Consider the following 72089-nt stretch of genomic DNA (forward strand, 5'->3'; position numbering starts at 1 on the left):
GAAAAAATAGTAAGTATTAACATTGATTACTTATTAAAATAATAAGCAATCCTATAACTTCACAGAAACTGAGTTAATTTAGCTTCAGTTGAAAGAATAACTTTGTCACACAAGAAAATGATTCTGCAGATAAATGGTTTTCAAAACATGAAAATAAAGCAATTTGCAATATAGACTAAAATGTTTGACGGTTCTCTATACCTACTGCTCAATATTGCTGTCAACCTAAAACTGCTATAAAAAATTATCTATTAAGAAAAGTTTGACAATAATTTTAGGTGAATTTCTAAAATGAATTGATCATTAGTACCTAGGATGACTTTTCTAGAACAAATTATACCAAACTAACTTCATTTCTCTTTTCAGTTGTACTTACTGAGTTTAATATTGGTCTCAAGATACTATTCTAAGGTCTTATTCTAATTATTTTCATTTTCAATATTTAGTATAGTATCTGAGGTGGAATGAGCATTCAATAGCTATTAAACTGCTGAATTTATGAATCGTAGTTTAATTGAACTACATTTACTACCTCTTAAGTAACTAATGACAAATCTAAACATCATTATGTTAACTAATTAGAATTCAAGAAAATCAGCAATTTTTTCACAATAGCTATAACTTCCAGTACCATGTTATTTCTGGTATAAGTATGTAAATATTAACCATAAGTAAGATTATATTTAATGTCCTATCACAAAAGATGTTTCTTATTAAGCTGTGAGTTCTGTGTGCATATGTTATGTGCCTCAATGTTTGTTATTCCAATTACATGGTACTTGTATTGTTTCCTTTCAATTGACATCTGTTTGAAGGCAGTGGAAATCACTTTCCCAAACTCTTATTAATCTCTTCTTCATCTAATTCAAAGCTATAACTTCAATCAAAATGTTTTAAATGACTCTGATTTTAGTAGTGGATGGTAATAGTGAAAGTCATGCATAAACAAATATTTAGCAACTAGATAATTGGTTCACTAAGTTAAAATAGGTTTATTAAAGTATTTTATGTTGTTCTAAGTTGTACTGTTGAATCTTAAAAATGTTTAATGTTTCATTTTTACTTATATTTATGAGACTCCAAAGAAGAACAAAGTGAATTTTCTTCAAATAGGAGTCAGTAATCAAGAGCTATTTTAATTGTGCTGCCCTGGTGGCCCAGCAGTTTAGCGCCACCTTCAGCCTGAGGTGTGATCCTGGAGACTCTGGATCGAGTCCCACGTCAGGCTTCCTGCATGGAGCCTGCTTCTCCCTCTGCCTGTGTCTCTGCCTCTCTCTCTCTCTCTGTCTGTCATGAATAAAATAAATAAAATCTTTAAAAAAGATCTATTTAAATAAAAGGCAAATATGCAAGCATATCTTGTCATTGATGTGCTTGCATCCAGAACTATACGATTTAGGATAAATTGTGATTATTCTAATGAAATCAGAATAGTAAAAATTTTAAATATGATCCCACATTCAGCCACTTGCCAACCACTATATGAATTTTACAAGCAGTAATATAGTTTCTCCTGAAGCCCAGAAGAAACAAATATGAACCATAGGAAAAGGAAATTAACTCTGTAGATTGCTATAAAGAGTCATTATTTCAATTTATCTTCTGTTATAACATTACATAATTTCACTTTATATTGTCCTTGCTGTTCACTTTAAACAGAAAGTAGAAGCAGTTTGTTCTAGTGGAAATAATACAGGTTTGACAAATAATTATTTGGTTTTAATAAGATTTGGTTTTATAGGTTTTGATTTAAGTTATGGTAAGAACAGATAACATGAAATCTACCCTCTTAAATTTTTAAAGTGCAAGTTTAAGCACAATGTTGTATAGTAGATCTCTAGAACTTATTCATCTCGCATAATTAAAATTTTATAGGTTTTAATTTTTTAATATGCCTTTGGTGTGTCACAATCACTATGAATTTTAGTTTTTTCATCTGTTACATGAGGCTAATATATTCATTCTTATTTCATAGAATTAATCCAAGGATTAGATAAAAGAATGTTAAAATGATAAAAACATATTTTGTAAATAGTAAAATACAGGTAGAAATTATTGTGGCATATAATTATATATAAAGCTATAACTTGTTGCATATAATTATCTTTTAGTGAATACTTACTATGTGCAAATATAATTTTCATAACCCTTTGAAGTATTATTACTCCCATTTTATAGGTGAGAATACTGAAGCAGATCTTAGCTAAATTGTCCAATGTTATATAGCTTGTGAATAGTAAAACTGGGAGGTAAATGTAGAAAGTTTTGATTCTAGAGACTCTGCTTTCACCACTATGTTATGCTGCCTCGAAGCTACTCACATGTTCGGTTAAAATAGATGTTACCTCGTACATAAAAATTACCAATTTTCTCTCCTTATATGTAGATACACCTTTCCTTTGTAGTAGTTCAGAATTGTTCAGGCTGTCACACTAAAAATCAAATGTTGAGGTCCTTTGATATAAAGTACAGAATTCTCAGCATAAAAGAACTGTGTTTCATTTTTAAAATTTCCACTGAAACTATAAATCTAACATTGCTAAACTATGACAGATGCAAATCAATTAATCAAAAAATGTCTTTTTACCCATAAATAGTTTTGTTCAGTATATTCTTTGTTTTGATACATTAAGATTTCTTTCTGGGTCCCAGCAATGGAACATAATACTTCATATTCCTCTAATAGATTAATTTAAGAAGACTTATATTTGTTTAAGGAAAAGCCATTTACTAGCTTCAACAAGCAGATTTATAAATACACTGTCGATACTACGTGAGGTAATCTACAAATTGAAGGTAATCTTTATCAAAATTCCAACAGCCTTGTTTACAGAAATGGAAAAGATGATCCTCAAATTCATATGGAATTATCAGTGGCCCCTAGTAGGCAAAATAATCTTGAAAAAAAAAGTTGGAAGACTCACACTTTCAAAACTTACTACAAAGCTATAGTAATCAATACAAGATGGTACTGGCATAAGGATCAATGTATAAACCAATGAAACAGAATTAGGAATCCAGAAATAAACTATACATCTATAGGCAGTTGATTTATGAGAGGGATGCCAAGTTCATTCAACAGGGAAATAAGTTTTTTCAACAAATGGTGCTGGCTGGGATGGACAACTAGATTTCCACATACTATATGAGGTTGGACCTCTACATCATACCACCATATAAAAATTAAAATGGAAAAACAAATATGAAAGCTAAAATCATAAAATGCTTAGAAGAGTAGTTAGGGCTAAATTTTCATGATTTTGGATTTGGTAATGGATTCTTAGGAAACCAAAAACACAATCTTGTTGCTTGTGAAGATAAAACAGATAAATTCAACTTTATCAAAGTTAAGAACCTGTTTGCATTAAAGGACATTATCAAGAAAATGAAAAGACAACTGATAGAATGAGAAAAAATATATTATCTGTTATGAGTGTATCCAGAATATAAAAAGAACTTCTAAACTCAATATCAATGGGACACTTGGGTGACTCAGCGATTGTCTGTCTTTGGCTCAGGACGTGATCCTGGAATCTCGGGATGGAGTCCCACATCACCCTTCTTCCATGGAGCCTGCTTCTCCCTCTGCCTATGTCTCTGCCTCTCTCTCTCTCTCTCTCTCTCTCTCTCTCTCTCTCTCTGTGTGTGTGTGTGTGTGTGTGTGTGTATCTCTCATGAATAAATAAGTATAGTCTAAAAAAAATAGATAAACAAACTCAATAACAAAAGACTAATCACCCAATTAAAAAAATGGGCAAAGGTCCTGAAAAATATCTGTTCAAAGATCTACAAATGATCAATAAGTATATAAATATATGCTCAATACCATTAGTCTTTAAGGAAATGCCAATCAAAACCATAAGGAGATACCATATCATACCTTCTAGGATGGCTTTCATTAAAAAAAATTGGTTGAATAGGTAGATGAATTGGAACACTTCTACATGGATAATGAGAATGTAAAATGATGCAGCTGCTGTGGAAAATAGTATGGTGACTCTTTAAAAAGTTAAACATAGAATTATAATATGACCCAGAAGTATTACTCTTAGGTACATACCTAAAAGAATTTATAAGAAGGACTCAGATACTTGTATACCACTGTTTATTGCAGCATTATTTATAATAGCTATAAGTGGAAACAACTCCACTTCCATCAACAAATGACTAGCATGAACAAAATATGGTATCTATATACAATAGAATATTATTTAGCTATAAAAAGAAATGAAGTTTTGATATTTGCTACAACATGAATGAACTTTGGAAGCATTATGCTAAGTGAAATGAACCAAGTACAAAATGACAAAGTTGAATGATGTCATTGGCACGAAATATCTGGAAAGTGCAAATTCATGGAGATAGAGTAGATTCAAGATTATAAGGAACTGAAGGGAGGAGACGGTGAGGAGTAACCATTTAATGGTTATTGAATTTGTTTAGGATGATGAAAGAGTTTTACAATTAGTTATGATGGTTGTGCAATATTGTAAATTAAAGCCACTTTTACACTTAAATTGTTAAAACACAAATTTATCATATACTTTTATCAAAGTTCTAAAAATTAAGAAATGGTCTTTCTAGTTGTTCAAATCAACCACACTTCAAAAATCATACTTGATTTATCTCCTGTTTCACCTTTAGTATCTGAACTGATCCATAGGCCAAGTATGGTAAATGCCTTACTATTGCAGTTTTATTTTTCAACACAACTTAATTCCTTGAGGTTTCAAATTCAGTTGGATATATATTGGCATTTTAACATAGCCTGCAAACTTGGCGAGGTTGCTATTAATTTCTAAGTGATGTAAGGAATATTTTGCATATTAAAAAGGGTGTTCTAAGCTTCTAACCATACCTGACTTTACAAAGGCAAGAGAACCCCATATACTGCCTGATTTAAAAACCTTATAAAATTTAACTTATGTTGAATCATTATGTTATATGCTTGAAACTGTTTCAGTGTATATTCAATAAAAACACGTTAGTTTTAGTAATCAATATTAAAAAATATTGGTGAAAGGGCAAATATAAATTAATGAAACATAACAAAAGTCCAGAACTAAACTGATTTTGAAGAAGGTATCTAGCAAGTCAGTGAGGAAAACATAGTGTTTTCAACAAATGATGCTGGATACTTGATATTCCTATATAGAAAAAAAATTAAACCCTCACAAAATTATCACATGCAAAATTATCTTAAAATGAATTATAGACCTGAGTACAAAAACTAAAATTATATACCTCTAGAAGAGGTAAGTATTTAAGATTTAAGGTTTGCTAAAGATTTATTAGATAATATATATTAAAAAAATTAACCATAAAAACAAATTTAAAAGCTGGATTTTATTAAAATAAAAAATGCTTTTTGAAAGTCCTGTAAAATAACATTAGGCCACACAATGAAAGTCATCATGATTCATGTGTCTGAAAAGTATCTTGTATCCAGAATATAAATATTTCCATCTTATAAAATAAATAGATAAAAATGGGCAGATAATTTATACAGGTACTTCATCAACAAAGATATATTAACAGCTAATAAAAAATACCAAATGCTAGCCATCAGAAAAATATAAATTAAACCAATATTGCATTCACTGGGATAATTCAGTGATACTGATAATATCTAGCACTGGCATGAAGTGGAATACTCACTGCTGGTTAAAATATAAAATGGCATAAGCTTTTTGGAATAGTAGCCATTTCTTAAAAAGTTAAATATATACCTTTAAGATGATCCAGCTGTTCCACTTCTAAGTACTTACTCTGGAAAAATAAAAACGTACTGAAGATTCAGAACCTGACTTAATTTTAAGATCCCAAACTTTCATATCCTCTAGTAAAAATCCTGCAAAATAACTTCCTCCTACCACTATTCACCTCCTTTTCTACTCTTCTAAACAGAAAAATTGCTTAATAGCTTTATTCATTCAACCCTTTGATTTGCCTTGTTCTACTCAATCAGGTCTATTTCCCGTAACATTCAAGAGAAACTTTGTTAACCAAAGATTTTAGGTCCCTTCATCTCCCAAAGACCATGACCACTTCTTCCTACCTTATACAAAGTATCAGCAATATTTATCGAAATTAAGCATTTTGTCTGCCTTGAAGCATTTTCCTCTTTTTTGGGGAGTTTGTTTTTGTTTTGGTTTTGGTTTACTCTTATAGGAATCCTATTTTCCCCCTGAATTACCACTCTTCACACAGTTTTGTTTGCTGGCTGCTTATTCAAGAGATCTCTGATTGTGTGTTTCAAGGATTTATCATTGCTTGTTTTGTTTTTGTTTTTGTCTTTAACTGTACTGCACTCTTCATGTCATAGCTTGTAATTTAGAAATTAGCTCCAACATGGACTTCCTCCTAGTGCCATACTGTATGCCCCAGTGCCAACTCATAAACTTCATTTGAATGTCCAAAATAGATCTCCAACTGAAGATGGTTGAAACATAATTACTCTGTTAATCCCCAGTCTTTTAGCCAAGATTTATCTCTGTAACCAGTGGCATATCAAGGGTGGAGTGATGAGAGCAGCCTTTCCTAACATAACCATGTTAGCACGTTAGCCTGTCTGCTTTCAAAGACCTCACATATTGAGCTCCCAATTAAAGTAAATAGAACAACCAAATATTAAATGCAAAAATTATTTTAAAAAATAAAAGTATAAAGACCACTCTGACAAGCCCATAAAAGATTTTTTTTTTCTTTTTCACTACCGTGACTGTCAAGTTTTTAGTGATCTGCCTGTCTTTTAGAGGATAACTTATAAATTGCTGAATACAGTGCATGTTTTACAGTCTTCAGTTTTCTTGCTGTCCCTATTTATTACAACATACTGGTATTTCTTCTAGCCCTTTCTTCTCTCTTGTCTTCTGAATCATTCTTCTCCTGATTTCCTTCCTAGTAACCTTGGCTATTCTATAGCCTAAAGTATGCCCCATTTTTCTTGTTTTGTCTTTTGAGTTTGATTTGTACACTATCCCCTGCCCTATCCATATATTTTTTTCTCTCCCTGTAATTCTTCCACCTGGACATAGTTTTGCCACTTAGTCATGCAAGTGAGAAATTTGAGAGTAATCTACCATTTTTCATCTTTATCAACACCACATTTGATAATTCAGTAATGTGTCAGTTTTATCACATAAATATTTTTCTTGTCTAACCTTTTGTTTCACTAATGCCAGGGTTTGGATCCTTATTATTTATTACTTCAGTGATTGCAACCTACTATACTGTAACTAACTTCTTGTCCTGTTGTAGTGTGATCCCCATGACCCTCACCTTAAGTCAGGTATTTTCTACACATCCCAGAATGGTCTATTTAAAATGAAAATAGGGATCCCTGGGTGGCGCAGCGGGTTTAGCGCCTGCCTTTGGCCCAGGGCGTGATCCTGGAGACCCGGGATCGAATCCCACATCGGGCTCCCGGTGCATGGAGCCTGCTTCTCCCTCTGCCTGTGTCTCTGCCTCTCTCTCTCTCTCTCACTGTGTGCCTATCATAAATAAATAAAAATTTAAAAAAAAAATAAAATAAAATAAAATAAAATGAAAATATTATTCCTGTCCTTTAAATTTTTTCAAAGCTTTTAAATAAAATGAAAATATTATTCCTGTCCTTTAAATTTTTTCAAAGCTTTTAAATAATTTAGAACATAAGCTACTTCTTACTTATCGTATGTGACCTGATACTTCTCTAATCTTCTCCCTCCTTTTTTAATTCCCAGGTGTCCTTGTCTTTTTTTTTTTTAATTTTGAGCTAGACAAAATTGCCATTTTTATCATTCAAAATGGTTAAACATGAGCATTTTCATGGCATTTGATCAACTTTCTACTCTAGTAATACTGAAGAGCCTGAGGTTTTTAGAATAATCTTATTTCTCAACTCTATGATTCTGCCAATCTTGTTAAGAAAAATTATATTCCTGACTTCAGAACCATAAGCTATCCTCGTAGCTTTTGTTTATGCTCCTTTTTTAGATTGCTGAATGATTTTTGCCTCCTTAACTGTCTTTATAATTATACTTAACTGCACTATGTCAAATAACCACGGATTATCTAACAGATTTTGTACTACCCTGCAGATACAATAATTACATATAATGGGACTAAGAGCATGTTTGTCGACTCTTTTCCCCCTTTGGTCTTATGATACTGAGTAAGTGATATGAGGTCTCTGAAGTTAGTTTTCTCTATTAGAAAAATGAAAATTTAATAAAGCATAAATCTAACTCCTTTATAATCATAATAATATATGATAAAAGTATTATAAACTTTAAAATTTATATTGATATTAATCATTCTTAGGAGATTTCCAAAATAAACCAGGACCAGATAATTATCATCTATGAATTAAAAGTCAGTTTTATAAAATATTAGAAATAAATTATTAAAGCTTAATTTGGAATGAAAACTTAAGAAAGACATGTTGCCATGAATGATAGTAATAAACTATTAGGTCTCATGAAAAAGCTATTATGTCCCTAAAAATAACATAAGCACGTTTCCTAAAAGTAACAAACACAAAAATATAATTTTGTGTATATCTCAGCCAATCTTATAATATTATTTAAATTGTTGTGGGTGCTTAAAAATCTCAGAGGAATGAACTTCCTAATAATTATTGTAGTTTTCCTTTTCTCTCATCTTAATTTTAAGAAGCTATTTGACCCCCCCCCAAAAAAAAGAAGCTATTTGAAATGAAAAGTTATTGTGCTGTTTCTTGAATTCTTCAGATACCTTACAGATTATTGTAATATAACAAGCGATGTTTTATGTAATGTCAGTACAATTAGAATAAACCATCATATTTTTCTTTGGGACAGAATTTATAAGAAATTAGGATTACTAAAATGAGCAGGTAATGCTATGATTTTCCTCCAAGTGATTGGAACTTTAATAATGTTTAAACAATGAGGTCACACAGTAAATCGTGTGAAGGTTACCTGTGCAATAGATACCATCTATCCAGGATCCAGATTCCTTCCATCTATTGCCTCTTCAACTCTCAACATGTTTGGTCCCTTAGGATTATAACATGGCGTTAGCAGGTATAGGCATTGTTTCCTCATAGAAAAGCATCAAAAGGCAGAATAGGCAATTTCTTTGCTTTTATGCACTTAACATGGAAAAAATTAGTATAAGTGAAGCAGATTTCCTTATGCCTAACTAATGATACATAAAGCAGTCATTGGAACCAGTAAAAGATTCCACATCTTGATTATTTTGAGTAATTAATATTTACTACCTATGTTTGGAGAGAAGCAGGCTATGCTCCCAGATCTGGATAAAATTTGTTTTTTGTTTTTTGTTTTGTTTGTTTTGTTTTGTTTTTTAGCCAGGAAAAAGGGAAAATGGATGTTGCTTAGGAATGAGACTTCAGAGGCTTGCTATAAATTGAGTTCTTTTCTAAACCAAAGAGTAAGACTGCAGTGTTCAAAATATATGTCTACATAACCATCATAGAGATGATGAGATAGAGAGATGCTAACATGACAAACAGTAAAAGACAAGGGAAAGAGGAGGAGGAAGAGAAGAAAAAGAGAGTGAGAGAAGAGAAAGAGCTAGAATAATATTATTACAATGCAATAAATGGAAAAAAATTCAAATAAGGTTTTCCTAGTGAGAGGATTTCAACTTGTGGTTTTCAGGCTACGACAGGCATAAAATTTACTACAGGGAAATCCTCAAATTCCTGAGTTTCACACATTATCTTCTGAGTGAATAAAATATTTATCTCACATTTTAATGTGATAATAGGTGCTACTGAAATTAACAAAATTTAAATTATTTTAAATGTATTACTGGTATCATAGCTTTTATTTTTAAACTAATGGGATCTGTGAACAGTTTTATTATTTTAACAAAAAAGTGAGACCACTGATAATGTTTAATAAAGATATAGTGGGAGTTTCAAGGTTAAAACCTAAACGTTGTACCCACTGCACCTTCATTTGTACCTTCATGCCTAGAGTTTTCTCAAGCTAAGTCCTGTGGGATCCAGGTTTTTCATTAGACACGTCACTAGTCTCATAGAGTTAATGATTTATTCTCCTGAAATACCATATGGAGAGTTATAAATCATAATGTGGGTCACCTCTAAGTCTCCTAAATGCAGTGCATGTGACAAAGGGGATCTCACCCAGTGGATGGAAAGTACCTCAAAGCATAGGATTATTTCTGGGAAATAAATGTATATTGGAACAGAGAGGATTTTGGAGTTTAGTCACCTGTGGGTTTAAGATTTCCTCAGATTGAATTCTCAAGGTTCTTGTACCAGGATCAAAAAAGGAACTACTTTGCACCTGAGAGATCTGACTAAAACATTACAAAGTATGAAGAATTTGAGTGGGATGCAGAATGACCACTATGATATTGGGATGTTCTAAACCAAAGTAGTGCATTTAGATGAGTTAAGCAATAATTCAAAGGTAGGCAAGTTTGAGATTCCATAAAAAGCTAAAAAGGAAGTGATGGAAAACTGTAAAGTGGAAAAATAGTTTGAAACCAAACTTTTGCATATGTGGTAAAGTCTCCACATCCCCCTGGAGGAAATAAGCAACTCAACTAGTGATGGGGCTGTGGAAATAAAAAGAGACAGGAAGTTTTTTTTTTTTTTAAGATTTTATTTATTCACGAGACACACACACACACAGACAGAGGCAGAGACATAGGTAGAGGGAGGAGAAGCAGGTTCCATGCAAGGAGCCTAATGCCGGACTCAACCCTAGGACTCCAGGATCATGCCCCGACCCAAAGGCAGATGCTCAATCACTGGCATACAGGCATCCCAGGAAAGGAAGCTTTGATATGAGTTCGGGCCATAGACTCTTGGTAATTAACCTGCCTAGGTTTAAATCCTGAATCCCCCATTGGATGCCCTTTGGCCCATTATTTTTGTCTTTTTTTTTCTATAAAAGCAGGAAAATGCTTATCTATCTTATCAGTTTGTGAGGGTTACTTGAGGTATTAAATATCAAGTACTTATAAAAATGTCCGCAAGTTAATAAATGTTCAATAAATGTTAACTAATAGTGTTTCCAGCTCCCTGAAGTTTAATTATGAGTAAGGAGAAAGAAATGCATGATCAAACATTTGAAACCATTTACCTTCTAAATATACAGTTTAATATTTGGACAGTACATTATCATGTAGCCTAACTTATTATCATTGTTTATTTAATTCAGAATATTTTTCAATGTCAGGGTTGAACAGCTCTTTTATTCAAAAGCCATATAAATACATTATATCAATGTACATTTTTTTCAAAGTGGTCACTTTGCAAAGAAAAGATAATTGTTGAGAAGGTTCAGGGTATTTTATACACATCACATATTTTTCTTCAGATAATAGGATACCAGCGAGAAGGATTATGTAAATGCAGGACTATAAAAGCAGCTTAGTTCAATGGACTCACTGAGGGTCATGCATTAACAATTTTATGAGCAACCCTATGACAAGAAAAGGATTTAAAATATTAGATGACAACATTCAATTGAATTATTTTCTTCAGGAGGGAGTTCTGAAGTTCCTGTTTGAGAGCTCTTTGTGAGTAAAGGCATGTTGTATATTTTTCTTGACAACTTACATTTGTGCCGAACAAGGCAGATATACCTTGTGGCAATGTAATCTCCTAAACATAGTTTTAAAAAAAGGCACAAACAAGGCTCTAAGTAATTATCAATAGATAAAATGACATTGCATTGCATGTAAGTATGTGATTAACAGGAATTGCATAATATAAATGGCAAGGAAAAATTAAATCACAAGAGCATAACAAAAATATGTCTCACTATCATCATCATTTACTTCCTTGAATAATCTTGTCAGAATATTCACACTAGACATAATTGGGGAAAGGAATATAATGTACACTATTTATAGACTTGTTACCATGTGCCAGGCATTATTTACATTTTGGCTGTATTCTTTTTTTTTTAAGATTTTATTTATTCATGAGAGACACAGAGAGAGAAGCAGAGACATAGGCAGATGGAGAAGCAGGCTCCCCACAAGGAGCACGATGTGGGACTCGATCCAGCATCCTAGGATCATGCCTTGGGCCAAAAGCAGATGCTCAACCACTGAGCCACCCAGGTGTCCCAGCTGTATTAATTCTTCTAACTACTTGTGTTAGGTATTACTGCTCCATTTTATTGATTAAAAACTGAGGCTTGCATTTCAAGTCTGTCTCAATTTAGGGCTATGTTCTTATCTACTACACTCTTGAAATTATAGTACAAGAACTTTTGCATCAGAACTACCAGAGACACTTGATGGAATGCACATTTCTAGGATGCGTAGCACAATTAGATTGGGCTATCTGAGATAGGGTTTAGGATGTTAATTTTAACATGTTTCTGGATGATTCCGATTTTTTAGCAAAAATCTGACAAGTATTGCTTTAATGACTAGCAAAGTCATTGCATAGCAAAGCTCCTAATTTGCTTCTTAAATCACATCACATTAGAACCATTTTTACAGATTAAGAAATCGAGTTTTAAAGATTTCATTAATTTGAAAATATAGTAAGTTACATATATTGCACTGAATAATGGTCAACTTAGTTTATGGATATTTATAAATAATGTACTAATATAGCTAACAAATAAATGAGTCTTCAAAGACTTATGTACGTATTTTATGATGATGAGGAGAGTGATGGCTATAGGTGCTAGGAAAAAAATTTAAAACATGATCTCCACCTTCAAGTTTCCTACAAATTGTGGTGTACATTGCTGGCTCTAAAGGAAGTCTTCTGTCTACAGATTAAAAACAGGGGAGAAACATGTTGTGTTTAATATATTCTGCTTTAAGGATCCACTCATTAGACTGAACTTTTATTTTTGTGTTTTTATCTGAAAACAGCAAATTTTCCCCATGCATGATAAACACTGTAATGTATACAAATACCAAAACTTATAAAATATATTAGAAGTTCATCAAAAATATTTTGGTAGTCTTCAGGTAATTTTTATGCTAAAACATCCTAGTATATGATGGTGTGATTTTAGAATTATGTTATAATTTCATGATGTATTATATGTAGAACACTACTGGGAAAGAGAACTGGTGAATGAATATATTTTAGTGAAAATAGAACTGAGCTGAGTTGTATAGGTTTAAGGTTAACAATTTTAGAGGTACATGGGATCATATAGAATTCAATATAAATAAAAGCAAATTATCACAGGCTAAGTGTAAGATAGCGTTTCAGATATTTGTGTCATTTCCTCAGGATATTATTATACTAGCTCTATCTAGTGGTCACATACAAATATTACACATTGCTAATAAATATAAATTAAGAAACATGCTCTAATTTGCAATTATTACTGTTCATTTTTTGTAAGCTGTATTTCAAATGATTTAAAGGTACAGGATTGTTACCCCACTGTATTCATTAATATTAAGCTTGCTTTGCAATTTTCTTTTTTTGTGTGTGTGCATAGTAAAAGCACTTAACATGCAATTTGCCTTCAACAAATTTTTGAGTACATAATACAGTATTAATAATGATAGGCATAATATTATAGTATAGCTTATATCTAGAACATGATCATCTTTTTTTAAAAGATTTTATGTATTTATTCATGAGAGACACAGAGAAGCAGACACATAGGCAGAGGGAAAAGCAAGCTCCCTGCTGGGAGCTGGATACAGGACTTGATCCCAGAACGCCGGGATCATGACCTGAGCCAAAGGCAGAGAGGCTCAACCACTGAGCCACCCAGGTGTGCCTAAAACATAATCATCTTGTATGATTAAAGCTTTATAGCTGTTTAATAGCAACTCCTTATTTCTCCTTTCCCCCAGCCCCTGGCAGCCACCATTCGACTGTGTTTTAATATATTTGACTATGACAGAAGTCATTTTTAAAACCACATTTTGTTCTTAAAATAGAGAATTTTTATTTGTATTATTGATTTTGATGCATAAAATAATTTAAATAATGAAATAAAATATTGTGTTTAATCAATGTATTTAGTTTGAGAGAGAGTGCAAGCCAGGGGGAAAGGGGCAGAAGCAGAGGGAGATAATCTTAAGCCAATTCCACTCTGAGCATGGAGCTAGATCTCATAACCCTGAGATCATGACCTGAGCTGAAATCATGTCAGTAGCTTAAACAACTGAGCCACCCAGGTATCCCTATAACTTAAAATATTTTAAATATTTTAAAAGCTCAAAATAAACTTAAAAATTAGATGGGATTATAAAATGCAATCTTAAAAGCATTTAGGTATTAGTAGGTAATTTTAACCATAACAGGGTATAAGATTTTTGAAAAATTGATCAAATATTTTAACTTGGTAATTGAGCTCAGATTTATACCTTCCAGTGAAATGATATTTTGTTATGCATTTTATTGAAAAATCAAATATTACTTGTTATCAAGGATTTTTACATACAAGTAACACATAATCTAATTTTCTGTGCCTTCATGTAAACAATGACTTATCCATTAAAGAATTATCATTTAGCTATTGTCTTAAAAATACTAATAAGAATATTATTCAAAGATAAATGACTTCAAACAACCATCCTTTATTCATTGCATGAGTCTGTGTATCCTTGGAATGGTTCTGTTGATCTGGGCCAAATATAGTTACCCTCAGTTAAGCTCACAGATGCATCTGTGGTCACTTGCCAGATTGCCTTCGGGGTCAGCTGGGGGCTGCCTTAGCTGGGTGATTCCTCTCTCAAATTCCTCTATCAGCAGAAACGTTTGTGAGGAAATTTTAAAAAATAAATACTCTGTAGTATATTCATAGCTTACAAATTTTACGATGAATTAGTGGGATTTATATACATTGATATAGATAGATCTTAAGACATATAGTTTTGGAAGGCAAATTACAGAATGATTTAATTAAATTTAAATTTTAATTCAAATGCTAAAAATATTACACATTTTCTCTGTATGCAGATATATGCAGAAAAATTGTAAAATCATAAGCAGAGTATGCCGAATTTATAATAATAGTGTAATATCATAGGGGAGAACAGCATAAGGCAATTCAATTTAATCTGTAAAATTTTGTTTCCTTAAAGCCTGAAGCAAATTTGTAAACAAAACAAAATCATTTTGCTTCAAAAATATCTGTTGTGCATCGTAAACTAATATAGTGTTACATGCCAATTATATCAGTGAAGCTGGAAAAAAAATGCCTGTTGTAAAACTGTCAAAGTGAATTCCCATTTGTTCTAATTTTCACATCTTTATTCTGTGTTTTGTCTAAATTTCTGCATTGGAGTACATTTGGAATATCTTTTAACAGCAACTGTTTTTGCTCTGTCTGTATTTTCTCTCAAATCCAAAGTCTCCTCTCCATCCTCATTACTCTCATTCCAATTTTAATGATATCCAGTAATCCTCTCACAAGCCTACTGCTTGTTGCCTTTTACTTAATTGGTCTTCCTGTCTCTGGCTCATCCACAGTCTGACTCACCCTATGGCTGATCAATGTTCCTCAAGTGCAACACCAATTTAATCCTTATCCTGCTCAACCACCTTAATGACGTCCAAGTATCAATTAAATTAAACACAAATCCATCTGCCTGATTTTTCAAATAATTCCATAAAATGGCTTCAATGGAACTTTCCAGCCTATTACCCAATTATGCACACTTACATAATATTGCAGTTGTTCAACAGCACAACTAATTGTTCCTCAACAAGTTTCATGCTTTGCCACCCTCATTCCTTTGCACCTGTTAGTTCTTTGGCTTAGAATAACTTCTCCAAACAAGTTGTCTCCTGAAATCCCATCCAGTCTTCAAGGGAAAAACACCTTTAATCATAATTTTTGTGATATTTTCCTGATATTGATTGATCCTATCCTCCCTAAAATGTGACTCTTTTTTTTCTTTTAATGACTCATGAGTATAGATAAATCTATACTTATTTTAAACCTTTGCAGGGTTGCCTGAGTGGCTCAGTTGGTTAAGCATCTACCTTCAGCCCAGGTCATAATATCAGCATCCTGGGATCAAGCCCCACGTCGGGCTCCCTGCTCTTTAGGGAGCCTGCTTCTCCCTCTCCCTCTGCCTGCTGCTCCCCCTGCTTGTGCTTGCTCTTTCTGTCAAATAAATAAAATCTTTCAAAAAAATTAAAAATAAACCGTGTAAACAGTTAACCTTGAGAAGTTAGGATTTATATTTATCACATCTGTTGGTTTAGTTTAAGAAATCAGTTTATCTTAATATAGATATATTTAGATCTGTAATTTATGGACTTCAAAAAATGTGTTGAAAAATTATTTAGCGTTAACATCTTTAAGGTAGAAAAATCAAAGTATAACACTTACTGAAAAGTAACTCAATACTTGAGTTAACCACCTTAGGTATCTGTTGAAGGAAATAGGTAAAAACCCCAAATCAGCCCTTCACAAAGAAAGAAATACCTTCTTTGTTTATTAATGAATTTTAGTACAAGGCTGTTGACCTGAATGAAAAAGAATTGTTCAGGAAAGTAGTGTTTTAAGGAATACTTATAATCACAACAATAATTTAGTAGATTACTTATAATTATTTTTATATATGATATCATGGCTTTCACTATATTCTCTTGACAATAACAGAAAATAGAATCTAGCCTTTGTTCTTGATTTAAATAATCTCCTTATTTCAGTGAACCAGCTGCCATTCTTTACTCTTTTTTTTGGCCATATTAAAATAAAGGATTATTAAATTTTGGAAATTTCAAAGGTCAAACATTGAATAACAAAGCTGTTATAGCTAATTTAATGACAAAGTTTTATTTATAATGAATCATAGTAAAAAATAAATTACCCTCTCTGATTTAGTGGTAGAATGAAATGTATTTTGTCTGAGTAGAACATCTAGGCCAGCTTTTCCAAAAATGTTCTGAAAAATAGCTTGAAATATGACTAGATGCTAAGTGAAAAGGAAGTTTTGAAGTTTGGAGGCAAATTTGCTACATACAGTAGCCATCTCTTGGCGAGCTACAATGTGAAGTGGCATATATGGGACTCTTAAAATTTTTGTTATAAATATACTGTTTAAATGTATTTAGCCTGGCATTTCCCAAATTTACAATACAGAATCATTTTTATGAATAATGCTATATAAGGTTCCCATCAAATGTCATTTGTATATCAAATATTTACTGAGTATCTGCTACAATCCAGAATTCATTAGGTGCTGAGTACATAGAAATAAAAGGCATATTCCTTGCAGTCAATCAAGGCCTTCACAGTATAACAGGAAGATGACATTATAACACTTCATCATGTGATGTCAGTGGATAGAAATAAGTGCAGAAGGCCCTGTTGTGGACACAGAATGTTTCCCTGGCCCTGGTTGCTAACTACTCATGAATCACTGATAGGTGTTGGGCCAAGACAGTTTTATTGGAATAAATATCTAAGCTGAGTTCTAAAGAATGGGAAGTTAGAGACACAGATAGGCAGAGTTGTAGCCTGTAAAAACAAAAGAGAGCTCAAAACTAAGGTGGCTCATTTCAAGAACAGTAAGTGATTTGACATACGATTTTTAATTTGGGAAGGGCTGGAAAGAAGACACCAGAGAGGTGGGCATGAGGTAGATCCTTCCTTTGTGGCAAACTGAGACTTGTGAGCATCAGAGTCTATGGGAACGCTTTAACAAACTTGACATAAGCTGACTTAGCTTTTAGAGTGCTGTGAAGGGTAAGTGCAGGGACAGTCTGGAGATCCCTGCAGACTGAAATACACACGATGAAATTATCATTGTTTAAAGTACATTCCTTTATTTTTTTCATATAGTTCATACTTATTTATATCTGGTCAAATATTAATCCCTTGTATTTTTTATGACTTTAGACATCTCCATGATTCTGTTTGATGTTATTTTCCATCTGCCTTAAAAACTGCTTTGGAATGTGCTTTACATCAATTGCAGATCTTAGTGTTTATCTTCCAAATTTTTATTTAAATCCCAGTTAACATATACTGTAATATTAGTTTCAGCTGTAGAATTTAGTGATTCATCACTTACATATAACATCTAGTGCTCATCACAAATACCCTCCTTAAGGCCCTTCGCCTAATTAGCCCAGCCCCCAGCCCAACTCCCCTCCAGTAACCCTCAGTTTGTTCTCTATAGTTAAGAGTCTCTTTTATGCTTTGCCTCTCTTTTTATCCTCCTATGTTCATCTGTTTGATTTCTTAAATTCCACATATGAGTGAAATCCTGTGAAATCAAAGTCTTTGACTTATTTGACTTAGCATAATACACTCTATCCACATTCTTGCAAATGGCAAGATTTCATTCTTTTTGATGGCTAATACTCCATTGTGTGTATATATATTTATATTTATATATACTCCATTGTGTGTGTATATATGTATACATATATATGTGTATGCTTTGATATATATATGTCACGTCTTTATTCATCATCAGTAAATGGACATTTAGGCTCTTTCCATAATTTGACTAGTGCTGATAGTGCTACCATAAACATTGGGGTGCATGTGTCCCTTTGAATCAGTATTTTTGTATCCTTTGGGTAAATATCTAGTAGTGCAATTGCTGGATTGTAGGGTAGTTCTATTTTTAACTTTTTAAGGAAGCTCCAAGCTGTTTTCTAGAGTGGTTGTACCAGTTTGCATTCCCACCAACAGTGCAAGAGAGTTCCCCTTTCTCCACATCCTTACCAATATCTATTGTTTCCTGTGTTAATTTTAGCCATTATGACAAGTGTGAGGTGGTATCTCATCATGTTTATGATTTATATTTCCTTGATGATGAGTGATGTTGAGCATCTTTTCATGTGTCTTTTAGCCATCTGTATGTCTTTTTTGAAAAAAGTCTATGTAGGTCTTCTGCCCATTTCTTAACTGGATTATTTGTTTTTGGGCACTGAGTTTGATAAATTCTTTACAGATTTTTGTCAGATATATATGTCATTGGCAAATATTTTCTCCCATACCGTAAGCTGCCCTTTAGGTTTGTTGATTGTTTCCATATTTTCTTTATCCATTCATGCATTATTTACATTTAGGTTGTTTCCATATCTTGGCAGTTGTGAATAATGCTGCAGTGAACATGAGTGTGCAGATATCCTTTAGATACACCAATTTTTTCAGATACATACCCAGGAGTGGGATTGCTGGATCATATGATAGTTCTATTTTTATTTTTTAAACACCATATTGTTTTCCATAATGATTTACCTTTGATTCTGATTCTTGATTTTGGCTCAGTCATGATCTCAGAGTTGTGAGACTGAGCCCTGTGCCTATGCCCAGCATGGTGCCTGCTTAAGATTCTCTCTCTCCCTAGCACCTTCCCTGCCCCACTTGTGCATATGCTCTCTAAAAAAAAGTGGTTAAGAGTTCCCTTTTATTCACATACTCATCAACATTTGTTATCTTTTGTCTTTTGTGAGCATCGACATCCTAACAGGTGTAAAGTGATATCTCATTATGGTTTTGATTTGTAATTTATGATTAGTGATGATGAACACATTTTCATATAACTACTGGCCAGTTGTATGTCTTCTTAGGGAAAAAAGTCTATTTAGGTCTTTTGTCCATTTTTAAATTATTTACTTTTTTTCCTATTGTGTATGAGTTATCAGTTTTAGATATTAAACCCTTACCTAACACATAGTTTGTAAATATTTTTCCCATTCTGTAGGTTGCATTTTCAGTTTCCTGATGTCTTTGCAGAAACTCTTTAGTTTGATGTAGCCCCCCTTTAGTTTTTGTTGCCTGTTTTTGAAGTCTCACCCAAGAAATTATTACTAAAACCAATTCAAGAATCTTTCTCTAGGTTTTCTTTTAGTTTTGTGATTTCAGAACTTACATTTAAGTCTTTGATACATTTTTAATTATTTTTTTGTGAGTGCTGTTAAGATAGAGGTCTAGTTCCATTCTTTTGCATGTGCATATCTGATTTTGCCAGTACCATTTATTGAAGACACTGTCCTTTTCCCATTGTATGTTCTTGGAACCATGTTGTAAAAATTAATTGACTGTATATGTGTGGGTTTGTGATTGGGCTATTATACTGGTCTTGTGCCTGTGTTTATGCCAGTATACCATTTTGATACCTTATAGCTTTTTAATCAGTAGAGTGAAGGATGGGGTGTTTACTCCAGCTTTGTTCTTTTTTCTCAGGATTGCTTTGACTATTAGGAGTTTTTTGGTTCCAAACAAATTTTGGGATCGGTCTTTTTTTTTTTTTTCTATTTCTGTGAATAACGCCACTGGAATTTTGATTAGCTATTGCATTAAATCTCTGGCTTGCTTTGCATAGTAAATACATTTTCACAATATTAATTCTTCTAATCCAAAAACTCGTTATATTTTCATTTATTTGTATCTTTTTCAATCTTTTTGATCAGTATCTTATAGTTTTCAGTGTATATCCCATCCTTAGTTGAATTTATTCCAAAATATTTTAATGTTTTCAATGCTCTAAGTGTGATTGCTTTCTTAATTTTGCTTTCAGATAGTTTGCTACTAGTGTATACAAATGGAAGTGATTTTTGTACTTAGATGTTGTATCCTGCAACTTACTGAATTTGTTCTAACAGTTTTTTTTTTTTTTTGGTTGAATCTTTAGTATTTCTGTAAAGATCATATCAACTGTAGACAAAAATAGTTTTACTTCTTCCCCAATGGATGCCTTTTATTTTTTTCTACCTAATTCCTGTTGTTAGGTAAGACATGTTGAAAAGAAATGGTAGGAGTTAGCATTCTTATCTTGTTCCTGATCTTAAAGGAAACACTTTGAACATTTCACTATTAAGTATGATGTTAGCTATGGGCTTGTTGTATATGGTCTTTATTATGCTGAGAACAATCCTTTTTTAAAGATTTTATTTATTTATTTATTTATTTATTTATTTATTTATTTATTTATTCAGAGAGAGAGACAGGCAGAGAAACAGGCAGAGAAACAGGCAGAGGGAGAAGCAGGCTTCACACAGGGAGTCCTATGTGGGACTCTATCCTAGGTCTCCGGGATCAGGCCCTGGGCTGCAGGCGGCGCCAAACCGCTGCACCACCAGGGCTACCCGAGATCAATCCTTTTATACTCACGTGTTGAGGATTTTCATCATAGAAGGATATTCTATTTTGTCAACTTTCTCTGAATCTGTTGAGATGGTCATATGATTTTTATCTTTCTATTACTGTGATCTATTACACTTATTTATTTGCATATATTTAACTACAATTTCATCCCAAGAATAAATATCACTTGATCATTGTGAAAGACCTTTTAATATGTCACTGAATTCAGTTACCTAATATTATGTTGAGAATTTTTATATATTAATATATCAGAGATATTGGCCTGTAATTTTCTTATATGTTCTCATGTGGCTTTGGTATCATGGTAATGTTGATCTTATAAAATGAGTTTAGGAGAGTTCTCTCCTTTTCAGTTTTTTGGAGAGTTTGAAAAAGACCAGCATTAATTATTCTTTAATTGTTTGGTAGAATTCATTTTTGAAACCATATGGTCATGGATTTTTCTGTGTTGAATTTTGATTATCGATTCAATAGCCTTATTCATTATTGGTCTGAGATTTTATATTACTTCCCAATTCAGTCCTGGTGGATTGCATTTTTTTTGGTAATTTATCCATTTTGATTAGGTCATCTAGTTTGTTCTCATGTCATTGCTCATGATTTTCTCTATTTCTGTGATAACAGTTGTAATGTCATTATGTAATGGCATTCTTTTTAGAGTTTTGTTGTTGTTGATATTGTTTTACTTTAAGTCTATTCTTTCTGATACACATTTTGCTACCCCTGCTATCTTTTGGTTTCTATCAACATGGATATATTTTCTATTCCTTCATGTTTAGCTTCTGAGTATACTAAAAGTCTAAATAATTTGCTTGTAGATAGCATCTACTTGATTTTTATCCATTCAGCCATTCTGTATTTTAATTGGATGGTTTATTCGCATTTGGAAGAATTTTAGAAAGGTGGGGCTTACTATCATCATTTTAAAAATTGCTTTCCGATTGTTTTGTAGTTCCTTTTCTTCTCTTTCTTTAGTTTGCTGACCCTGAGGTCCTGATGTAGACAATGTGGGACACTTGAGGGTTTTAAGTAAAATAAAATCTGAGTTTTAGTATTGATTAATTCATTGATTTGATCGGTCATTCAACTAGTCTGTATTAAACCCCTAATATGTGTCAAATGTTATGCTAAGCACTGGGGATCAGAGATGAAGACATAGGTCCCTCCTTCCAGAAGCCCACAGTTCACTGGTACAGTGGTGGGGCTGATTCACAAAGGACCAGCTGAACTGTTGGCTCCTGGGGGGTAGGATGTATGTCTGTTTTGGTCAATATTTTATCTTTAGAACATAGCACACAGTATGTATTGAATAAATATTTGTTGAATGAATGAATGAATGAATGAATGAATGAGTGAGCCAAACCAGGTTGGCTCTGACAAACGCTCTGATAGAAATGCAAGTGAAGTATTAGAAAAGCACTTAGATCAGTGAGAGCTTCATTGTCATTGTGTGTGTGTGGAGAGAGAGGGAGAAAGGGAGAGATGGGGCGGAATCTTACTTGGACTCTGAAGGATGGATGGAATTTTCATTTTTGAAACTGGTGGATCTAGGGGAAGAGTGGGTGGAGGAAAAGGGATAGGCCAATTTCATTTTTCTGTCTTATCTCCTCAATTTATTTTAGATTCTTCTGTTAGGATTCTTACTATAAAGGCAGGAGGATTCCTAAAGGCTGGAGTAATGGAAACTCTCAGGAACTTTTATGATGTATAGAAAAAGTACTCCCCCCAAGTATACTATTAATTGGGAGCCCCCCCCCCGCCCATGCCATTTTGAATCACCTTGGCCAGCCTATCCCCTTCTGTAGCTTTTTTTTTCAGTATTCTTTATTGATGTATAATTAACATACAATGTTATATGAGTTTCAGGTGTACAATATAATAATTTAATAAATCTATACATTATTCAAAGCTCAATATGATAAGTGTACTCACCATCTGTCATCATAGTTATTACAATATTGAGCTGTGCTTTTCCATTCTGTGGAATATTTATTTTATAATTGAAAGTTTGTACCGCTTAATCCCCTTTATCTATTTCATCCATCCCCTCACCCACCTCTCTTCTGGCAACTGCCAGCTTGTTCACTGTATTTAAGAGTATGCTTGTTTTTCTGTTTCCTTGTTCATTTGTTTTGTGTTTTTGAGTCCACATATAAGTGAAATCATGTGATATTTGTCTTTCTCTGACTTATTTCACTTACATAATATCCTCAAGGTTCATTCATGTTGTTGAAAATGGCAAGACTTCAGTCTTTTTTATGGCTGAAAAATATTACATTATGTGTGTATATGTACGCCATATTGTCTTTACCCATTCATCTATCTATAGACACTTCAGTTGCTTCCATATCTTGGCTTTTGTAAATAATGGTGAAATAAACATAGGAGTGCATATAAATTTTCAGGTGTGTGTGTGTGTGTGTGTGTGTGTGTGTGTGTGTTTTGAGAGGGGCTTGGAGAGGGAAAGAGAGAATCTTTAGCAGGCTCCATGCCCAGTGCGGATCTGGACATGAGGCTTGATCTCACAACCCAGGATCATGACCTGAGCCAAAAACCAAGTCAGACACAACCAACTGAGCCAGCCAGGTGCCCCTCAAATTATTGTTTTCATGTACCTTGAGTAAATGTCCAGTAATGAATTACTGAATCATATGGTAATTATCTATTTTAATTTTTTGAGGAGCCTCCATATTGTTTTCCACAGTGGCTGCAGCTATTTATATTCCCACCAATAGTGCATAAGGTTTCTTTCTTCTCCATATCCTAGGCATCACTTTTTATTTGTTTTTGATTCTAGCCATTCTAGCAGGTGTAAGGTGCTCTCACTGCGGTGTTGATTTGCATTTCTCTGATGATTACTGATGACCTTTCATATGTCTGTTGGCCATCTGCATGTCTTCTTTGGGTAAATGTTTATACAGATCCTCTGCTCATGTTTTAATCAGATTGCTTTTTGGTATTGAATTGTATAAGTTTTATTTATATATTTTAGATATTAACCTCTTAACAGACATATCATTTGCAAATATCTTCTTCCATTAAGTAGGCTGTCCTTATGTACTGTTGATGGTTTCCTTTGCTGGGCAAAAGCTTTTTATTTTGGTGTAGTTCCAAAAGTTTAGTTTTGCTTTTGTTTTTCTTGCTGGAGACATATCTAGAAAAATGTTGCTAAGGCCTATAAAAAAATACTTCCCATTTTCTTCTAGGATTTTTATGGTTTCAGGTCTCACATTTAGGTATTTAATCCATTTGAGTTTATTTTTGTGTATGCTGGTCCAGTTTCATTTTTTGCATGTAGCTCTCCAGTTTTTTCTTCACCATTTATTGAAGAGACTTTTTCTTCTTGTATATTCTTGTCCACTCACCATAGATTAATTGATCATATAAGTACAGGATTTTTTCTGAGCTCTCTATTCTATCCTATCGATTTTTTGTCTGTTTTTTGTGCCAGTTGCATAGTATTTTGATTACTAGAACTTTGAAGTATATCTTGGAATTGGAGATTGTGATACCTCCCGCTTTTTTTCTTTTTTCTTAAGATTATTTTGAGTATTCAGAGTCTTTTGTGGTTCTATAAAAAATTAGTTTTATTTGTTCTAGCACTATAAAAAGTGCTATTGGTATTTTGCACAGGGATTGCATTAAATCTGTAGGTTGTTTTGAGTCATATTAATTCCCCCCTTCACTCATTTTCCCCAATCTCTATCCCCTTCTCCTCTGGCAACCATCAGTCTGTTGCCTGTATTAATAATTCTGACTCTACTTTTTGTTTCTCATTTTTCTTTAGATTCCATTTATGAATCATATGATATTTATCTTTCTCAGACTTATTTATTTCACTTAGTATAATACCCTCTATATCCGTCCATGTTGTCTCAAATGGCACACTCTCATCCTTTTTTATGGCTGTGAAATATTCCGTTGTGTGTGTATATATATATGTATGTGTATGTGAGTGTGTCTATCTCTCTTTACATATATTTATATTTATATATAAAACCACATTTTCCTTATCCATTCATCTGATGGACACTTAGGCTTCTTTCCTGTCTATGCTATTGTGCAAAAAGCTACACTGAACATAGCAGTGCACGTATCTTTTTGAGTTAGTTTCTTTTTTTTTTTAACTAGGTAAATACTCAATAGTGGGATTATTGGATCATGAAGTATATCTAATTTAAATTTTTAAGGAAACTCCATACTGTCTTCCAAGGTGGTTACACCAATTTACAATTTCACCAATAGTACACAAGATTTCCTTTTTCACATCCTCACCAAAATTTGTTATTTCTTGTTATTGTAATATTACCCATTCTAACAGGCATAAGGTAGTATGTCATTGTGATTTTGGTTTGAATTTCCCTGATAATCAGTAATATTGAGCATCTTCTCATATGTCTGTTGGCCACCTGCGTGTCGTCTTTGGAAAAGTGTCTATTTTTGGAAAAGGTCATCTGCCCATTTTTAATTGGATTATCTGTGGGGTTTCCTGGTCTTTAGCTGTATAAATTATTCATACATTTTGGATATTGACCCCTTATCAGATATATCATTTGCAAATGTCTTCTTCCATTTAATAGATCTTTTTTTTTCTTTCATTGATGGTTCCCTTTGCTGTAAAAAAGCTTTTGATTTGATATAGTCCTGATAGTTTTGCTTTTTTTCCCCCTTGCCTGAGAAGACATATCTAGAAAAATGTTGCTATAGCTGATGTCAGAAATGTTACTGTGTTTTCTTCTAAGATTTTATGGTTTCAGGTCTCATATTTAGGTCTTTAATTTCAAGTTTATTATTATGATGATGATTTTTTAATGATTTTATTTATTTATTCATGAGAGACAGAGAGAGAGAGAGGCAGAGGCAGAGACAGAGACAGACACAGAGCCGAGGGAGAAGCAGGTTCCATTCAGGGAGCCTGATGTGGGACTCAGTCCCAGAACTCCAGGCTCACGCCCTGAGCCAGAGGCAGACGCTCAACCACTGAACCACCCGAGCGTCCCAAGTTTATTATTTTTGTGTATGATGTTAGAAATAATTCAGCTTCTTTCTTTTGCATGTAGCTATCCCTTTTTCAACACCAACACCATTTGTTAAAAAGACTGCCTCCTTTTTAATATTTCCCCATTGTATATTTTTGCCTCCTTTGTCATTAATTAACCATATATATATACATATATATATATATGGGTTCACTTCACAGAAAGTCTATCCTATTCTAGTGATCTATGTGTCTGTTTTTGTACCAGCACTATACTGTTTTGATTACTAGAACTTTGTAGTAGATTTTAAATCTGGGATTGTGATACTCCAGCTTTACTCTTCTTTTTCAAGTTTGCTTTGCTATTCTAGGTCTTCTATGGTTTCATACAAATTTTTATATTTGTTCTAGTTTTGTGAAAAATGCTTTTGGTATTTTGGTGGGAATTGCATTGAATATGTAGATTGCTTTGAGGAATATGGATATTTTCACAATATTCTTCTACTCCATGAGCATGAATATCTTTCTATTGGTGTCATTTTCATTTTTTAAGATTTATTTATTCATGAGAGACACACAAGGGGGGGTGGGGCATGCAGAGTCACAGGCAGCGGGAGAAGCTGACTCCATGCAGGTAACCTGACACCTGATCCATCCTGGGTCTCTAGGATCAGGCCCTGGGCTGAAGGCAGCACTAAACTGCTGAGCCACCAGGCTGCCCTAAATTTATTTCATCATTGTTTTAGATTAGTTTTCAGATTACAGGCCTTTTAGTTCTTTGATTAACTTTATTTCTAGGGTTTTTCTCTAATTTTTTGGTGCAGTTGTAAATGGTGTTTTTGTTTGTTTGAATTTACAGACAGTAAAAAACAGTGTATATAAATGCTACCAATTTCAGAATATTAATTTTGTATCCTGCCTCCTTACTGAATTCATTTATCATTTCTAGTAGTTTTTAGTGGAACCTTTAGGATGTTCTTCTATGTGTATTTCAAGTCATCTGCTATTAGTGACAGTTTAACTTCTTTACCAATTGGATACCTATTATTTATTTTTTCTTACCTGATTACTATGGCTTGGATTGCTAGTACTATCTTGAATAAAAGTGGGATAAGTTGATAGCCTTAAAGAATGAAATCTTAACATTTGCAACAACATGAATGGAGCTAAAGAGTATAAAGTTAATGAAATAAGTCAGAGAAAAGAGTAGAAAGCTAAAAATAAGTCAGAGAAAGACAAATAGTATACTATTTTTACTCATGTGGAATTTAAGAAACAAAACAAATGAAGAAAAAATAGATAAGGGAAAGAGTGACAGACCAAGAAATATACTCTTATCTATAGAGAACAAACTGATGTTTACCAGAAGGGAGTTTGGTGGGTGGAGTGGGGGAGAATGAGTGAAGCAGGTAATGGGAATTAAGGAGTGCACTTGTGATGATATATGAGCACCGGGAGATATATGGAATTTTTGAATTACTATATTGTATACCTGAAACAAATATAACACTGTATGCTAACTATATTGGAATTAAAAAAGAAAAAGCGGACATCCTTATCTTGTTCCTAACCTTAAAAGGAACTTATTTTTTCATCATTGAGTATAATATTAGCTGTGGGTTTTTCATTTATGACCTTTATTATGTCAAGATATGTTCCCTCTAATCTCATTTTATTGAGAATTTTTATCACAAATTCATGTTGAATCTTGTCAAATGCTTTCTCTGCATCTATTGTGATCCTTTTTGTTTTGTTGAAGTGGTGTATGACATTGCTTGATTTGCAAATATAGAACCACCCTTGCATTCCAGAAATAAATACACCTGATCATGGTGAATAATCTTTTTAGTATACTGCTATGGTTTGCCAATAGGTTTTGAGGATTTTTGCATCTATGTTTTTTAGGGACATTAACCTGCAGTTTGTTTTCTTTCTTTTCTTCTTTCTTTTTCTTTCTTTTTCTTTTCTTTCCTTTGATGTCTTTGGTTGTGGTTTCAGGGTAATACTAACCTCTTAGAATGTATTTGGAAGCTTTCCTTCCTCTTCTATTTTTTGGAATAAGCTTGAGAATAAGTATTAATTCTTAAAATGTCTGATAGAATTCACTTGTAAATCCATCTGGTCCTTAATTTTTATTTTTTTGTATTTAAAAAAAAAGATTAAAAAAAAAGATTTATTTATTCTAGAGAGAGGAAGAGAGAAAGAAAGTGCACAAGTGGAAGGGGCAGAGAGAAGGGGAGAGAGAATCTCAAGCAGACTCTAGGCTGATCCTGGGGTCCAATATGGGACTCAATCTTATGACCCTGAGATCATGACTTGAACCAAAACCAACAGTTGGATGCTTAAATGACTGCATCACCCAGGTGCCCCTGTTTGTAGTCTTTTTATTACTGATTCCAATTCATTCCTTAGAGTTTATTCAGGTTTTCAATTTCTTTCTGGCTCAGTTTTGGAAGATTGTATATTTTTAGGAATTTATCCATTTCTTCTTGGTTATATAGCCTGTTGGCATATAATTTTTCACAGTATTTCTTTATATTTTTGTGGTATCCATTGTTACTTCTGTCTCATTTCTTATTTTACTTATTTAGGTCTTCTTTTTCTTGATGAGTCTTTTTAAGGGTTAGTAAATTACTTTTTTTTTCCTATTGTATTTTTAGTGTCTCTGTCATTTATCTCTGCCCAATATTCATTATTTCATTTATTCTACTCACCTTGCTCTGTTCTTTTTTTTTTTTTCTAGTTCCTTTAGGCATAAGGTTAGATTGTTTGTTTTAGTTTCTTGTTTCTGGAGACAGGCCTGTACTGCTCTCTACTTCCCTCTTAGAACTGCTTGCACTGTGTCCCAGAGTTTTTGGACAATTGTACTTTCATTTTCATTGGTCTCTATGTATTTTTTATTTCTTCTTTGATTGTTTTGCTGGTGGTTTAGTCTCCCTGTGTTTGTGTTTTTTCTAGTTTTCTTTTTATGATTTAGTTCTAGTTAAATACTATTGTGGTCAGAAAAGATGCATAGTATAATTTCAATCTTCTTAAATTTATTTAGGCTTGTTTTATGGCCTAATCTGTGATCTATTCTCAGAATGTTCTATGTGCATTTGAAAAGAATTGTATTCTATTGTTTTTGGTTGAAATATTCTGTGTGTGTGTGTGTGCGTGTGTGTGTATAATGTTCATCTAGTCATTTAAATGGGTAATTCAAAGGCATTGTTTCCTGATTGATTTTCTGTCTAGATAATCTATCCATTGATGTAAGTGGAGTATTAAAGTCCCCTACTATTATTGCATTACCATCAATTCCTCCTTATGTCCATTACACTTTCTGTATTAGGTGCTCCAATGTTGGGTACATGGGTATTTCCAATTGTTACAGCCTCCTATTGGACTGATCTTCTTATCATTATGTAATGCCCTTCTTTGTCTCTTGTTATAAACTTTGTTTTTAAAGTCTGTTTGATCTGATATAGGTTTCTTTGTTGTTGTTGTTGTTGTTGTGTTCTTCCATTTGCATGTTGAATGTTTCTCTTTCTCATCATTTCCAGTCTATATGCAACTTTAGGTCTGAAGTGAGTCTCTTGTAGGTAGGATATGGATGGGTCCTATTTTTTGTGCATTCTATCTCTCTTGTTTTTTTTTTATCAGAGCATTTAAGCCATTTACATTTAAAGTAATTATTTCTCTTAAAGATTTCATTTATTTATTTTAAAGAGAGAGGTGGGGCAGAGGAGGGGCTAGGGAGAGGGAGAAAGTGAATCTCAAGCAGATTCCCTGCTGAGCATGGAGCTCAATGCAGTACTCAATCTCATGACCCTGAGATCATGACTAAAGTAATTATTGATAGGTATGTGCTTACTATAACTTTTAAATTTTGTTTTCTGGTTGCTTTTGTAGTTTTTTTTTTTTCTTTCTTGTCTTCCTCTCTTTGTGATCAATGAGTATCTATAGTATTTTATTTGGCATTATTTCTCTTTATTTTTTGTGTATCATAAATTTTGGGTCTGTGGTTACAATGAGGTTCATATATATCATCTCAAGTAAATAAAAATAATATTTAATTTTGTCATTTAAGTTCAAATACATTCTAAAAAAGAGAAAAAAACAAAAAGTATTTTTCTTTTTCCTTCTATCTTCTCCATATTGTACAGAGATAGATATTTTATATATTTTTATTCATAGTTTTCTTATGTCTGTGGCCATTTCTTTTCCATTTAAAGGAATCCTTTTAACATTTTTTGTAAAGCTGGTTTTCTGGTGATAAACTCCTTTATATCTTTTTTTTCTGGAAAAATATTGCTTCTTCATATATGAATGATAATCTTGGTAGATGGGGAGTATTCTTGGTTGTAAGTTTTCTATCTTTCAGACTTTAAATATCAATAGACTTCTGGCTTGCAAAGTTTCTGCTGAAACATCAGCTGATAGTCTCATAAGTGTTCTGTTGTAGGTAGCCTTTTGTTTTTCTCTTGCTGCTTTTAAGATTCTCCTTTTATCTCTAAGCTTTGACATTTTATTTATTATGTACTGTGATGTGGACCTCCTTGGGTTCTTTTTGGGAACTCTCTATGCTTCTTGGACTTGGATGTCTATTTCCTTTCTTAGGTCAGGGAAGTTTTCAATTACTACTTTTTTTTTTCAAATGAGTTTTCTACATCTTTCTGTCTCTCTTCTTTTGGGACCCTTATAATGTGAATGTTTGTTTGATGTTGTCCAAGAGACCTCTTACTCTTTCCTCATTTAAAAAAAAATTTCTCCTTTTGCTATTCACTTGACTTCTTTCCATTACCCTGTCTTTTGGATCATTGAATGTTCTACTGTGTCCTCTAATATGTTGATTCCCTGCAATGTGTTTATTTCAGTTTTTGTATTCTTCAGCTCTGACTGGTTCTTTTTCATATTTTCTACCCCTTTATTGAAGATCTCACTGAGTACTTCCATTCTTTTCTGCAGCCCATTGAATATTTTTACAATCATTGCTACAAATTCTTTATCAATGTATTGCTTAGCTCATTTTTTTTTCTTTTTGCTGAAGCCTTTTTTTGTGTGTGTATGTGGGCTTTTATTTGGAATATATTCCTCTGTATCCCCCACTTTGCTTGACTTTTTGTATTTGTTTCTATGGTTTATGCAAAATGGCTACTTCTAAAGTTGAAGGTGTGGCTTGTGAATGATGATCCCTATGCAGACAGTGTATGCCTGGTGACTTGCTGGCTAACCATGTGGAACTATGGCTGTATATGCTAGTTACTCTTTTAAAGATTTTTTGTTTTTATTCATGAGAAACAGAGAGAGAGAGAGAGAGAGAGAGAGAGAGAGAGGTAGAGACACAGACAGAGGGAGAAGCAGGCCCCATACAGGAAGCCCGACGCAGGACCCAATCCCGGGTCTCCAGGATCATGCCCTGGGCGGAAGGCAGGCACCAAACGCTGAGCCATCCAGGGATCCCCATTAGTTACTCTTTTAAATATGGCTTTTTACAGAGAGAATAAGGAAAATAATAACAAAGTACAAAATGAAATAATAAGAAAAATTATAAAATAAAAAAAGAGAGGGATGCCTGCGTGACCCAGCAGTTAAGCATCTGCCTTTGGCTCAGGGTGTGATCCCTGGTCCAGCAATCAAGTCCTGCATCAGGCTCCCTGCGGGCAGCCTATTTCTCCTTCTGCCTTTGTCTCTGTCTCTCTGTGTCTCTCATGAATAAATAAATAAAATCCTTTTTAAAAAAATGGAAAAAAGGGGATCCCTGGGTGGCGCAGCGGTTTGGCGCCTGCCTTTGGCCCAGGGCGCGATCCTGGAGACCCGGGATCGAATCCCACATCGGGCTCCCGGTGCATGGAGCCTGCTTCTCCCTCTGCCTGTGTCTCTGCCTTTCTCTCTTTCTCTGTGACTATCATTAAAAAAAAAAAAAAAATTAAAAAAAAGGGAAAAAAGAGAGAAAGAAGAAAAAAAGAAAAAGACAAAACCAAAAAAAAAAAAAGATAAAAAACAAAAGAGATTTTACAAAATACAACAGTAAAACTTTAAAACACACACACACACACACACACACACACACACACACACACACACACACAAAGGCTAGTTTTCTGAGCGGCAGCTCCAATGTGGCTAATTCAGGCTTTTGAACCCTGGGCTCCTTGAAGTCATAAGCTCACCATAAGCCAGACCCTGCCACAGTCTGGGCTTTTAAGGTGAAGGAAGAGAGCATAGTTCCTTGGCCCTTTTAAACTGTGGCTTTTTTCTTTTTTCCATGCCTTAATGTGACTGGAGCTGGTGTGGGCATTATGACCCTTAACTTGTTGAGGTCTCAAGCTCCATGAGGTGACCAAACCCACAGTTATGACCCACAGGAGTCAGGATCTGACCATTATGACCATCTAAAGGTTCATCAATTTTATCTCTTCAAAGAACCAGCTCTGGTTTCCTTGATATTTTCTATTAGCTTCTACTTTCTATTAAAGTCTATTTCATTTTTTTTTCTAATGTTTATTTCCTTCTACTAGCTTTGTGCTTTTTCTTTTTTAAGTTCTTTTAGCTGTAAGTTTAGGTCATATATTTGGTATTTTTCTTGTTTCTTGAGGTAGGCCTGTGTTGATATAAGTTTCCCTCTTTGAACTGCTTTTGCCAAGTCCCAAAGATATCAGACCATCATTTTGGTTTTTAAAATTTTTCAGTTGTCTCTATGTATTTTTTGTTTTAATTGTGATATCTTGGTTGACCCATTCATTGTTTAGTAGCATACTGTTTAGTCTGCATGTATTTGTCTTCTTTCCAGATTTTTCTTGTAGTTAATATCTAGTTTTATATTGTTGTGGCTGGAAAAGGTGCTTGATATAATTTCAATCTTCTTAAACTATTGATACTTGTTTTGCATCCTAACAACATCCTAGAGAATGTTCCATGTGCACTTGAAAAGACAGTGTATTCTGGGCTTTTTTTTGGGGGGATGCAATATTGTGTATATATGTGAGGTCCATCTTCTATAATGTGTCATTCGAAGCACTGTTTCCTTGATTCTTTTCTGTCTAAATGATCTATCTACTGATGTAAGCAGGTTTAAATTTCCCTATTATTATTATATTGACTGACAATTTCTTCCTTTATGTGTATTCATATATGGTCTATGTATTTAGGTGCTCTTATGTTGGGTTCCTTGATATTTACAATTATTATATCCTCTTTTGGATTGATCCTTTTATCATTAAGTAGTACCCTTTTTAAAATATTTATTTATTTATTCATGAGAGAAACGGAGGGGGGGGCAGAGACACAGGCAGAGGGATAAGCAGGTTCCATGCTGGGAGCCCAATTGGGACTCAATCCCTGAACTATGGGATCACGCCCTGAACCAAAGGCAGACGCTCAACCACTGAGCCACCCACGTGCCCAGGTAGTACCCTTTCTTGTGTCCTGCTACTTTCTTTGTTTTAAAGTGCATTTTGCCCTTTTTTCTTCTGTTCGCATGGAATATCTTTTTCCAGCAATTCATTTTCAGTCTGGGTATGTCTTTAGGTCTGAAATGAACTTCTTCAAGGTAGCCATTTAGATAGGCTTTGCTTAATACATTCAATCTATATATGTTTTGTTTTTTACTACATTCAAATTTAAAGTAATTAATGATAGGTATGCACTTACTGCTATTTTGTTAATTATTTTCCTAATTATTTTTATCGTTCTTCTTGGTTCCTTTTTTCTTCTCTCCTCTTCTAATGTGGTTTTATAATATTCTTTAGTTTTACAATTAAATTCCTTTCTCTTTATTTTTTGTGAATCTATAATAGGTTTTGTTTGTGATTATCATTAAGTTCATATATAATATTCATATTACATATGTATAAACTGTATATTTATAATACAATAAATATACTTAATAAATATATTTAATAATGTAATTCATAATATAGACTGTATAACAGTCCATATTAAGTTGATGGTCATTTAAGTTCCAACACATTCTAAAATCACTAAATTTTTACCTTTCCCTCCATTTTTTATGTATGATTTCATATTTTACATCTTTTTAATTTTTTTGTATCCCTTGACTGATTTTTATAGATATAGTTGATTGTACTACTTTGCTTGTAACCTTCATACTTGCTTGTAGATGATTGATTAATTTCCTACCTTACTATATTTTTTTGCTTTTACCTGTGATTTTTTTTTCCTTTCATAATTTCTTCTAGTTATGGCTTTTTGTTCCCACTCTAATAATTCCCTTTAACATTTTTTGTAAGCTGGTTTAATGGTGGTGAACTTCCTTAACATTTGTCTGGAAAACTCTTTCTCTCTCCTATTTTGCATGATATATCATGCTACTGCCTCCTGGCATGCAAGTTTTCTACTGACAGTGTAGGTGATAGCTTTATGGGTTTTAACCTGTAATTTTTCTTTTCTTTTTTTTTTCAAAATTCTCTGTCATTACTTTTTGCCATTTTAATTACTGTTTGTCTTAGAATAAATCTCCTTAGGTTAATCTTATGAGGAGCTCTCTGTGAATCTTGAATCTGGAGCTTCTTCAATATAAATTTTCTACCCCCTTTTGTCTCTCTTCTCCTTCTGGGATTCCTATAATGTGGATGTTATTATATTTGATGATGTCACCAAGTTCCATTAACATATTTTTATTTTTTATTATTCCTTTTTGGTTTTGCTGTTCACCTTGGTGCTTTCTATTACCTGTCTTCTAGATTGCTGATTCATTCTTCTGTATCCTCTAATCTGCTATTGACATTCTCGTGTGTGTGTGTGTGTGTGTGTGTGTGTGTGTGTGTGTGTGTTTTCTATTGGTTATTGAATACCTCATCTCACTAGTTTTGTTTTATATTTTCTATCTTCCTTGAAGTTCTAACTGAATTCATCCATTTTCTCAAATCCAGTGAGGATCTTTACAAACATTACTTTGAATTTTTTTTATCAGGCATATTGCTTATCTCAGTTTCATTTAGCTTTTCAACTGTGTTTTTTTTTTTTAAAGATTTTATTTATTTATTCATGAGAGACACATAGAGAGGCAGAGACACAGGCAGAGAGAGAAGCAGGCTCCACACAAGGAGCCCGATGTGGGACTCGATCCCAGGTCTCCAGGATCACACCCTGGGCTAAAGCTGGCGCTAAACTACTAAGCCATGGGGGCTGCCTATTCAACTGTGATCTTATCTTGTTTTTTGTTTGGGACATATTCCTCTGTCTCTTCATTTTGTCTCTTTGTTTCTATGTGTTAGAGAGATCAGCTACATTTCTTGGTCTTGAGATCAGTATTGATGGGATACCTCCCTAACAAAGACAGCAAACACTCACACTGGTAAGCCTTGCTGTTCTTCTTTTTTTTTTTTTTCTCTCTCTCTCTTTTCCATTATAAAGTAAAAATTCCTCTGAGGTGATATCACCTGATGTCAAGCTGCTCTTGACTACAAATTGGGGGTAATGCAGGTGATATATTCTCTGTACTTTCCTATGTGACCACCCTTAACTCATGAGCTCTGCAGGGGTTTTACTGCTTTTTCTTTGTATTCCAATTTTTTAAAAGATTTTATTTATTTATTTGAAAGAAAGTGAGTATGAGCAGTGGGAGAGGGGGGCAGAAGGAGAAGCAGACTCCCCACCAAGCAGTGAACCTGATGTGGAGCTCAAGCCCAGGATCCATTGTGATGTGAGTCAAATGTGTTAAGCAGATGCTTAACTGACTGAGTCACCCAGACACCCCATATTCCAAAGCTTTCCAATTTAGTTTGTAGTTTATTTTGGGGGAGAGAGAAGTGTCAGGAACTTCTAGTCCTCCATTTTACTGATATTACCTGTTTAGAATACATATCTTTACAAATTTTCATTCCTTTCTCAAAGCTTTATTCAGTGATAAATTATTATACCTAGTTGTCTCTGAAGCAATAATTTGTTAACACTGATTTTAGTAGTTGAAGACTGCATTTAAATATCCTCTTCCAGGGATCCCTGGGTGGCTCAGTAGTATAGCAACGCCTTCAGCCTAGGGTGTGATCCTGGAGACCCGGGATCAAGTCCCGCGTCAGGCTCCCTGCATGGAGCCTGCTTCTCCCTCTGCCTCTCTCTCTCTCTCTCTCTCTCATTGAAAGATAAATAAAATATTTTTTAAAAATAAATATCCTCTTCCATCCTCACACACATGGTTCAAGAACTAAAAAACAGTAGCAATGAAATTGTTTTCTAATTATGACCCTATAAAATAAATACAAAACATCTGAATTTAAATATGCATAAGTATCATAGGGAATGAAAAATAGTTTCAACCAATAAAAGTGACCAAAATGACCAAAAAATTTAAAGTTTCATGTAGTAAAATGGGGGTGGAGGAGATGTTGTTTTATCACAAAGAACATACCACAATAATTATAGATTCTGATTTTGGCAAAGGTGCTCCAAGAAATGTTCTAGATGAAGCTGTCATAGCTACTGGATTCACATATGGTCATCCTATTAGTGTGGCTGTCCTAAAGAAGAGATGGATGAAAAGGAGTTATGCTTAATAGATTTTAATGACTTTTATGAATATCTGCACATATAGTTACATAATTTTATTTGATACATTTTTAGCCTGAAAGTATACAGTATTTGATTTGGGTGCACCTACTAGGTCTGACTTTTTTTCTATTTCTTTTGGCAGAGAATATGTACATTCAACCCTACTATTATTTAGTACTTGCCACTTGATTTTGTCATAAGAGCATCTCAGACTTTTCCTGTCCACATTTGAAACAATAATTTCCCTTATCCTTTTTATCATAAATACTGTTTCCAACTTCTATCTAGGCACTTATACAGATACCACTTACACAGAGTCATTTTGACTCCTCTTTTCAGCTTTAAATCTACTTGTATAATCAAATGAAAAATCCTGCCAATTTTACCTTCTAGACATTTTTTTAAAACATCACTACTTTCATACATAATATTGCAACAGCTTTGTAATTGACAGTTTGAAACTCTATCACTTTCAAATCGTCTGTTTCCTGAGATCTCCAAAATTAATATTTTATTAATTTTTCTAAATCTGCAATTACCTCTTCATCATTACGAAAAGTTAAGGTCTTTCTTGTAATTATCTTTTTACCTCTTCCCCCAACCACCTTTCAAAATAACAGTAACATGGAAAGCTTCATTGTGTGAATTTCAAATACAATGCCACCCAAATGCAGATTATCTGATTTAACTGTGTCTTTTACTGTGGCTAATGTACATATAGACACACCAACAATTACATATGAGATTTATTGACTAAATTGACTATAAAGTTTTATTGACTATAAAACTATAAATCAGGATGAAAATAGTAGTACTAATTCAAAAGATTGTTAAAAGAATCAAATGAGGTACTACATTAAAATTCTATGAAGCATTCAGTAAATAAACTATAATCATACTTATTGATCCATTTGTATGTCCCAATCACTGAAATGAGGGTAATGTTATATTTTGTGAGTTGATTCACATGTTATATTCCAAGGTACCGAACCAGTTCTACAAGAACTCATTATGTATGGGTTAAAGAATAGATATTTTTTAAGGGACAACAAATGCACACAGGCCAAGATTCCACAAGACAAAACAAGAATAAGTGCCCAGATTTTCTCACTATCCACCCTCCCTCCATCACCACCCCAACCATGAGATATTCTGATTATGGGGTTTTCTGAACCCTTAATATGAAAATGTTCTCCTTTTATGGGACTCCTCTTTTCTGTTACTTTCCTTTCTCATTAGACAATTGAGGGAAGCACTCCTTTATATCAGGGATATTAATGCTGGTTGGTGCCAAGTAGCTTTAAATGGCATTTGCCAGCTGTTCATAGAAATTTTGTTGGGATGCCAGCCTCCAATCACCACAAAACCTTGGTAGCTCATACATAGATTTTGAGCAAAGGAGTGGCATGATGTGAGTTCAGCAGGATTATGTAGTCAACTATTTTAATAGCTAAAAGAGCAAGGGGAATGTTGACATTTTGCATAACACAGGTGCACAATACCTTTTATCCCTGTGACTTATTTGGTCCATAATCAGAAGCCTGTACCTCCCATTCCTCTCCACCCATTTGTCTAACCCCTACCCACCTCCCCTCTGGCAATACCAGTTTGTTCTCTTATATTTATAGATCTGCTTCTTTGTTTATTTGTTTTGCTTTTCTAGATTCTACATATAAGTAAAATCATATGGTATTTGCCTTTCTGACTTATTTTACTTAATATAAGACCTAAGTCTGTCCATGTTGTTGTAAACTGCAAAATTTGATGTTTCTAATATTTGAGGAATATTCCATTGTGTGAGTGAATATATCTTCTTTATCCATTCTTCAATCAATGCACACTTAGACTCTGTCCATATGTTGGCTATTGTGAATCATTCTGCAATAAACATACGGGTGCACATACCTTTTTAAATTAATGTTTTTGTTTTCTTTGGCTATAATGGAATTACTGAACGCTACGGTATTTGTTTCTTTCTTTCTTTCTTTCTTTCTTTCTTTCTTTCTTTCTTTCTTCTTTCTTTCTCTTTCTTTCTTCTTTTCTTTCTTTTCTTTTCTTTTCTTTCTTTCTTTCTTTCTTTCTTTCTTTCTTTCTTTCTTTTCTTCTTTCTTTTTTCTTTCTTTCTTTTTTTTTTTTTGTAATTTCCCTACTGTTTTCTACAGTGGCTTCACCAAAATTACATCACCAAAATTACATTCCCACCAACATTGCACAAGGTTTCTCTTTTCTCTACATTCTAACCAATGCTTGTTATTTCTTGTCTTTTTAATTTTGGCCATTCTAGCAGGTGTAGATTATATCTCATTGTGGTTTTTATTTGCATTTTCTTGATGGATAATGATGTTGGTCATCCTTTCATGTGTCTGTTGGCCATCTGTATGTCTTTGGAAAAATGTCTATTCAGGTCCTCTGCCCATTTTTTAATTGGATTGTTTTTGTTTTTGTTTTGAGTTGAACAAGTTCTTTAGATATTAAGTTCTTATTGGATATATCATTTGCAAATATCTCCCATTCAGTAGGTTGCCCTTTTGCCATGTTGATGGTTTCCATCACTGTGTAAAAGCTTTTTTTTGACTTAGTCCCAAAAGTTTATTTTTGCTTTTGTTTCCCTTGCCTTTAGACATCCATAAACATGTTGTAAGGCCTATATAAAAGAAATTACTGCCTGTGTTTTCCTTTAGGATATTTATGGTTGCAAGTCTCACATTTAGGCCTTAAGTCCATTTTGAGTTTATTTTTGTGTATGGTGTAAGAAACTGTCCAGTTTTCACAACACCATTTATGAAGAGACTGCCTTTCTCCACTGTATATTTTTGCTTCCTTATAGATTAATTAATCATATGAGTAGAAATTCATTTATGGGATCTCTAATCTGTCCCATTGATCTATAGGTCTATTTCTATGTCAATACCATGCTGTGTTGATTATTACTGCCTTGTAATATATCTTAAAATCTGGGATTGTGATCCCTCCAGCTTTTTGTTTCTCAAAATTGCTTTTGTTACTCAAGGTCTTTTCTCATTCCACACAAATTTTAGTGTTATTTGTTCTAGTTTTGTGAAAAATGTTGTTGATATTTTGGTAGAGGTTGCATTGAATTTGTAGCTTGTTTTGGGTGGTATGGACATTTTAATAATATTAATTCTTCCAAACCATGAGCATAGAATATCTATTTATATTATCTTCAGTTTCTTTTATCGATCTTTTCAGAATAGAGGTATTGCACCTTCTTGGTTAAATTTATTCCTGGTATTTTGTGGGGGTTTTGGTGCAATTATATATGGAGTTGGTTTCAGTTTATCTTTCTGCTGCTTTGTTAGTAAGGTATATAAATTCAACAGATTTCTTACATTTTGTATCTTATAACTTTACTAAATTCATTTACTACGTCTAATAGTTATTTGATAGAGTTTTAGGACTTTCGATGTATATAATCATGTAATCTATATATAGTGACAGTTTTACTTCTCCCCTACTAATTTATTTCTTTATCTTATCTGATTGCTGTGGTTAGGACTTCTGGTACTATGTTGAATAACAGTGGCAAGAAAAGACGTTCTTGTCTTGTTCCTGATCATAAAGGAAACGCTGTTTTTTAATATTATGGTATCAGCTGTGGGTTTGTCAGATATAGTCTTTATTATGTTGAGATATAATCCCTCAAAACCAATTTGATAATTTTTTATTATGAACAGATGTTAAATTTTGTCAAATGCTTTTTCTGCCTCTATTGAAATCATCATACTCTTATTCTTCACTTTGTTAATGTAGTGTATCATGTTGATTGATTTGTGGATTTTGAACCATTCTTGCATTCTTGGAATAAGTCCCATTTGATTGTGGTGAATGATCCTTTTAGTGTATTGTTGAATGCAATTCACTAATATTTTGTTGAGGATTTTTGCATCTATGTTCATCAGGGATATTGACTGGTGGTTTATTTTTTCAAAGTATCTGTCTAGTTTTGGTATCAGGATAATGTTGGCTTCATAGAATGCATTTAGAATCTTTTTTTTTCTTCTTTTTTTAATTGATGAGTCTGCTAAAGGTTTGACAATGTTTACATTCATTACAAAGAACCACTTCTTGGTTTCATTCATTTCTTCTATTATTTTCTTTTAATCTCTGTCACTTACTTCTGCTCTGATCTTTATTATTTCCTTTCTTCTCCTGCAGGCTTTGTTTGTTCTTTTTATAGTTCCTTTAAGTATAAGATTAGATTTTTTGTTTCTTGAGTTGGGCCTCTGTTGATATAAATGCCTCTTTTAGAACTGCTTTCACTGTATATGCCAAAGATTTTGACATTTGCATTTTCATTTTCAGTTTCCATGTTGTTATTGTTGTTTTTTTTTATTTCCTCTGTGATTTCTTTGTTGACTCATTGGTTCTTTAGTAGCATGTTGTTTCACTTCCATGTATTTGTGTTCTTCCTTTTTTTTTCTTGTAATTAATTTCTAGTTCATACCTTTGTGGTTGGAAAAGGTGCTTGATATGATTTCAGTCTTCTTAAATATATTGAGACTTGTTTTGTGGCCTACTGTGTAATGAATCCTGGAGAGTATTCCACGTGTACTTAAAAAATGAATATTCTGTGTTTTGTGGATGAGATAATCATATATATATATAGATGATTATTATAAGCCCACCTGATCTAATGTATCATTCAAATCCACTGTTTCCTTATTGACTTTCTGCCTAGATGATCTATCCATTAATGTAGGTGGAGTGTTAAAGCCCCCACTATTAATGTATGTTCTATGAAAGGGAGGTATATGCAAAATGACTGCCAAAGAATAAAGGAGCTGTAACACCAAAAATAAAGGCAAGTCCGGCTTGACAAGAAATTGTTTATTTAAGGGACTTTCACCAAAAGTGTGTCTTGGATGTCCCTGAGACAAAGATATCTGCAACCCCACCTCCCAAAAGATCTGCTTTTATACCCCAGAGACTGGGGAGCAGATACTGGGAAGCCATCTAGGACTAGAATGTTTGAGGATAGTTGTATGTCTTAGTCCTATCATGGATCAGATCAAGGACAATATGCCCTCTGGGTGTACCTAATGTCACAGTCAAGAAAAGGAAATATTATGGAGGGGTATGCTCAAGAGAGCTTTAGGTCACAAGGCAATTATCATGGCAGATTTGCTAAGATGGTATTAGTCTGGTTCACAAATAGTATTGCTGTCAATTTCTCTTTTTATGTCTGTTAATATTTGCTTTATGTACTTAGATGTTACACTGTTAGGTACATAGATATTTATAATTGTTATCTCTTTTTGTTGGATTAATCTCTCTATTATGTAATCCCATCCTTTGTCCTTTATTACAATTTTTGTTTTAAAGTGTATTTTATCCAATATACATATCACCACACTTTTTTTTTTTTTTTTTTTTGCTTACATTTACACAGAATATCTTTTTCCATCTCTTCACTTCAGGCTGTATGTGTCCTTAGGTCTTAGATGAGTGTCCTGTAGGCCACAGATGGTGGTGGTGGGGGGAGGTCCTATTTTTTTTTAAGATTTTTTAAATTTATTTATGAGAGACACAGAGACAGAGAGAGAGAGGCAGAGACACAGGAGAGGGATAAGCAGGCTCCACGCAGGGAGCCTGAGGTAGGACTGGATCCCTGATCTCCAGGATCACGCCCTGGGCTGAAGGCAGAGAAACCACTAAGCTACAGGGGCTGCCTGTTTAAAAGAAATGTTAAAGGGATTTCTTTATCTCTCCTTCTATTCTGAATGATAAACTTGCTGGGAAGAGTATTCTTTTTTGGTTGTAGGCTTTTTACTTTTAGCACCTTGAATGTATCCTGCCACTCCCTATTGGTCTGCTGAAAAATCAGCTGATTTTGTACTTTATTGGTTGCTTCACTTTATCTTTAATTTCTGACATTTTATTATAGATCATTGATGGACCTCCTTTGACTTACCTTGTTTGGAACTCTGTGCTTCCTGAACCTAGATAATTGTGTCTTTCCCTAGGCTAGTAAGTTTTTAGCTATTATTTCTTCAGCTAAGTTTTCTGCCCTCTTCTCTCTCTTCTTCTGGGAACCCTATAATGCAAATGTTAGTTCACTTGATGTTACCAAAAAAACCTATTAACCTAACCAATATTTTTATTTTTTTTATTTTTATTGTTCAGATAGGGCACTTTCCATTATCCTTTCAGATCACTGAGCCATTTTTTTCTACATTTTCTAATGTATTAATTCATTCTAGTGGATTTTTAAAAAAATATTTATTTATTTTAGAGAGAGATAGTACAAACAGGGTGAGGAGCAGAAGGAGAGAGAGAATACAAAGCAGATTCCATGCTGTGCATAAATCCCAATGCAGGGATTGATCTCATGACCCTGGGATCATGACCCAGGCAGAAACCAAGAGTTTGATGCTTATCTGATTGAGCTCCCCGCTGTAACCGCCCCACCCCCACAACACACACACAAACCCTCTATGACATTTTTTTATGTCAGTTATTGTATTATTCATTTCTAGTTGAAGGACACCCTGGCAGGATGGCTGAAGTGGGTGCAAGCTGAATTTCCTGTTCAGGGAGCACTCTGGTGGGGTTCATGGAAAAATGTCTTGGGGTGCTTCACAGAGGGGGTGCTCTGATTGAGTTTGGGAGCCAAAATGTTGAAGACCTTTTAATTTAACTGTTGACCACTTGTATATTTTCTTTGTGGAAGAACCTTGACTATTTTTATTTATTTATTTATTTATTTAGCTATAGAATTTTTACTTTCTCATATATTTTGGATATTAACTATCAGATATATGGATTGCAAGTATTTTCATCTTGTTTCCTTTGATATGCAAAAGCTTTTTAGTTTGACATAAGTACTTGTCTATTTTTGCTTTTTCTGTCATATTCAAAAAATTATTGCCCAGACCAATGTCCACAGTCACATTCTTTTTGTTTTTCTTCTCTGAGTAATTTCAGGTGATCTGTCTTTGAATTCATTGATTGCTTTGTCTATTTAATCAAGTCTGTTGCTTATGCTCTCTGCTGTCTTTTTAGTTCAGTCATATTATTCTCTTTCAGAGTTTGTTTGGGTCTTCTTCATTTATGATTGTTGAAATTTTCATTCCATTCTTGTATTGACTTCCTTACTTTGAAAAAATTATCTGCATTTCTTGAAGTTTGCTGAACTTCTTCGTAATTACTTTTGAATTTTTTGACAAATTGTGGATTATAATTTATTTGTGGTAGTTAGTGAAAGGTTTTTTTTTTTTTTTTTCTTTACTTGCATAATTTTCCCTGATTTTTATGTTCTATCCTTTGATTGGTCTCTGTTCATTTGAAGAAGCAGTCACCACTTCCAGACTTTATAGAAGGGTATCAGCAAGGAAAGACCCTAATATGGAGCCACAGTGGTACTGACTAAGGGTAAGAACACAAAGGCACACAGCAGTACTGGGTCAAGTGGTATAAGGTGTGTCAGGTGTGTGGATGTGTATTGACTCCAGATCCAGAGATATGTGTTGGTAGGGCGACTCAGGCAGGTGGTGTCTGCAAGGTAGATAACTGCACAGTCCTTGGCAGAGAAATATGTGAGAGTTCAGCAATGGCCACAAAGCTGTTACAGTCATTATGGATTATGTGTTTTTAGAGCCAGTGGTGAATGTGCTTATGTAGCAGGGATCAAGTCTGGCTGCAGGCATATGTGCAGCATTGAAAACCAGGGGCCTCACCCAGAGAGCCACCAAGACTTGCATTCATAAGTCCTGCAGGACTATAGTTGTCAATTTTGCAATTCTAAATGGTATAGGAGCACCCCCTTGCATCCATATGTATCCCCAGGCACAGCACAGAGAACACAGGAAAAATATCAATCTTTCAGTTTCTTTCTAGGTGGGGCTAATTATATAGTTCTCTAGGTGCTACATAAAGATCCAATTAGACTGCATCAGTGTGCTGACTACAAACCTCCTTTTTGGGACACTGACATGTCTTGGCACTCCCTATTTACTCCTGGGATTCACTAATAACAGAGAATCTAGGAAGCATCTTGGGTAGTCACAAAAGTTTATGAGAAAACCATGAACTCAATCTAAGCTGATTGATGAGATTCATCTTCTACAAGAGACTAATCTGTGAAGATTGGAAGAAAAGGCTGATTTTTCTGATACACACATAGAATCAAGGAAAATAAAGACTCAGAGGAATATGTTTAAAAAACAGGTCTTCAAAAGTAGATCTTAAAGAGAGATAGTTATTTACCTGATAGAGTTCAAAATAATGATAAAGATGCTCACTGAGGGAGGAGAGAGCAATATATAAAAAAGTGAGAATTTTAACAAAAATCTAGGACATATAATAAAGTACCAAACAAATCACAGAGCTGAGGGACACAATAACTGAATTGAAATAAAATCAGCCTAGATCTAGAGGAAAAGCTTAAACTTGAAGACAGGGTACTGAGGTCATCCAATCAGAGGAGCAAAAAAGAGTAAAGAATAAAAAAGAGTGAAGATAGCTTAAGGGGCTTATGAGATACCACCAAGTGGACAAATGTAAGCATTATAGGGGTTCAAGAAGAAGATGAGAGAGAAAATGAACGGAAAACTTATTCAAAGAAATAATGCCTAAAAACATTCCTAATGGAGTAATCAACATCAACATTTAAGAAGCTCAAAGCAAATGAAATAAGATGAATCCAAAGAGACTTTCACTGAAACAACTTATATGTAAAAATTTCAAAAGTTTACTGAATTCTTCTCTGAAACTAATAATACACTATATGTTAATTAATTGAATTAAAAACAACAACCACAAAAATACAAGGGATCATTTCCAGAAAGAGAAAAAAATCAAAAGTTTAAGAGAAGCAAAGGATCTTAAAGTACTCCGACAAGAGGAACTTGTTATATACAAGGTAACCTCTTTATCTAATTGGCAGCTTTTCCAACAGAAGCTTTGTAGGCCAGGAGTGGAATGAGTTATTCTACAGGCTGGGAGAAAAAAATCCAATCTATAATACTCTACCTGGCAAGATTATTCTTCAACAATTAATGGGGAGTTAAAACAGTTTCCAGATGAAAGATATAGGAGTTCATCATTACCATACCAGCTTGTAGTCTGGTACTACAGAGTTCTTAAAGCTCAAACAGGAGGATGTAATAAGTAAATGAGTAACAAGAAAACATAAAATTATAAAATCACTGGTAAATCTAAATATATAGTTATATTCAGCCTTCACTAATGTAATGATGGTAGGTGAATAATTTACAACTTTTGTATGAAGGATATTAGGTGAAAAATACTAAAAATAACTACACATATAATTTGTTAATGGGAATACAATGTGAAAAGGTATATAAATCTAAGCAGATAATTAATAGTAAGGAGTTTGAATCAATAATCAAAATCCTCCCAACAAAGAGAAGTCCAGCTTTAGATGGTTTAAATAATGAATTCTTCCACACTTTTAAATAACTGAAACCAATTCTTATAAAACTTCTCCAAAAAATAGACAAGTGATCAGTTCAAAGCTCACTGTATGAAGCCAGAATTAATTTGATCCAAGGACACTACAAGAAAAAAACGTAGAGAGACTAATAAACCTGATGAACATTAAGTTAAAAAATCCTCAAATATTAGCAATTAAATTGAATATGTTAAAGAGATCATACATCATGATCTGGTGGGATTTATTCCAAGAAGGATGGTTCAGCATTCACAAATCAATAAAAATGATTTATCTTTTATTTATCTAATAAAATATACATGACCATTTCAATAGATATAGAAAAAGAGTTTGACAAAATGTAACAGCATATCATGATAACATACAACAAACTGATTATATACCTCAACATAAATAAGGAAATTTATGAGAAGCCCACAACTAAAATAACACTCAAAGTTGCTACACAAAAATTTTTCCCTCTAAAATAAGGAACAAGATAAGGATGCCCACTCTCCCTATTTTTGTTCAACATACTAATGGCAATCCTAGCCAAAGCAATTAGGCAGGAAATACACCAAAATTCAAGACAGAATAAAAGCTCTCTCTACAAATGACCTATATAAAAAACCTTAAAGACTGTTATTTGTTCCAATAATAATTTTGTATAAAATCAATGTACAAAAATCACTTGTCTATATATATAATTAATTATCAGATAAATTAAAAAAATACCGTTTAAAATAGCATCAAGGGGCACCTGCTTCTCCCTCTCCTTTTGCCTCTCCTCCCTCTGCTCATGCCCTAATGAATAAATAAAATCTTTAAGATAGCATCAAAATAATAGAATAGATAGGAAAAAATTAATCAAGTAGGTGAAAAATCTGTATCCTGAAAATAGGACACACATAAATGGAGAGATATCCTATGTTTATAGATTGGAAGTAGAACTTAAATATTCTCACCAAAAAAGGGAAGAAGGATGAGATGATGGATATGTTACTTAACTCAATTGGAGGAATCCTTCTTCAGAATGTATTCATGTACATATGAAATCATCATGCTGTATACTTCCATGTTACAGCTTTATCAATTATACCTGAATAAAGCTGGATAAAATTTCATTCTGAATATTTTCAGACAACTCATGTATCTTTATTTCTTAGGGTTCATTACTAGAAATATACTGTGTTCCTTTGGTGATGTCATGTTTCCCTGCTTTTTTCGTTCTTATGTTTTTTTGTGTGTGTATATGCTTTCAAAGGAGCATTCACCTTTTCCATTTTTCAGGGAGTGACTGTGGTGGAGTAATATCCTCACCTGCAGGTAGGCACAAATACCTTGCCTTGGGGAGTTTGTGGAGTAAGTCTGGGGCCCAAACATGTGCATAGTGGCTCCAGTTTTTGCAAAGAGGCTTGGAGGAAAAGGAGTACCAGTATGGGCTTCAGAGAACTATGTCAGTGAGGGTCACCATTGGTAAAGATTGGGGATCCTTGGTGACAAAGTCTACTATAGCTCTGCTTTCCTTTTGATCCATGGGGTGGAGTGAAGTAGTATCCAAGGGGATTCCCCTTGTCACCGAAAAGCACAAGCCCGGAGTGTAAAATGAGGCAGGTAAAATGCTTTCTATACTTTCTATGCAATGATCTTTGGTTTTCATGTTCTACTGGGTTACTGCAGTTTCTTTGTTGTCCTCTAGAGTATTCCCAGAGTTATTTTCATCTGTGGGTAGTTGTTAAATCATTGTTTTGTGGGATAACAGTGTTGTGATCTCCTACTTGACTATGTTGCTGCCATCACTACTCAAAATCTAACAAATACTCTTGAATACAGATTAAAATGGTGTCTGTAATGGAGAGGAAATAATAAATAGCTTTTAAGGGATTGATTTCTTGTATAATTAAGATAAAGAATTAAAGCTTCTTCAAGAAACCTTTTGAAAAAAAATCCAAGCTGAAAACAGCATAATAATATAGGCTATAAAGTAATTAAAAAATAAAAACTACTTGACTAAGGGGGAAAAAACTATTCCACATGAATTCAACTGAGTCAATACCTTGAGAATTTACCCTGGTTACCTGGTAATTAGGTAGTAAAGTTGATCTTGACAGGATATAAACACAAACTACTGACTGTAATAGCTTTAGGGCTTTTGCTTTTGTTCTGAGCTATAGGTAAAATGAGAATCGAAGGGTTTGTGCTTTAAAGACTATGAGTATCCTATGCAAGTCACCTCTCCACAGATTTCTTTAAAAAGGAAAAAAATGAGGGATCCCTGGGTGGCTCAGCGGTTTGGCGCCTGCCTTTGGCCCAGGGCGCGATCCTGGAGACCCGGGATCGAATCCCACGTCAGGCTCCCTGCATGGAGACTGCATCTCCCTCTGCCTGTGTCTCTGCCTCTCTCTCTGTGTGTGACTATCATAAATAAATAAAGAAAAAGAATATTTAAAAAAAGGAAAAATGAGTTCTGAAATGGATTTAATTAAAACTCAGGTAGCTATTAAACAAGTGATAAAGCACCCTCCCCAAATAGAAAGGTCCCCAAATAGAAAGTTTATATTTTTAAGAATACTTTAACATAAATCACTATAAATCATTTTTATATAGAAATGTTTCAACAGAAATTACAAATATCCTTCCAAAAAATTAAAAGTAGTCTCTTCAGAGGATCAGAAGGTCTTGGCAAAGATTGAAGATTATAAAGAACCAAATAGAAATGTTAGAAATGAAAAATGCAATACCTAAACAAAAATTTCAGTGAATGGGCTCCAAAGCAGCATGAACAGGACAGAGGAAAGAATTAATGAACTATAAGACAGAACAATAGAAATGAACTAAACCCCAAGAAAATCATTTTTAAAAAGCTTCAGAGATCTGAAAGACTATTTAAAATTCTAACATTCATATCATTAGCATCCCAGGACAGAACACAGATGACAGGGCTAAAAAAAAAAAAAAATGAATTCAAATACATAATAAGCTGGCAATTTCTGTGTTTGTCAAACTACAGAAATCTAGAGAATCAAAAGCTAGAGCAAAGTCCAAGCAAAATCAACCCCCCAAAATTCATAGTAAGACACATCATAATCAACCTTCTGAAAATTACAAAGGAAAAAATCTTGAAAGTAGTATGAGAGAAATTTCCCCTAAACTAATGGGAGAAACAATTTTAATGATGTCAGATTTCTCATCACAAACTATGGAGGCCAGGGGCACCTGGCTGATTCAGTGACCTTTGGCTCAGATCATGATCCTGGGGTCCTGGGATCGAGTCCCACATAGGCTTCTCCCTCTGTCTTTCATTAATAAATAAATAATATCTTAAAAAAAAAAAAAAAAAAAAAAAAGAAGAGAAACCATGGAGGCCAGAAAATGGTGACAGAATATTTTTCAAGTGCTGAAAAAAAAAAAAAAAAAAAAGACCTGTTGTTATATCCTTCAGAAATGAAGATGAAAAACATTTACAGATGAAGGAAAACTAAGAGTCAGGTCTTTACCTGACTTACCCTAAAAGAATAACTAAGGGAATATCTGTAAGAAGAAAGGAAACCATTAAAAAAATGAATTAGAACACCAGGAAGTACAAAAGTGGGAAAGTTGAAAGTTGTTTTCTTTCTTTCACTGAAATAAACATAAGACAGAAAAAAGAGAAATGTAGGATCCCTGGGTGGCGCAGCAGTTTGGCACCTGCCTTTGGCCCAGGGCGGGATCCTGGAGACCCAGGATCGAATCCCACGTGCGGCTCCTGGTGCATGGAGCCTGCTTCTCCCTCTGCCTGTGTCTCTGCCTCTCTCTCTCTCTCTCTCTCTCTCTCTCTCTCTCTCTCTCTCACTTTCTCTGCGTTACTATCGTAAAAAAAAAAAAAAAAATGTAGCTCTCCTAAAGGTTATCTTTTAAAATTATAACATTTTTTTCCTCTGGATATTATATTTGCATGATTCTTTCTTTCTTCTTTTTTTTTTTTCACTTTAAATCTTATTTTCAAGGGTGCCTGGGTGGCTCAGTTGGTTAAGTGTCTGCCTTAGGTACAGGTTATGATTCCTGGGATCAAGCCCCACAGTGGGCTCCCTGTTCAGCAAAGGGCCTGCTTCTCCCTCTTCCTCTCCCTACTGCTCCCCCTGCTTATTCTATCTGTCAAATAAATAAAATGTTTAAAAAATAAATTTTATTTTAAATTTTCTTGTAGATGTTTTTTCGGGAATATATTTTTAAAAGGCAAAATAGTAAATAAAGCTCTTTTTAAATTTTTTTTAAAATAAAGCTCTTTATTTTTTTAATAATAAATTTATTTTTTATTGGTGTTCAGTTTGCCAACATACAGAATAACACCCAGTGCTCATCCCGTCAGGTGTCCCCCTCAGTGCCTGTCACCCATTCACCCCCACTCCCCCCTCCCCTTCCGCCACCCCTAGTTCGTTTCCCAGAGTTAGGAGTCTTTATGTTCTGTCTCCCGTTCTGATATTTCCCACACATTTCTTCTCCCTTCCTTAAAATTCCCTTTCACTATTATTTATATTCCCCAAATGAATGAGAACATAAAATGTTTGTCCTTCTCCGACTGACTTACTTCACTCAGCATAATACCCTCCAGTTCCATCCACGTTGAAGCAAGTGGTGGATATTCATCATTTCTAATGGCTGAGGAATATTCCATTGTATACATAGACCACAGCTTCTTTATCCATTCATCTTTCGATGGACACCGAGGCTCCTTCCACAGTTTGGCTATTGTGGACATTGCTGCTAGAAACATTGGGGTGCAGGTGTCCGGCGTTTCATTATATCTAAATCTTTGGGGTAAATCCCCAGCAGTGCAATTGCTGGGTCGTAGGGCAGGTCTATTTTTAACTCTTTGAGGAACCTCCACACAGTTTTCCAGAGTGGCTGCACCAGTTCACATTCCCACCAACAATAAAACTCTTTCATTTTGAAAAACAAAAGGAAAGTCCTATATAATGGTGAACAGCATTATTACATCTGATTCAGATGCTGACACCTTTGTGAATATTTTACACTATTCCATCATAGTATTGGTTTCTGAGAAGCAAAGGAAGCAGAGAGCAAATAAAAAAGGAAAATTAAAACATAATTACACTGCAAACAACATATATTGGATCCTTGTGCTGTAAAACAATTCATGTACAGGATGTCCTAAAAGAGGCACAAGCATTTGTTATAGAAATAATTTTGCCTTCAGCGACAAGTATATATATACTCAAAATTGTTTTGGGATTTAGGTGCAAAAATCTAAAAACTTTTTTTTTTTTTTTTTTGTATAATGACACCATAAATGGCAGAATCAATGAAATAAGACATAATACAAAAAAATAGTTGGATTTATAGAATAAGAGATTTATATTTTACCTATCTATATAGTAAATATTTATGCTGATTTGCTCTATTAATTTGCAGATTAAGGAATATATATTTTTGTTGTTGTTATGCTACATTTCACAGTAGAAAACCTAACCATTAGCAATAAAAGATCCTCAATTTAAAACCAAATTTTGCTATTATACCATCTATAGGCTTTTGGAAAATGTATTACATCTTAAACCTTAAGTTTCTGTAACTCAATAACTCAATATCATAAGACCTAATTTTCAGGATTGAGGTGACCATCAGAATATACCTATGTACTAAAATACTCAGCTTTTTAAAAAATATTATTTATTTTCTTGGCTTTTTTAAAAAATTGCTCTCCTGTTCATGCTAAGAAGAATTATAAATTCCTGTTCATGCTAAGAAGAATTATAAATTCCATAAATGTAATACTAGTGAACTTGGAATGACCTTTTTTTAAGAGATTGTAACAATAAACATAGAAACTAGACTTGCCAAAGTCAGGGATAAAATCATATTTGTAATCTTATTATAAGCACACCAAAGATACTTGGCAAACGTTTTCACAATCATTGAGTAAATATATATTAAAAAACAACAAAAGTGACTTAGCACAATTCAAATTATAGAATATGTCTTTCTACTTAAGACAAACACTATAAAAAAAAAAAAAACAGACAAAATATTATGAGCAGAGCCACTAATGGCTAAGGAAAAAAAACACATTTGCTTTGTGGTAAGTTTAGCTAACATGAGTTTCTATGAAAATACTCTTTGTCATCATTGTAAACATACAACACTTTATATCATTACAATTTATTAAAGTGTATATGAAAACAAAATTTCAAAGAGCTGTTATTTATGCACATTATCTCCCATTGCTACTTACAGAGTTGAATCCAAATAATAAAGCCAAAATTCAAGCCACATTGTAAATGCAACTGAGAATGAGAATTTTATGCTGTAGAGCTTAGTTATTTTAGACTAAAACAGACAATCTTGGTTATATTTTGGTTCCAAAACTTACTAGTTGTGTTACCCTGCTCAACATGTCTAAGATTCTGTTTTTTTCATTTATCTAATGTGATTGCTAATATTAGCTATTTCTAAGTATTACCTGAGTACTGAATGAGCTACCTGGGCACTTAGCCTTCAGTAAGTGTATTTATTTATTTGTATTATCATCAATATCATTTTAATTATGTTTATTTGTATTATCATCAATATCATTTTAATTATATTTAGGCATAATTTTCAATCAGATAGGTAAAACTACTCTAATTTGGCAACTTCTCTTTGAGATATCACTGGTCTGCTTCTTTAAAAATAAGTATAATTGTTCCTTCAGTAATACCACAGACCATGTTACTTCTCAGTTCTTATTATTACTGATACTCTATACTTCTTTACAGATCTAAAAATCTATTTTAGGCCATCTGTAATCACAAAAGTTTTACAAAGAAAATTTTATGGCTTGTTGATTTTGTTTTTATTGTACTTATTTGTCCACTTGTCCCAAACTAATCTTAAAACATTTGGTAATAAAACTTGACCACAACTGGTGTCAGGCTATGTAAAGTTTTTATTTATCCCACATATGGAGGTAAAGGGCTTGGTAATGGGATTATTTCTATTAATCTCGTTGAACTCTTCTAAACCTTATTTCCTTTTCTATAAATGGTGAATATTAAAATCCAAATGTCTTCTTTTTCATCTGTTGGCACTGTGCTTGTGTGTCCATGTTCATACATTTAAGAAAATGTATTAATAGCACTGATATTATAATATTCACTCCACAATGCTTTAAATGAATGTTACACTTTCAGTTTATCACCAGGAATAGAGGGTGGAAATTATTATAAAAATTTGAGGAGTGCCTGGTGGCCCAGTCAGTTGAGCACCTGACTCTTAGTTTCAGCTCAGGTCATGATCTCAGGGTCTGTGCTCAGTGTGAAGTCTGCTTGAGATTCCTCCCGCCCTTCCCCACCCCGCCACCACTTATGTGCTCACCCTTTCTCTCTCTCTAAACTAAATAAGTAAACTTATTTTTTTAAGTTTGATAACTTGAATAAACATCTAGTTTATACATTTTTTGGATAAGAAATTGTTATATTACTTACACTTTATATTAAATAAGAACTTTGTGTTCTCAGAATTTGGTGTAGTTTCTATATATACAATTTGTGATAAGCTTCTACATATTATAATGAACAGAGCCACTCAAACTTTAAAATGTACATCTATTGACAAGGATCTATGGCCAGAGAAAGTTTGTCTATAAGTACATGAAAATATAAGAATTTATAGTACATAATGAAGTGAGAAGAAATGTATTTGAAATAGGGAGAAGAAAAATGAAAGAAATAAACACTGAAGTTAAACTAGAAGAATGTACTGAGGAAATAAAAGCTGATACCTCATGGGGAGGAGGTCTGGTTTTGTGTTTCTTTCAGAAGCTATTCTAGATTTTTCATTCTAATGAGTATTTCTAGAACAGATTCAGTAGAGTACTTTAGCTGATATTCTAATTGTTGAATTGGGTCAATTTCTCTCTATTCACATTAATATGCATACATCTGACTTCTGTTTTTCTCTTGGAAATTTTTTTTTTAGCTTATTTTCTCTTTTTCCTCTTTCCATAGTTTGGTGTTCTCCTCCAGAAACCTCAGTCCAGATCTTTTTTTCAGCAAAATGGTGTTATTATAGTTAAGTCAACCCTATAATTTAAGTAAGTAGTTTATACTGTTTCATGCCTAGATTGCATTCCAGGAGAAATGATCTCTTCCTTAAACTTAGACTGTATTTTAAACATATATTGTATTTTTTTCATCTATTGTATTCTAATTTCTATAATAAATTCTGACAATGATCCACATTTTATTTTGGGAAAATCATCATGCAAGTAGGTATTTTTTATCATCTTTGACACTGATTTTTTAACCTACATGTTCATATACTTATATCCAGCAATTTTTTCATATGAACTTTCATCACTCTATTGCATTTAACAACTAAACTACAGCACTTTTTCCCTTGATAGACACTTTATGCCCTACCAATTTTTTTTAGTTTATCTCAAAGTATATTTTATCATTTTAAGGATGTATGTCTGTATATATAATGGCAACCTATAACTCTTAAGATCACAAATTAACCAAACTCAAAGGAGTTCAAGTTTGTTTTGTTTTGTTTTGTTTTGTTTTGTTTTGTTTTGTTTTGTTTTGAAGGGCGGAGTTCAATAAGTTTTTTTTTTCCTTAGCTCAACAAAAATAGTGAGTTTTTTCTGAATTAATAAAATGAAGCAATACAAAAGAAGGATTAGAAAGAAAAATTACCCACTTTCACTACCTAGAATAAGAAATTGCATTCAGCAAGATTTTAAAGCACTTTTTATATAAATCATATTCACATATCCTTGAAACGCCTACTTCTACTTTTCACCTACATTTTTCTGTAGTTATTAATACTAGTTATGAATGGTGGTGAAGAATTACATTTTGTAGTCTTACTGAATAATATGTTGGAATAAATTGTGTGTTCTGTGAAGCATAAAAGCTACTTGTTTTTATAGCACACTGACTAGAAAAGAGAATTTTAGTCTTATTAGTTCAAGACTACAGAGATGTAAGGTTTATCAAAATTAAAAATCTATTAAATCTGCTTCCTGACAAGATGCAATGGAGGTGGATAAAGTAATTATATCTATATTAGTTCTAGATCCTAAGTGAAGACCATGTGTGAGACAAATTTATGAAAGGTCCTGGGAATTTGTAAAATTAAAATCTATTGAAACTACCATTAACACAGCTTTGTGTTCACTGGGTCCCCCAGGAAACAGGTAGTGAGATGGAATTAGGGATGTAAAATGTCTATTGAGGCAAATATCATGATGCAGACATGACAATAATGGGAGCTTCAGAGTAAAGACTGCCTATTGGAGGAGTCCTGCATTAGGCAAAATTTCCAGACTCTATTACATGTAACAGGCTAAGTAATTGGCTGATCTGTCCAGCAACTGGTGATACCTGAGCAGCACACTTCCATGTTTAGCAAAATCCTTCCCTTGTAACCTGTTTTGACAGCAGTTACTCCAAATTTCTGAGGGGAAACTTAGGAGGGTAGGTACTGGGATAAACTCTAACACTCACCACTGCAGGGAAGCCTGGACGGTAGATGGTACTTCCAACCACACCCGCCCCTCCACTAACCATTCTAACTTTCCTTTTCCCTTAGGGGGTCATTCATGCTGGTGCCATGGGCTCACCTGGTGATATAACTAAATCCTCATTCTCAAGGAGTCTGGGCTCCTGGAAATTATTCTCTTGTCACACTGGAGTTTTTACACTTATACGTGGTATTCACATTTGGGGAAGAAAAATATCAAAGTTCCCAAGGGGATTGCTTGAGTGCCACATGTAATCTTTCTTACCTCAATTTTTTTTAGCAGCAGTTCCACCTCCTTCTGCTGACCGGGGTTAGTCATTCCTACTTATATGGTGACTCTTCTTGTCTCTTGGTATTTAGAAAAAAGTCAAAATTGCTCAAGTGACATCCATATCTCATAACACAACAGATCTTTTTATGCTGCTTGGCTAGAGAAGGTTCTGTTTTGGGGAGGGGGACCACTAACCTTGAAATCTCAGAGGTGGGAGATGGGAAGCCTAAATCTTCCAGTGGGTCATGAACAATAACTGGGGTATTCATTCTTTCATATCTTGGTCTCAGACATATGCACCTACCTACTGAGGACACAAGGCCTTATAGCATTCTATATTCAGTCTGTATAGCTCACTGCAGAGGTTACTGCTTCCCAGAAGGTACTTCAGCAACTGCACAGGTAGTAAGCCATCCAGGACTTTCTCAGGTCAGTTGCTTCTGGATGGTAAAATATGTGGTAAAACCATTGGATTCCATGGTCATGGACCAACTACTATGATTCCTTTGCTGTACATGGGCTTCCTGCCCGGATGATGTTTTGTTGAATTCTATGCCTTTGGATCAGGTTGTGTAAATTCTGGATATTACTACCAGGTAGGCTCTGCAAGTCAATCCCTTTTGGCTGCCATTTTGATATGAAGAGCTCTTGGCTTCTGGTATTTGTTTCCAACTAACAAAGGGACCCCATCATCCTCACTGATATCAATGAGCCAAACTCAACAGCCTTTCCTGTCATCAGCCCTGTCCTACAGAGGAAAGCTACTATAGAACTTCTTAGTGCTCCTCTCATCAGTATCTGTCTGTTAGCCTTTGTGAACAGTGTATTATCTGCATTTTATGTAACGTGATCCTCTGCTGACTCTTTTGGCCTTACAAAATCTATCCAGCCCAGCATGTCCAATTCCCTGAGTCTTGTAATCTCTTTCTCTACCAAGTGTGATAGCATTTATGGCATTTCAACTTTACTCAAATTAAGCCACACTTACCCTAGGTTTCTAGAAGCCACCCTACTAGAGATTTTGAGTCATGACCTAAGATATTTTGTCAGGAATTTGAATTCTTTTTCTCTGGTATGTAAGCTCATGTTAATAATGTCTCCCTTATCTAGTCCTATGTTCCAGTGCTCTTTCTTTTTTTTTAAAGATTTTATTTATTTATTTATTTATTTATTTATTTATTTATTTATGAAAGAGGCAGAGACATAGGCACAGGGAGAAGCAGGCACCTCGTGGGGAGCCCTATGCAGGACTGGATCCTGGGACCCGGGGATCATGCCCTGAGCTGAAGGCAGATGCTCAACCACTGAGCCACCCAGATCCCATCTTCCAATGTTCTCAATTAAGCACCCTCGGGATCCCTGGGTGGCGCAGTGGTTTGGAGCCTGCCTTTGGCCCAGGGCGCGATCCTGGAGACCTGGGACTGAATCCCACGTCAGGCTCCCGGTGCATGGAGCCTGCACCATGCTCCATGGAAGAAGCAACCCCTGCTTCTCCCTCTGCCTACGTCTCTGCCTCTCTCTCTCTCTCTTTCTGTGACTATCATAAATAAATAAAAATTTTTAAAAAATTAAGCACTCTCAATAACTAGTCCCACAGGTACTCCCTTCAATTTCTGTTGATGTGAGCTAATTCTTAAAGCTCCTCTGAGGTGCAGAGCTACTTTCTTAATCAGATCCAAGTATTGCTGCTTGAATTATACTGGCACTCAACTTTGTTACATATCCAGCAGCCCGAGAGCTAGCAAGGCAAATTCTTATGGTCCTCCTACTGACCTTGGGGGAGAGGCTTCTGGAGTATCTCCTGAACTTTGATTTTTCCTTAGGTTCAGGAGAGTGCTATATTTTAACAAGGAAGTCAACTTTTCAGACTTTGAGGTTTCTAATGGGTCTGGGGAGTGCAAATCCTGAAGGACATGCACTAGATTCCTGATTCTATGCTTTAGATTCAAAGTTTTTCCAAAAAATCTTGATATAGCAGACTTACTTCAGTTGAACCTTTGTCTTTGTAGCCCTGTAACTTTGACTATTAAATTGAAAAAAATAAATAAAATAATAAAATAAAAATAAATCCTTAGATTGGATTAATGTTTGTCTGCTCTTCTATGAGAATCAATAATGGCTACTTTGTAAACCAATGAGTCTTCACTGCTAGTTTTCCATTTTTTAAATATTTCCCTCTGCTTTTCATTATCATTCCATCAGGCACCCACACTATTAGTAAATAGTCAATTTCAGTCTTAGCATGCAAGATTTCCCTTGAATTTTTCAAAATCCTAAAACACTGCAATGACCAGGCCATTTTCCTTTACCAAAACATTCTCTCAAGTTCTAATTCACTACCAGTGAGAATTATAGTAATTGAGGCACCACTTTGTGCTAAGGATTACCCATGTCTCACAAACTCCCTGTACTGTGGTCTTTGCTGTCAGTAAAGTGATATGTGATGCAGTCCCCAAATCCCAATTCTGGGACTGCTGTGTTATATCCTCCAAAAAGTAAATGCTAACACAGGATTATGAATGGAAGAGGTCTATTGCAGGATTATGCCTGTGAAAGACAAAAGGAGGATAAACCAGGATTGGTTAGGGAGAACCTAAGATTGTGATACAAATGAGTTCTGGCCAGCCCAATAGGAGAGCTTTAAACCAAAGATTAACTGGTAAAGAAGCTGTATGTATTCCTGATCTCCTTAATCATTGCCTGGGATTGCCAGGGAAGAGCATTTCAGATAGAAAGCTATGCAAAAAGAGTGGGTATATGTTAAGTCTTTTGAGAAGTTGGAAATTCTAAGCTTCTTGGTTTTGTTGTTGAAACAGTCAGAAAGAAGGCCAACGAGGACATTAGGGGGTGGCCTTGAAATCAATAGTTGGAGGCTGTCAACTAACTGTAGTTGTTTAAGCTAACTAGCATGTATTTCCTTGATAGAATGTCTGAGAGGAGCACATCTCCTCAGCTGACACATCTATGTTCATGGTCATGAACAAATTGGATGAAGCTAGTTTAATTGCATTGCATATACAAAACAACTAAATTATTTGGTATACATTTTACATTTTTGTTGATTGCTATGGCATTTGCAATCCGTTAGCAAAATCCATTAGAAGAAATAACTTTTTTATAAATAAATCACAAAGCACAAGAATAATTACCATTTTTGTGTGTTAAACAATTCACACACAACAAAGAAACACCTGTGGTTATTGATTACATAAGGCAAAAACAGCAAAACTGGTCCTGTATATTTCAACATGCTTTTTCTAGTATCCCAGAAGCATTTTTGTATGTTTAATCATTCTATTTAAAAATTTTCCCATATCTTCTATCAGCTTGAGACTGATTATAAACTTGAAATAAATAACTCGTGTTATATTTAGTATCATTTGCAAGTTATAACTGAAAGCAAACATTGACCTTAATGATTTTAATTCATTTTAGCAAGCAATTTTCCAGCTTTTAGCAATAGAGTATTAGGGTTGAATAGTTAAATGAAATTACTGTCTTCAATGTATCTTTATTTTAAGTTCTATAAGAAAGGTACTGACAGCTATGGGGCTTCATCCAGACACTTTAGGTCTTAGACCTCTGGAGAGGTGAGAAAAGTCTGACAGAAGAGGTGAGATTTGGGAAAAGATAGAATATATTATATTTCAATAGAAATACAGGCATACCTCACTTCATTGAGCTTTGCAGATACTGTAGTTTTTTACAAGTTGAAGGTCTGTGGCAACCTCATATCAAGCAGTCTATTGACACCATTTTTCAATTTAAATTGATCAATACCTTTATTTTCCTTTTTTAAAGTTTTTTTTTTATTGGAGTTCAATTTGCCAACATATAGCATAACACACAGTGCTCATCCCAACAAGTGCCCCCCTCATTGCCCATCACGCAGTCACCCCAACCCCCCACCCACTTTCCCTTTCACTGCCCCTTGTTCATTTCCCAGAGTTAGGTGTCTCTCATATTTTGTCACCCTCACTGATATTTTCACTCATTTTCTCTCCTTTCCCTTTATTCCCTTTCACTAATTTTTATATTCCCCAAATGAATGAGAACATATAATGTTTGTCCTTCTCCAATTGACTTATTTCACTCAGCATAATACCCTCCAGTTCTATCCACATCAAAGCAAATGGTGGGTATTTGTCATTTCTAATGGCTGAGTAATACTCCATTGTATACATAGACCACAGCTTCTTTATCCATTCATCTTTCGATGGACACCAAGGCTCCTTCCACAGTTTGGCTATTGTGGACATTGCTGCTAGAAACATCGGGGTGCAGGGGTCCTGGCATTTTACTGCATCTGTATCTTTGGGGTAAATCTCCAGCAATGCAATTGCTGGCTCACAGGGCAGATCTATTTTAAACCCTTTCAGGAACCTCCACACAGTTTTCCAGAGTGGCTGCACCAGTTCGCATTCCCACCAACAGTGCAAGAGGGTTCCCCTTTCTCCACATCCTCTCCAACATTTGTTGTTTCCTGCCTTGTTAATTTTCCCCATTCTCACTGGTGTGAGGTGGGATGTCATTGTGGTTTTCATTTGTATTTCCCTGATGGCAAGTGATGCAGAGCATTTTCTCATGCGCTTGTTGGCCATGTCTATATCTTCCTCTGTGAAATTTCTGTTCATATCTTTTGCTCATTTCATGATCAGATTGTTTGTTTCTTTGCTGTTGAGTTTCATAAGTTCTTTATAGATCTTAGATACTAATACTAGCCCTTTATCTGATAGGTCATTTGCAAATATCTTCTCCCATTCTGTAGGTTTTCTTGTAGTTCTGTTGACTCTTTCTTTTGCTGTGCAGAAGCTTCTTATCTTGATGAAGTCCCAATAATTCATTTTTGCTTTTGTTTCTCTTGCCTTCATGATGTATCTTGCAAGAAGTTGCTGTGGCCAAGTTCAAAAAGGGTGTTGCCTGTGTTCTCCTCTAGGATTTTGATGGATTCTTGTCTTAGATATTTCATCCATTTTGAGTTTATCTTTGTGTATGGTATAAGAGAATGGTCTAGTTTCATTCTTCTGCACGTGGATGTCCAATTTTCCCAGCACCATTTATTGAAGAGACTGTCTTTTTTTTTTCCAGTGGAGAGTCTTTCCTCCTTTGTTGAATATGAGTTGACCATAAAGTTGAGGGTCCACTTCTGGATCCTTTATTCTGTTCCAGTGATCTATGTGTCTGTTTTTGTGCCAGTACCACACTGTCTTGATGACCACAGCTTTGTAGTACAACCTGAAATCTGGCATTGTGATGCCCCCAGCTATGGTTTTCTTTTTCAAAATTCCCCTGGCTATTCGGGGTCTTTTCTGATTCCACACAAATTTAAAGACACCATTTTTCTAATAGCATTTGTTCACTTCGTGTCCATCACATTTTGGTAATTCTTGTAATATTTCAAACTGTATCATTATTCTCTTTGTTGTGATAGTCTGTGATCAGTGATCTTTGATGTTACTGTTGCAATTATTTTAGGGTATTACCAACCATTCCCATATAAGATGGTAAACTTAATAAATGTGTATATGCTGACTCCTCCACTGATCGCCATTTCCCTGTCTCTCTCTCTCTTCATCTCTTCCTCCTCAGGCCTTTCTATTCCTTGAGATAGAAAAATATTGAAATTAGGCCAATTAGTAACCCTATAATGGGCTCTAAGTTTTCAAGTAAAAGGAAGTATCACACATCTCTCATTTTAAATCAAAAGCTAGAATGATTATGTTTGGTGGGGAAGAAATGTCAAAAGCTTAGATAGGCTGAAAGTCCTCTTTTATCAGTCTGAAAAGTTGTAAATGCAAAGAAAAAGTTCTTGAAGGAAATTAAAAGTGCTACTCCAGTGAACACACAAATGATGGGAAAGCAAAACAACCTTATTGCTAGTACAGAGAAAGTTATAGTGCTCTGAATAGAAGATCAAACTAGTCACAACATTCCCTTAAGCCAAAACCTAATCCAGAGGAAGGCCTTAACTCTCTTTAGTTCTATGAAGGCTGAGAGAGGTAAGGAAGCTGCAGAAGTAATGTTTGTTTCATGAGGCTTAAGGGAAGAAGCTGTCTCTGCAACATAAAAGCACAAGTGCTGCAGCAAGTTATCCAGAAGATCTAGCTAAGATAATTAATGAAGGTGGCTATGCTAAACAACAGACTTTCAACATAAATGAACAACCTTATATTGAAAGATGACGTCATCTAGGACATTAGCTAGAGAGAGGCCAATGCCTGGCTTCAAAGGATGGGGTGACTCTCTTATTAGGGCCTAAATAGCTGGTGACTCTCAGTTGAAGCTAATGGTCATTTACCACTCTGAAAATCCTAGAGCCCTTAAAACTTATGTTAAATCCTTCTGTATTCTACAAATGGAAAAACAAAGCCTGGATGGCAGTACATGTGTTTACAACATGGTTGACTGAATATTTTAAGACCACTGTTGAGACCTACTGCTCAGGAAAGAAAGATTTCTTGCAAAATACTAGTGCTCATTGACAATTCACATAGTCACTCAAGAGCTCTGATTGAGGTGCACAATAAGATTAATAATGTTTTCATGTCTGCTAACGGAACATGCATGCCACAGCCCATGGATCAAAGAGTAATTTTGGTTCTTAAGTCTAATTATTAAGGAGTATTGTTCATAAAGCTATAGCTGTCACATGGTGATTCCTATGATAGATCTGGGGGAAAAAATTGAAAACCTTCTGGAAAAGATTCACTATTCTGCATGTCATTAAGTGCATTCATGATTCATGGAAAGTAGTCAAAATATGAATACAAACAGGAGTTTGGAGGAAGTTGATTTTAAGCCTCATGGATGACTTTAAAGCATTCAAGACGCTAGTGAAGAAAGTAAGTACAGATATGGAAATAGCAAGAGAACTAGGATTAGAAGTCAATTCTAAAGATGTGACTAAATTCCTGCAATCTCAAGATAAAACTTTAACAGATGAGGAGTTACTTCTTTCAGATGAACAAAGTAGTTTTTTTTTTTTTTAGACGGAATCTATTCATGATAACGATGCTTTGAAGATTGTTGAATATTACCTAAACTTAGTTGATAAAGCAGCAGCAGGGTTTAAGAGGATTGACTCCAGTTTTGGAAGAAGTTCTAATGTGAGTAAAAATACCATCAAGTAACATCACACACTGCAAAGAAATCCTTCATGAAAGAAAGAATCAATTGATGTGGCTAACTTAATTGCTGTTTGATTTTCTCAAGTTCTTTTTTTAAATTTTTTATTTATTTATGATAGTCAGAGAGAGAGAGAGAGAGAGACAGAGACACAGGCAGAGGGAGAAGCAGGCTCCATGCATCGGGAGCCCGACGTGGGATTCAATCCTTGGTCTCCAGGATCACGCCCTGGGCCAAAGGCAGGCACCAAACCACTGCGCCACCCAGGGATCCCAATTGCTGTTTAATTTTAAGAATATAAACAGCCACCCCAGCCTTCAGCAACTACCACCCTTATCAGTTAGCAGCCATATAAATGGAGGCAAAACCCTCTACTAGCAAAAAAAAAAAAAAAAAAAAATTGAAAGTTCAGATGATTGACAGTTTTGAGGTAAACAAACATCCTTCCACACGGTGCATTTGAAATCATGCTTCTTTATTACAAGTACATAATCCAAGGCAGAGCTTCTTAAAAAATATTTTGAGGGCACCTGGGTGGCTCAGCGGTTGAGCGTCTGCCTTTGGCTCAGGACGTGACCCCGGGGTCCTGGGATCCAGTCCTGCCTTGGGCTTCCTTCAGGGAGCCTGCTTCTCCCTCTACCTGTGTCTCTGACTCTCTGTCTTTCATGAATGAATGAATGAATGAATGATCTTAAACAATGTTTTGAAAGAGACAGGATTTGAGTGCTTTTAAACCCAAGTTGTAACATGATATATCTGAGTACAGAGTTTAGCCCTATAGAAATAGCATAACAGATACAATTCTGGACACATAAAGAACTATTATGTTCCCTCACATGGGTATTTTAGTCATTTAGCAGAACAAATGCTAGATACTGGAACTAAATCAGAGGAGAGATCTAGGAGTAGATAATAAAGCTAAGAGACTAATATTCATTTAAAGTTGGAGTGCAATGTAAAAACAGGGAAACATGTTTTTTTTATTCCAGAGGAAAAAAGCACCCAACTCAGAGTCAGTACGAAGAAGTAAATAATGAGAATTCAAAACAGTTACTACTAAAAAAATTACCACTTTTCTTATATAGGGTTAAAGTCTATTATTACTTAATGGTTTTAAAATATGATTTCTGTAGAAACTTCAAATTTCTACTATATTGGAACTAGAAGTAATAAAAGGGTTTGTACAGTCTTAAGATGGAAAGAGGATAGCACAAAGTCTAGAGAAGGATGTGTTTATAAGTTCTTAAGTCTGTTATTGATAAGTAAAACCTTATTTTAAAATTTTGAAGTACTTCGCCACTTCTCCAAAGAAAGTATTTCTTTATAGTGTTGTTATTACTTTGTTCCTTTAATCATGATTAAAATAAGATTTATCAATTTGCTTCTGCCACTCAAGTTACCATTGATCATACCTTTACATTTTCCAGAAATAGACTATCTTAAAGGAATTTTTAAAAATATTCACTATAATTGCCCTGAAATATCAACTATGTTAGGATAAGTAGAAACTTTAAACAGATTAGTCAATCTTAGTTCTATGTAGAAAATAGATCAAAACAAAAACAATGGTGCTATGACAGCTATTTTACTGAAGATAGTTTTAATTTCCACTATTTAATGTTTAATATAGTGCCACTGTAGACATCTCAAAATTAAGGCCCATTCTTTGTTCTTCAGATAAAGAAGTCATGTATCAGGGTGCCTGGGTGGCTTAGTTGGTTGGGCATCTGCCTTCAGCTCAGGTCATGATCCTAGAGTCTTGGGAACAAGCCCTGTGTCAGGAACCCAGCTCAGCAGGGAGTCTGCTTATCCTTCCCCTCACTCACGTTCTCTCTCACTCTCTCAATAAATAAATAAAATCTTTTTTGAAATAAATCATGTATCTTAAAACTTTACTTGGCCACAAAAATCACACAATTAGATAATAGTATGAGAATAGGACTTTGCTGCATCTTACCCACTGGGCCCAATCATTCTGGGCTCTATTACTATGGCATTTCTGCCCATAAATAGATAAAGCAGACCTCCAGGGCCTCCAGGGCCTAAGTCACAGCAGTGGACCTTAACGGCATATACCCTGTTTCCATGGGCTATCTGCTCATGCCCACACCTCAGACACTGGCATCACTGCCTTAGCAACTGTGCCTGTGCTCCAGGTGCCTTAGAAGTTCTGCATAGTCCTGATTGGAGACCCCTGGTTCTGCTGCTGCTATGACATCTAGACATCCAAACATCTAGAGGAATCTTCTGAGCAAGAAAGTCCCTCCACAAGCAAAATGGAGAACAGAGAGACCCAAGCAGCCTTTATCAACAATGGCCCCAAAAGGCCAAGCCATCACTACTGCAAACACCTACATCCTTGGTCACCAGGAACACCAACAGTGACCACAAATGAAGGAACTAGATGACTACACCACTCCAGAATCAGACACACTGCAACCCATCCAGACAGTACCTTTGCAGACACAAGTAGGTAAAAATCAGTCCACACTAAAACAAGTTCAAAAAGGATAGAAGACGGGATCCCTGGGTGGCGCAGCGGTTTGGCGCCTGCCTTTGGCCCAGGGCGCGATCCTGGAGACCCGGGATCGAATCCCACATCGGGCTCCCGGTGCATGGAGCCTGCTTCTCCCTCTGCCTATGTCTCTGCCTCTCTTTCTCTCTCTCTGTGACTATCATAAATAAATAAAAAATACCTTTAAAAAAAAATAAAAAAAATAAAAATTAAAAAAAAAAAAAAAAGGATAGAAGAGGAGCAGTTGGGTGGCTTAGTGGTTTAGGGCCGCCTTCAGCCCAGGGCCTGATCCTGGAGACCTAGGATCGAGTCCCATGTTGGGCTCCCTGCATGGATCCTGCTTCTCCCTCTGCCTGTGTCTTTGCCTCTCTCTCTGTGTGTCTCCCATGAATAAATAAATAAAATCTTTCTTAAAAAAAGGGTAGAAGATGAAACTGTTCCTCAATATCAGCCATATCAACTCAAAGCCACTCAAAACATGAAAGAGAGAATATGACACCACCAAAGAAAGAAAATCATTTTAATAACTGGCCTCAAAGAATATAAAGGTATACATTTACCTGAAAAAGAATTCAAAATAATTTTAAGGAAGCTCAGAGAGATTCAAGAGAACACAGACAACTCAATGAACTCAGTAAAAGAGAGGAGAACAAAATGAGAAGTTCAACAAAGAGATGAGAATCATAAAATAGAATTAAAAGGAAATTCTAGAGCAGAATAATGCAACAAATGAAATGAAAAATGTAATAAAGAGCTTCAAAAAATAAATGATGAAGCAGAACAAGAATCTGCAAATTTGAAAACAGATCTCTTGAAATAAACCAGAAGATCAAAATTAAATAATAAAAAATAATGAGCACTTAGGAGATCTATGGAACACTATCAAGAGTACAAATACATAGATTATGGGAGTCTATAAAGAGAAGAAAAAAAGGGGAAGAAAGCTAGTTCAAAGAAATAATGGCTAAAACAAGTCTGGAGAGAGTTATGGATATCCAAGTTCATAAAGCTCAAAAATGCCCAAACTGAACCAAAGAGATTTTCACCAAAATATCTTACAATCAAACCCTCAAACATCAAAGCTCAAGATATGATTCTGAAAGCAAAAAAGAGCAAAAATAAATCACACACTAAGAAGTACCAATAAGGCTACCAGAGGATTTCTCAGCAGAAACCTTGAGCATACAGGAGATAACAGGGTAACGTATTAAAGTGGTGAAAGAAAATAAACCTGCCAACTAAGAATGTTTTATTTAGCAAATTGTTCTTTAGAAATGAAGTAGAGATAAAGAATTTCCCAGACAAAAGCTGACAGAGCTCCTCAAAACTAGACTGGACTTAAAAGAAATATTAGAGTGTTGTGTTTTGTTTAAGGTTTTATTTATTTGAGAGATAGAGAGCACAAGCAAGAGTGAGGGTTGAGGCAAAAGGAGAGAAAGAATCTCAAGCAGATTCCAGGCTGAACACAGAGCCCCATGTGGTGGGGCTCAATCCCATGACCCTGAGATCATGACCTGAGCCAAAGGCAGATGTCCAACTGAGTGAGCCACCCAGGTGCCCCTGGGCAAAGACTTTTTTGGATATGATGCCAAAATACAGGCAACAAAGACAAAAATAAACAAACAAGACTCAAACTAAAGTTTCTGCATAGCAAAGAAAACCACTAACAAATAAAAAGCTAACCTTTGGAATGGGAGAAAATATTTGCAAACAATATATATGATAAAGGGTTCATAACCAAAATCTCTAAGAAACTGATATAATTCAATAGAAAAAAATTAGAAATGGGCAAAGGATATGGTACACATTTTTTAAAAAAATATACAAATGGCCAACAAATAAGAGGGTATATGAGTGGATGCTCAACACCTCTATCAAGGAAATGCAAATCAAAACCATGAGAAAATACCATTTAACACGAGATAGCTGTTATCAAGTTGAAAGATAACAAATGTTGGTGAGGATGTTGATAAAAAGGAAACTTCATACACTGTTTAAAATGTAAATTGGTATAGCCATTAAAAACAATATAGAGATCCTTAAAAAACAAAAACAAAAAAACAAACCTACCATATGATCCAGTAGCACTTCTGGTTATGTATCCAAATGAAATAAAATCAGTATCTCAAATAGATATTTGTACTTCCATAGTTACTTCACTATTATTCAGAATAACCAAAATATGGAAACAATCTGAGTGTCCATTGACAGATGAGTGGATAAAGAAAATGTGGTAAATACATATAACAGAATATTATGCAGCCATGAAAACAAGAAAATCTTGCCATTTATGACAACATGGATGAACCTGGAGGGGATTATAGTAAATGAAATAAGTCAGACAGAATAAGACAAATACTGTATGATCTCACTTAAATGCAGAATCTAAAAAAGCTGGTGGTTACCAGGGACTAGGATGGGTGGGGGGTAAAATGAGATGTTCAAAGGGTATAAACTACCAATTATAAGAGGAATAACTTCTGGAGATGTAATGGAGACTACAGTTAACAATACTGTATTGTATACTTGGAAGTTCCTAGTGAGTAAGGCTTAAATGTTTTCATGATAGCAACAACAAAAATGGTAATTATGTGCAGTTAAGGATCTATTAACTAACCTTATTGTCCCAGACATTTCTCAATATATCCTTGTACCAAATCACTTTGTGTAACCTTATATTTACACAATACTACATGATTATATAATTGCATATATAATTAAAATGTAATGTATACAATGTAATATATCTCAGTAAAGTTGGAAAAGAAGCATTGATGCAAGGGAAAAATCCTATGAGGGTGAACAATTTTTATCTCTCTCTTCAGTGTTTAAAAATTTTCTTCTATTGATTTCTCTGTCCTAAAATTCACATACTAAAATTCTTAATGGCCTGTTAATTGTGGCCATTGTCAGAACACCGAACTAGTTTTTAGACTTACATTGAGACATGAGTAGGAGGAAGAACTCAGAGAACAATCTTTCACAAGTGTCTATTCTAAAAATAATTATTAACAGGTACTGAATGGTACTTGCAATGAGCCGGGGACCCTTGAATAGACAATTTTATTTAATATTCACAATGGTTTTATCCTTTTGCTATTGGTAAATCTGAGACTTTGAAAATTAAGTAATTTACCAAAGTTGACTTTGGATTAGAGACTAGTCAAACTAAATTCAAATTCACACTTGGATGCTCATTTTTTAAAAACATATTAAATATATCTTCATTATGTGCCAGGCATCTTCACATACATTAAATTAACCCCTACAATAAACCTGTATAATAGGTACTTTTGAAAAATCATTTTTACAGATGAGGAAGTAGATATTCAGATGGATTATGCATCCAGGAACCAATGGAGGTGAAATTCACAGCTGTATTTTTTATTGTGATATACTATAATTCAAATTCTTTTTCAAAAATAAGAGTGAAAAACTCATCTTACAAAATCATCACATTAGTCCACATTTGATTATGTGATTTTTTTTCCCTTTCTTAATTATATCTATGCTATTAAGGTATTATACACCAAAAGAAAAACTCATTTATTTAAAATTCACTAATTTTGAATCACCTCCCATACTGTAGGCATCATAGTGGTTTATAGGATTCATACATAATATCTAGCTTTAATGATGTTCAAAATATTAAAAGTATTTATTTATTTATTTATTTATTTATTTATTTATTTATTTTTAAGATTTTATGTATTCATTCATGAGAAGCACAGAGAGGAGAGAGAGAGGCAGAGACACAGGCAGAGGGAGAAGCAGGCTCCATGCAGGGAGCCCGATGTGGGACTCGATCCGAGTCTCCAGGATCACACCCTGGGCTGAAGGCAGGTGCTAAACCGCTGAGCCACCAGGGCTGCCCTAATAGAAGGCTTTAAATCAGTTGATCTGTCAGGCTAACAAAAACACAACTAACACATCGAAGAGAGCTATATAACAAAGACTAAGCGTTAAAATCAAAAGATTTCTAAAGAGATGGGTCAGGAAGGATTTTGAATGATAGAGAGAAATATGCTAGATAAAGTAAAAGAACATTTCAGGTAGATGTAACATGGACAAAAGAACGCATCTGGCAAATGAAGCTGAGAAGGGCAAGATGACCCATAGTTTTTTATATCATGCTAAGAACCTTAGACTATGTACTGTAACAAATATTCACCCATACAAAGTTTTGCAGCATAGAGTTACATAATCAAATGTGTTTTAAATAGATCACTTTCATGGCAATGTAGAGAACAGATTGGAACAAACAGTCTGGGTCGATAATTCATGCAACAATGAGGTCCTAGGCACATAATTGCAGGGAAGATGGAGCAAATGGGATAGATTGATGGATTACTTTGTGATGGAGATTTCACCTAATTTGCAATTAGGGTGGAGAGATCAAAATGATTCATTTTTCATGGAAAAAAGAGAGGAGGCTTTCACTAACAAATATATTCCATTTTGTGAATATCATTCTTTATGGAATTACATGTAAAAAAGAAAGCATGATTCATTTAACTATTTTGAAGATCACTCTTTTTTCTGAATGAACTGCATGATCAAAAATCACATTTTTATAGAGGCATTACAATAGGTATAAAAAATGGCCTTGTTGTCAGAGTCCTTATAATTTGTCTTTAGTCTGAGCCTAGTATGATAATGTTTATGCTATGAAAATGTCTTAATTTGTCTTGGCAATATTCATTAAATTTTGACTGGGGTACCTAAGGACCTATTAACTCCAAACTAAATCTGAAAATCCTATACCAGAGAATGGACTATAATTTCTGTAATCTCAACTCCATTGGTTCCTAAGTACATAACCTCTTTGAAGTCTTAGAAATATATCTTCAATGTTTATCTAGGCAATACTCATTAAGATCATTTCATAGCATAAAGATTATGATACTAGGTGTGGACAAAAACAAAATTATAATACCTCTGAAAGCACCATTATCTTGAGCTCTAGTGAGATGAATAAAAATCTGATTTAAATAATGGATAATACCCATATGGAAATCTTCTGAACTACTGCCATCTGGAGAAATTTTCTATGTAAAAGAATACATTTTTAATTGCATTTAGAATCCTACATAGCTATGTTGTCTAATGATTATTTTTATGTCATTAAATATTTAATTTTCATATAAAACACATTTTCCTCATAAGCTCCATAGTACCATACTCAATAAGAATTCTTTTTTTTGAGATAGAAATTTCCCATACATGTATATCATAAATTTTCTGTTTTGAGGACAGGTTTGGAATGCTATTTGCCATTGTAATTTCTTATGTAAAATACTTATTACAAAATTAATTTGGGTTCTGTTATTGGATTTTGCCATTTGTTGTGTTTACTTCCTTGGCAAAGAGATCTTAATAAGTATTATTTTTCAAGTAGAAAAAAATGAATGAAAAAACTGGGATCCCAGATTTTTTTAAAAGGTTTTATTTATTTATTCATGAAAGACGGACAGAGAGAGAGAGAGAGACAGAGACAGAGACATAGGCAGAGAGAGGGAGAAGCAGGCTTCATGCAGGGAGCCTGATGTGGGACTCAATTCCTGGGACTCCAGGATCAGAGCCCTGGGCCAAAGGCAGGCATGAAACCACCCACCCAGGTATCCCCAGGATCCCAGATTTTTTAGTTCACTGATTTTTTTTTTGAGGGAGGTGGGTTTTTAAAAGATATATGTATCATATACTTCTATATTCCTAGTGATAAATTTAGAAAAGATAACTCATAGGATCATTAAGCTATATTTGCATTAAAATCCACTTGAGTATTCGTTAAACATATTCTTGCTCATATACACTCTAAATATATAATGTTTTTACTTAGAACAGAGGGTTACATTTAAATGTAGAAGAGCAGAACAGTTGACATAAATGAAGAAAAGAGGTACATGATAATGTGTGAGAGAGAAGTCATTGTGTAGACCCATACAAAATTGGTCTGTCAATAAAATTAAGTCAGAAATTTTTCTTTTAGATATTACATATAAAGGTTTAGAATCACAGATTCATAGAATTCCAGTTTTAGGAGTGATTTTTTTCTTCTAAAAAGTGTTTTATCTATGAATTTCTTGAAGCTTTTAGAGCAATTTTCTCCTGACATTAGTATCAAAGAAGGAATAAAAGTATGAAAGTTACTTATTGGAATGAGTTATTCATAAAGCTCTTTTCAAAATTGTATTTTCTTTCCTACACTTACCAAAGTTGCTTTAAAACAAGGGTTAAAAGCCATAAAAAGTATGCAACTATGATCATGTGCTATACAAAGGATATAACTGGAAAAACAGGATAGTTATTTTAGAAAGGAAAAATCATAATCACAAGGAAATCATACTTCTCATGCTCTTTTAATATAATGTGCTGTTTTCCCTTACTGCCTGAGCAAATCTCTTGACTCCCAGATAAAAATGGAAGCCATGTGATAGGGATTTATAACCTCTAGGAAATTGATTGTATCAATAAAAGAAATAACCCTAGATATTTTACAGCCTGGAAATCCAGTTTTCAGGAAGGGGGGGCAAGATGGTGGAAGAGTAGGGTCCCAACTCACCTGGCCCCACCAACTTACCCAGAAAATTTTCAAATTATCCCGAAAACCTACGAATTCAGGCTGAGATTTAAATAGAGAACAGCTGGAACGCTACAGAGAGAAGAGTTTGCACTTCTAACAAGTACAACTCGTCTTAGCACTCTGCACTGAGCAAAATGACTAGAAAGAAGAACTCACCACAAAA

This window comes from Vulpes lagopus, chromosome 9, assembly GCF_018345385.1.
Source record: "Vulpes lagopus strain Blue_001 chromosome 9, ASM1834538v1, whole genome shotgun sequence".
In the NCBI taxonomy this organism is placed as follows: Eukaryota; Metazoa; Chordata; class Mammalia; order Carnivora; family Canidae; genus Vulpes; species Vulpes lagopus.